The following is a 72089-nucleotide window of genomic DNA, read 5'->3' as shown; positions in this document are numbered from 1 at the left end:
CCCCAACTCCCATCGCAGCAGGTGAGGCCCTTCTTGCCGTCCAGGTTCCTTATCTCCCACCTCCCGCTGGCCCTTGCACTTTACCCTTCACTTTGAGGACATCTTGTAATTCCATTTGAGTCACGGCTCAGCATCTGATCAAGTGCTCTCTCTGACGGAACCACTTGCTGAAATACAGCTCTTCAAATGGCCCTGGGGCTGTGATGATTCTGGCCCTTGGCTCCCATGTACCTGCTGCATGTGCCATTCTGTGACTGCCTGTCTCACGTCAAGGGCCATGTCCTCATCTCTGAGCCTCTGCAAAGACCCAGATGAGAAGAGAAGGCACCAATGGCCATGCTTTGTTTGAGTGCATCAGAAAGACACTCCTAAGGAGGAGCGGATGGGGTCAACCCTTCAAGCCAGATAGCAGTTCAGTCAAGAGGGAGTGGGAAGGGAATGTCAGATAGAGGCTATGCCGATTCTTTGGGATGGAGAGGTGAAATGCTTGGTGAGAAGCTGACTGTGACCACAACCCAACTCCCTCCCTCCCTCCCTCCTTCCCTCCCTCCCTCCCTCCCTCCCTCTTTTCTCTCTCTCTTTCCTTCTCCCCTTCTTCCTCCTTCCCCCTTCCTCCCCCTCTTTCTCTCTCTCTCTCTCTCTCTCTCTCTCTCTCTCTCTCTCTCTCTCTCTCTCTGTGCATGCAGTGGCAGACAATGGGGCATGTGTATGCCTTCATCACTTATTAGTGAGTAGATTCTTTTTTTTTTGGATTTTTCGAGACAGGGTTTCTCTGTGGTTTTGGAGCCTGTCCTGGAACTAGCTCTTCTAGACCAGGCTGGCCTCGAACTCACAGAGATCCGCCTGCCTCTGCCTCCCGAGTGCTGGGATTAAAGGCATGTGCCACCACTGCCCGGCTAGTGAGTAGATTCTTGAAGTGACTTCCGCTGTAGCCCTGGGAGGCCTTGCCATTTTGGGGGACTCAGCATGTACATAGGTTTTAGAATGAAGGGACCAAGAAGCCCCCTCTGAGCCAGCCAACTTTAAGGAAGCAAACCTGGGTCCTTTAGAAGTGCCAAAAACAGGCTCTGCTCAGAGGAGAACTCCAAGGACTGGGGGGGGGGGGGATCTCTTTACTACAGGTGGGGGGATGGGGCAGGGGCAAGTCACTTCTCTGAGCAAACAAAGGAGTGGGCAGGAGAGGTGAGGTTCCTGAATGTTTCTGAGGTAAAAGAGGCAAATTCACACGCTGATAATAACCAGGGTCTCGCTAAGTGGAGGAAGGCAAGAAGGTGGGGAAGGGGCATGGAGGAGACCGCGAGGGTGGGGCGTTTGGGAAGGGGCTGGGGTGGGTGGCCTCAGAGAAGAACTCTGGGAAGAAGGAGTTGAGTTTCATGAGACAAAGCAGTGGGCAAGAGCCAAAGAAGGGGATCAGCTAGGCAAAGGTCGTGTGCCTAGGAATGAAGCCAGCGCTGTTGTAGACCGGGTAATGGGAGTGGCAGCCTGTGCTGGTAGGCAGCGGCCAGAACATAGGGCCCATCGGCCCCGCAGGAGTCAGAGGACTCTGAAGTGGAGGAGTGGCATGTTCTGATCGATTTTATAGTCTTTACCTTTCTCGGCCTGGGCTGGGGATAATGCGTTGTGATGCGGGTGGGTTGGGGGGTAGACCAGGGAAAACCGTGAGCAGCTGGGACCTGGACGATAAGTGGGCAGTGGAGACTGAGACGGGATGCAGGCACGTGGGAGACAGATGTGCTGTGGTGGACTGGAGGGTGGGGGGTCAGCCTGAGGAACTGGGTGTAGACTTGGAACCGTGCAGGAGTTTGGGAGACTGCTGAGCAAAGCAGTCAGGCTCATCTCAGTGGCGCTCACTTCCATCTACCAGTCCTTTGGCTCTCCAGGGGCAAGACTGAGAGGGGATGTGCACCACACAGCAACCCCAAAACACCAGGTCACAGCGGGTACCCATGGCCTGAGTTCAATCGCCATAGAACCCGAGTGGTGAAAGGAGGGAGTTGATTCCTGTACTTTGTTCTCTGGCCTCCACAGCTCCCATATACATGAGCACATGCGCGCGCACACACACACACATACATACACACACACACAAACACACATACATACACACAAACACACACACACACAAACACACATACATACACACACATATATACACACACAGTGTAAAAATGTATTTTTTTCTAAAAGAAAAATACCGTTTCAAACAAACAAATGAGAGCAAAACAAAACAAAACCCAGAAAATACCTAATAAAAACCCACTAGTTTTTGCTAAGGGTCATACTGCTGAGAACTGCATTCTGTTTCTTCCTGGCATGGCTGTAGATAGTGCCTCTGTCATGAGGGTTGTGGTGATGACATTTGCCTTAGTTAGTTTCAGGGACTTGGAAACAACTTCTGTCAAAAGCACTGACTGGAGCTGAAGATGGCACAGTGGTTAAGAGCACTGTGTGTTCTTCCAGAGGACCCGGGTTCGATACCCAGCACCCTCTGAGGGCACCATGCTTGCACCTGAGTAAAATAAATAAGTAAATCTTATAAAATGGATTTATAAATAAATAAAATCTTTTTAAAAAGCATTGACTGTCCACCTGGGCTGGCAGACAGTGACAGGAGAGTGAACTGTGGTAAAAGGCTTGACATCTCTATCTTTACCTCACAACTGAGTCATTTATTACCCAAACATTGGTATCTTAGGGTTTTTATTGCTGTGGTGAAACACCGTGACCAAAACATTGGGGAGGAAAAGTTTATTTGGTTTACTCTTCCTTATCTGTTCATCATCAAGGAAGTCAACACTGGAACCCAAACATGGCAGCAATCTGGAGGCAGGAGCTGATACGCAGGCCATGCAAGGGTGTTGCTTACTGGCTTGCTCATCATGGCTTGCTCAGCCTGCTTTCTTGTAGACCCCAGGAGCACCAGCCCAGGGATGGCACCACCCACAATGGGCTGGGCCCTCCCCCACTGATCACTAATTAAGAAAATAACCTACAGACTCGTCTACAGCCTGACCTGAAGGAGGCATTTTCTCATTGACGCTGTGATGCTCCCTCCTCTCTGGTGACTCTAGTTTGTGTCAAGCTGACATAAAACTAGGCAGTACAGTTGAGGTCAGATTGGTTCTGCTCAGCTTGTACTGGAGTCATGTTCAATTTGGGAAACCTTGGTCCAGAACTGTATAACTCGGGGTTCTTCTGAAATGATCCTAACCTATCTCCCCTGGGGCTGGACGCTGAGGACGCCAGCGTAAGATTTCCAGGGCTCAAAGCAGCTTCACTGTCCCCAGTTTCTCTCCGCTCCCTGGATTAGCACCCACAAATGTCTGGTCATTTGTCTCTTCCTAACACAAACCCCTTCTCTCCCCATTGCCTAAAATCAAAAGGAACTTGCTGAAGGCTAAGTGAAGATGGACCTTCTGGTGTAGAACTCCATCTTGCCAGTGTAGGAATACACCTTTCTCCTTGCTCTTGACAATCTGTCATTTTTTTCCCTCTGTGTAACAGCCTTGGCTGTCCTGGAACTCGCTCTGTAGTCCAGGCTGGCCTTGAACTCACAGAGATACACCTGCCTCTGCCTCCTGAGTGCTGGGATTAAAGATATCTGCCACCACTGCTCTGCAACAATCTGTGCTTTTTTGGGCAATGGGTAAGAAGAGTTAGGTTCAGAGCAGGCCTTCAGGTGCTCTTAGAAGCCACTGGCTAGGGACAGGAAATAGGGATAGGATCTCAGAGGTACCCCATTTCCTAGTCCACTCCAAGTTCCTAAGTCTCTAAACCCTTAAGCTAGAAACCTCTGCTGAGAACTAGCTCTTACCATGTGGATCATGGGTGGCATGTCTGGACCCTGCTTCCCTGTCACCACGCCTAACTCCCAAGGGTACCTCCCTTCTGCTTCCCGACTCTCATCTACATAGGAAATGTCTGTTCAGAATTCCTCTGTCACCCTGACAACCCTGGAGTTTATTTAGGTCCTCAGAGTCCTGGAACTTGGACTATGAGTCAGTGCAGACATCTCAGGAGGCCTCACAGGAGAGGAGGTTCTAGAAGTTGGGAAAGGGCCAATTCCGGGAAGGAAAAAGAAAACGTCAGTGATCCCTAGGGTGGGGTATACCTACCCCACCCAACCTGTGTGGGGCAGGTGGAGAGGGATGATACCGTAATCACATGGACAGTGGCCTGGCTTCCACTAGTGACGATGAAGTGGCTGGCTTGTGGCTTCTCCTTGGGCATGGCCAGCTGCCATGAATATGGAAGGAACAAGGTTCGGTCACTGTTGTGGTCGTACCCCTGTGTTTTAGCTCATCCCCCCAACGTCAAACTGGCCAAGTCGGTATAATGCAGCCATTTCTATCCCTGTGGTGAAAGAATGCTCGAGGGTGTGAGGAAAAGTTCACCATGTAACAGTAAGTGGGAAAGGCAGGCTATAAACATGAGAACCATGTTTGTAAAACAAACACGGAAACCAATAAAAGAACCCGAATCATATACATTTGAACATTAAAAAAAAAGTCAAAACAAAATCCATAATCAAAGAAACCTAAATTGTTGCCGGGCAGTGGTGGCACACGCCTTTAAACCCCAGCACCTGGGAGGCAGAGGCAGGTGGATCTCTGTATTTGAGAACAGCCTGGTCTACAGAGTGAGGTCCACATGAAAGTTTTTTTCAGAGTCCGCTCTAAGACGTGAACTCATCTAAATGCTTCATAGAAGGCCTTGAAAACAGATGTTGTGGTGAGTTTCCTCTTCAATTTACAAATGAAGAAACTGAGGCACAGAAATGTCAGTGACTGGTCCAGGGTCCAAGCCGATAAATACCTGGAGTACAATTTGATCCTCATCGGTGGGTTTGCCTATGGAAGAAGGAACAAAATTACCTCAAGATCTGAGAGGGAGGGATGTTTACTTGGCTCATGTTTTTTCGTATTTCCACACTTTTACTAAGGTAGTTTTTAAATAATCAGTGCTTCTTTACCCCTATCCCAGTCCAAACAAGACAAATAAAGTTTAAAGTAGCAAAATGTGTGTGTGTGTGTGTGTTACAGTCCCTACAGAGAAGCCTAGCAGGTTTTCCTGGTTCCTTGGTCCTAAACCACCACAATCTCATTTCCACAAAGAGCTGGCCCTAGCTGTTGCAGGAGCACCCCACATCCGGCCCTAGATGCTGCTGGAGCACTCTGCAGTCAGCCCTAGCTGTTGCAGGAACACTCCGCAGCCAGCCCTAGCTGCTGTGGAACACTCCGCAGCCGGCCCTGGATGCTGTGGAGCACTCCGCAGCCGGCCCTGGATGCTGTGGAGCACTCCGCAGCCGGCCCTGGATGCTGTGGAGCACTCCGCAGCCGGCCCTAGCTGCTGTGGAACACTCCGCAGCCGGCCCTGGATGCTGTGGAGCACTCCGCAGCCGGCCCTGGATGCTGTGGAGCACTCCGCAGCCGGCCCTGGATGCTGTGGAACACTCCGCAGCCGGCCCTGGATGCTGTGGAGCACTCCGCAGCCGGCCCTGGATGCTGTGGAGCACTCCGCAGCCGGCCCTGGATGCTGCTGGAGCACTGTCAGTGGAAGTTCACCCTCCTTCCCCAAAGGGGGAGGCCTGCTGGGGACACAGAGGCAGCACCCTGCTCTGGCTGCAGCTCTGTGGCCTTGGAACTTCAGTTCTTTGAGCTTGAGGTTTGTTGTTGAAAGGGCTGATGGAGGTCACACTCTGGAGCAGAAGAAGGGGACTCCACAGATACCTCCCCAAAGCTGACCTCTGAAGTTCTTCCCGCTGTGGCTGCTCTAGGCTCTCCCTGTGGAGCCACAGTGGGACAGGAACAGACCCACTCACCCTGTGCCTCTTCCCCAGGCAAACTCCTGGGCTCCTTCAGCTGTCCCGCTGGATCAGTTTCTCACTCCCTGGGAGGCCTGGGTAAAGGCAAACTGCAGTTCCTTCTCCTGAAAAATCTGCCTCAGGGATGAGAAAGGAATCCAGTTTTTTCCAGCTCCCTGAGGGTTCTGACTGGAGCTGAGCTCTATCACCTAGAGCCTCACCTCAAACTTTCCGTCAGAGTTAGCCAAAGCCAGGGTAGAGCCAGACTAGCTTAGCTCTGAGAGAGGTCCTGGCCAATCTCCTGGGGGATGCTGGTACCACAGACATGTGGTCACTCCAGGCTTGCTTGCTCTGTGGGATTGTATTCTGAAGTTAAATGGTGTTGAGTCCAGGAACTCTGACCTCCCCAACTCCATCCTAAGTGGCTTCTGCACCCATAAAACTCCGTCATATAGAGGCCTGCAGGCAACCTTGCGGGGCTCTTAGAATGAGTAGGACTGCGTACAAACCTCTAAAGAGTACACGGAACCTGGGTCATGGAAAACCCTTCTCCAGGAGCCTACGCAGGATTCCCAGGCCAGGCCCGAAGAAAGGTGGCGGCTGCTGAACCCAGGGGCGGAGTGCCTCCTGGTCTTCAGAGAATGCTCCGGGCTCTGTCACCCTGAGACTGAGCTCCTAAGATAGAGTGGGCAGCTGTGATACTGACAGGAGCCCAGCTGTGGAGACTCGGAGCGGACTGCTGGCCTTCTGGCTATTACCCGATGTGGCCATGGGCTGGAGAGGGCATTAGGGAGCCCATTGGTCTTCTATCTCTGACTCCTCACAACGCTCTCTCAGATAGGGTGCTCAGAGAGCAAAGGTGGGCACCCGGGTTCAGAGGAACACTCATAACCTGAGTCCTTCCTTACATGGACAGGCGTGGCTACTGCTCACTCACTGATTGTGTGACCTGACTAGGCTCTGTAACTAAGCTGGTCACACCTGCACAGCCCGGGCACTACTAGGAGGTATGGCCTTGTTGGAGGAAGTGTACAATGAGGGCGGGCTTTGGGTTTCAAATGCCCAAGCTCCCAGGCCCAGTCTCTCTCTCTCTCTCTCTCTCTCTCTCTCTCTCTCTCTCTCTCTCTCCCTCTCCCTCTCCCTCTCCCTCTCCCTCTCCCTCTCCCTCTCCCACTCTCCCTCCTCTCCACCTGCTTCCTGCAGATCCAGGTGTGGTACTCTCAGCTACTCCCCAGCACCAAGTCTGCCTACATTCTACCATGCTCCCCCACATGATGACAATGGACTAAACCTCTGAACTGTAAGTCAGCCCCAAGTCAATGCTTTCTTTAAAAGAGTTGTTTTGGTCATGGTATCTCTCTGCAGCAACAGAACTTTGACTAAGAACCTGCTTAAAAATATTTTTTTTAGATTTATCTATTTTTTTTAGATTTATGGATTTTATGTGTGAGAGTGTTTTGCCTAAATGTATACCACATTTGTGCTTGGTGATTGACAATATCAGAAGGCAACATCCTGAAACCAGAGTTACAGATGCTTGTGAGCACTAGGGAATCAAACTCGGTTCTCTGCGAGAACAGCAAGTTCTCTTAACGGCTGAGCCATTGCTCCAGGCCCTCAATCCTCTGCTTTTAAACCCTTCCATTATTCTCATTGCTTAAAATAAACATTTTCACGTTGCCCACATAACTGAGCTCTGTCTCGGCCCCCACACTGGTCCACACCTTCCCCAGCCCAGCTGCACTGTCGGAAGCTCCCTGCAGACCTGAGCAGCAGCCTCCACTCCTCGTTCCTTGTTCCCGCCTCCCACCCTCTTTTACCTGCTTCTCCTTCCCATCCGCCTCCTGTGGAACACGCTCACAGAGGCTCCTGGGACCACCCCACCCCTCAGCTGGACGAGGGGCTGTGATTTGAGACAGTGCACTTCTCCTGTCCTGGACACTGTTGTTGGTGAACTACTGTGAAGAGAGGCTTTGCTGTCTTTTCTGGGTGATAGCTGGAGCCGAGCCAGTCCTTGATGTCAACTCAGTGATTGCTGAGGGAAGGAAGGACGCATGGACAGGCAGACAGAGGAAGGAAGGAGGAAAAAGGGGGGAAAAAGGAGGAGGGAGGCTACCTCTCAGGGGATTTACCCCTGCCTCTGCCAGCCAGTAACTATTCTTGTAAGGTTGAGGTCTAGGCATGCTCAGAAACCTACGTCACAATGGTGCCACCTCTCTCAGAAGGACCCTATCAGGCTGCACAATAAGGCCACTCAGGGACCGGTGGCGGGTGGGGTTGGAATGTGGTTTCCCTTCCCAACTGGGGCAGGTTCTAAAGCATGCTCAGACCCGAGCCTCTCTAAACACGCTCCAACACCACACTAGCCTTCGATCTAGTTGATATCAAGGCTGGAGAAGAGTTGAAAGCCGAAGCAGTCTTGCACGTGGAGTAAAAACCAACATAGTGTTGGCAGAGAGCTGGTGGGTAGAGGCTGGGATCAGGCTTCAGAAACCAGCATGTGCAGGAGTAGTTCCAGAAAGGGGTCTTGGCTCTAGCTCCTGGAGAAATTTCCCAGGTCATGGAGTTCAAACTTGGTCCAATAAGATCAAAATGAGAGCCACAGACAATGTGCTGGGGTTGGGTGGGTTCACTTGGACAATCACAAGAGGCCAAGCAGGCATTAAGGAAATGCCTTCCATCATTAAGGAAAGGGCAGCTTCCAGAAGTGGCCAGCAGAGGGCAGCTCTAACTCACATTTCCTTAGTCCAAACCGGTCGCCCACACATCTAAGGTCCTGTGTGAGGCCTGGCCCTTTTGAGAGTAGAGAAAAGTACAAGTGGCGAAAGGAACAGGCCAGCTGTGCACAGCTGGAGAAGAGAGATGCTGGCCATTTATGGTCAGCGAAGTGAGGTCCGGTGATGCACCCCAAACAGCTTACTTCCTTCTCAGCTGCCTTTGTTACCCTCAGCAGCCCTTTGGTGTCTGAACTGAGCCCCTGGGGGCCTTTAGCCTCATTGGAATCACACCAAACAGAAGAATGCTTGTGGCTAAGGAGAAAGAAATATAGAGCCTTTGATCTCTCCTTCCCTAAGAAGGTTGGGGACATTGTCAGGAGGAGGGGAAGGCTTTCTGTCCCATGGGCATTTCACAGGTGTTTATCCAGCCAGCTCTATGCTAGGGACAGACAGACTATCAGGTAAGTATCCCCCAATACAGCTCCTGCCCAAACCCTCTGGTCCACAGAGCTCCTGACCCAGCTGGTAAGGGTGAAAGGTGCTGTGGAGGCAGGGCTGGGTAAGAGGAGAAAGGACTGCTCCTTCTCCGCAGGGAGGTAGAGGTTTTGAGGGAGGAGAACACAGCAGGAGACCTTGGGATGTGGGAAGGGTTTTACCAGCTGGGAAGGAAGAACAAGCCTATGAGATCCTCATGAGCAGGGGGTCCAGGCTGATGCTGACTTCAGAGAGCGCTGGTGACCATGAGTGGCTGTAGGTGCTTTTAAATAGTCTTTGGGGCTACGGCCGATATTCTCATTCTCAAACCACCATGAGGCATCTTCACCCCTACTTTACAGGCGACGAGACTCGGGGTCAGAGAAGTAGCAGTCCTGGTAAGGAGCCCAGGAGCTGACACCCCTGTTCTGGCCCAAGTGACCCCCCGTGGTGCATCTGAAGTTAGGGGCCTATGAGATGTGTATGGAACAGAGCTGAAAGTCTTTCTGTCCCGGGGGTTGCCGTCTTCGGCTTTATCCTGTATGGAACTGTAAGATCTGCCTAGAGACCTGTTCTCAAACATCCACCATGCATGTATTTCTCTCTCTCACAAACATCCACCATGCATGTATTTCCTCTCTCTCTGTCTCTCTGTCTCTGTCTCTCTCTCTCTTTTACCTTTTTAGAAAATTTCTTGTGTGAATGTGTTCTTGTGGGCCAGAGTTTTGGGTTTCTTGTCTGTTTTCAGGTAATGTCAATGGAGGAACTGCCTGGACCAGATTATCCCGTGGGCAAGTTTTCCTTAATAACCGATATGTGAAGACGGTCCCATCCCCCTGTGGGCAGTGGCATCCCCTAGGCAGGTGGTTCTGAGCCGTATGAAAAGCAAGCCGAGCAAGCCATGAGCCACAGAGAGCAAGGCAGTAAGCAGCTTTCCTCCATGTTTCCTGCCTCTGTTCCTATTTGAGTTCCTGCCCCGACTTCCCTTGATGACAGATTCTGCAAGCCAAATAAACAAACCCTTTCCTTTCCAAGTTCCTTTTGAACATAGTGTTTATCATAGCAAAGAAAAACTATTACAGCCCCCTTTTCCAGGAACCATGTCTGCCTGTCTGTGTGTCTGGGTGCTGAGAAGACAGATCTCCCTATGTAGCCCCTTCTCTAGGTTTATTCCTCTGGGGCTTCCCTCCTCTGCAGAGCACCTTCCGGGCCCTCTAAGTGCTGAGCCATTGCTGCTCCGTCTGTCCCTTCTGGGGTTTGGTGGGGGCAACGTCATACACTGCTGCTATCCCATATTAGTCTTTTCAGGCTCCCGCAGCCCGGGCAGCCTGTGAACAGGACACATATGTTTCTCTAGATGCTGGAAACTGAGAAGTCTGCAGTCGAATTTACTGTCCTATGAGGGCTGTTCTCTCGGCCACAGGTGAAGCCTTCATGCTGGGTCCACACACAGCGTGCTCTAGTTCCTTGGAGTCTTGTTTATAAAAGCACCTTGTCCCCTCACGAAAACCCTGCTTCCCGATGCCACCACCTATGAAACTAGAATTTTAGGATGTAAATGTGGGGATAGCGGAAATAATCAAGTCAGAGAGCTTTTGTCCCCCAAGAACCCCTAAATGTATGTCATTCTCATGTACAAAATACATTCATTTTATCTTAATAGCCTGGAACATGTTAACTAATCCTAGTAGTGTTATTGGTTTTTTTTTTGTTGTTGTTTGTTTGTTTTTTAACTCTTGATCCTTTTATTCTTTTGACCCTTTGTTCTTTTGGGGGTCCCGCTACCCAGCTCCCACATAAATCACACACGGAGCCTTATTTCTTATAATCACCTGGTCTTAGCTTAGCTTGTTTCTTGCCAGTTTTTCTTAAATTATCTCAACTACATTTTGCCTCTGGGCTTTTATCTTTCTCTATTTCTGTATACCTTTCTTTACTTCTTTTTCCGTGGCTTGCTGTGTAGCTGAGAGGCTAGCTCCTGGTGTCCTCCTCTCCGTGTTCTGTCTTGCTCCTCATTCTAATCACTCCTCCTATTTATCCTCTCTGCCTGCCAGCCCCACCTATCTTTTCTCCTGCCTCACTATTGGCTGTTCAGCTCTTTATTAGACCATCAGGTGGTTTGGACAGGCAAAGAATCACAGCTTCACAGAGTCGAACAAATGCAGCATAAACAAAAGCAACCCATCTTTACATCATTAAACAAATGTTCCATAGCATAAAGAGAAGTGACACACCTTAAAATAATATTCCACAGCACAGCAACAACCTTAAAGTCTAAGTCCCAAGCTTTAGTCAATCAGATTTAAGTGAAACTCGGGTATAATCATCCTGAAGCAAAATGCCTTCCAGCTGCCAGCTGTGAAGCCAAGCAAGTTCTGTGCTTCTAAGACAGCAGTGGGCCAGGCAGGGGACAGACATCTGCCTCACCAAAAGGAGTCATGGACACAAAGACAGTAGGGGGAAGTCTTAAGAAATTCCAGAACCGAACCTCATTCAATCTCAAGATTTGAGAATAGTTTTCCTCAAAAACTAAATTAAAAATGAAGGGAGGTTGGAGAGATGGCTCAGAGTTAAAAGTGCTCAGTGCTCTTCCAGAGGAGACAGATCGGTTCTAAGAACTCAGTCCAGTGTGCCGCAACGGCCTGTTCACTCCAGTGTGCCGCAACGGCCTGTTCACTCCAGTGTGCCGCAACGGCCTGTTCACTCCAGTGTGCCGCAACGGCCTGTTCACTCCAGTGTGCCGCAATGGCCTGTTCACTCCAGCTCCAGGGCATCAATACCCTCTTCTGGCATCTGAGGATACTCAATTTTATACGGCACACACACGCACACACGCATGCACACGCGCGCGTGCGCACACACACACAGTGTAAAAAGAAGTAATATTCTTGCCTTGACTGTGTCCCCAAAGGCATTGGTCTCTATTGCTTTGGGGACTCTTCCTTTTCAGATTTCTTGGCCATTACCCATATGTTGTGTTCCCACTGAGCTGTAACTGGGAGGCTGTGGCTCTCCTGGACTTGAATTACATCTTAATAGCTCCCTAGTCTGAGATCTTGAGTGTTGCCCCCAACCTCGTGACTCCACTAGACATTACCCTAGTGAAGATTGCCTGGGTAAACAAGAATGATTAAAATCATGGTAAATAATACAACAGAAAGAGACGTATGTAAAAATTCAGAACATCCTTTGCCTTTATCCTACTCTATCCCTCACAGGATCATGCCTCCAACCTCCATATAAACAGGGATATATATATATATATGTATATATATATATATATATATATATATATATATATATATATATATAGCTACTTGCCAATATATGTGCTCTTTAAGAATCACTGAAAACATCCTCAGTTACATCAAGTCATGGTCATGTTGATAGATATCAGCAAACCTGCCCATTCTTGTGTAGTGACTTTGAAGTCTGCTGTGGAGATATGAATGAACAGATTTTTCTTTTCTGCACTTGGTAGGTTGAGAATTCTCACCTTTCAGTTAGTTAAAGGGAACGCTTTTAGACTTCCCCCTCCCATCCCCAAACTGCCAGCATCATATGTGGGGCCCTTTGTAGCCATTAGTAGTAAACTAAGTTACTAAACACATCACTGCCATGACCGCAACTGTTGGTTTGGTGGCCAAGATGGTCACCAAGCGATTAGCAGGTGAGCAGCACACACCATGGGCGTGTTGTACGCAGAGATGACTCACATCCTGGACAGGATTGCTTGGTTGGAGCACGGTTCCACTGAACAACTTAGAACAGAGTACAATTTCAAACTTCCAGATACTGTTTATTTCTGGAAATGTCTATTTAATACTCTTGGATTGTGGCTGGCCACAGGCAACCAAAACCTTGGAAAGAGAAATACACCGATAAGAGAGACTACTGTATTTGTGGACTCTCTGAGCTCTTTCCCCCATTCTGTGAGTCCCATATTGTTGGCCATTTGGGGGACATGTTAGCCTTTTCCTTTTTTGTTCGTAGGGGTTTTAGATGAGACAAATGAGCCTCTAAAACTGACTTGACTATTTCCGTCCCTACAGACAGAGTCCGTGTTTGGTAAGATTCTGTCCAACTGCAGTTTCGGTTATTGTGCTTTCCTCGTTTGCTCCGTCTGACCCATGTACACTTCCATCCGATGTTTATCAGCCCAAGACGGCCAGGGTCTCTGCATCTGGTTGTATAATAATTCCAGCCAAAAGCAAAGGCTGGAATTTTTGTTAATCCCAGAAAACTTGCCCTGTCTGAATGCAGAACAACCACTGGCTTTCTCAGAATGCCAAGTGGCTTGAGAAACCCCAGTGATCTGGGGCCAGTGAGTGGGAGCTATGACCTTGGATTTGACCTTTTTGCTCGGACTGCCTTGGAGCAGCCCAGCTCATGCAAACCAGTAGTGTCGTCTGCACTTGTGTGAAACCCTTGTCCAGCTGTGGCTCCTTCTGCTCTGGAGAGTGGTCCAGAAAATATGTCTACATATTTCCCCCCTTTTGTTTATAGGCACATGTGGTTGTGGGTCCCTCTTGCTGAGGCTGGGCGGAACCTGCTTGTGGCCGCTCAGTGGGGCTTTATGGGGCTCTGAGCCCTGGGAACTGAGGGGGAGATACAGGCGGAGAGGGGGCAGGAAGACACTCACCCTGGGAGACACAAACTGGCCTCAAGCCCTTCTCCTCCCCCACCATGGCCTTCTTCCTTGGCAGGGGGTTGGGGGGGATCTCTAGAACTAGACCAGTCCACTAGACATTGAGTAAAGGCTTTGGGGCAAGTCAGGTTTGCAGAGTGCCTGACTGGGGAGAAAGGAACTGGGCAGGAAAAATGGACCTGAGGAGGCAAGGTGTCAAAGTTGCAGTAGAATGGGAGCAGGTTGGAGGAGGGATGATTTCCGGGTTCCATCAGTCTCTTCTCATTCTCGAGGCAATGCAATTAAGTCTCCCAGGATCAAATGGGAAGGGCCTGCAGCCCAGACTCGGCTATGGGTGTGTGACTTATGCCTGTCGTGGGAGGGGAGGAACCCACAGGTCCTGAGTGGGTGTGTCACTGGGTCACAGGTTACCACCGTGGTAGCATTCTAGGAACAGAGACAGAGAGACACGGAGGGCAGCTAGGAAGCTGGCAGACACACTTCACTCCTACCCGGTGGTTTGATAAATATTTATTAAGCACGCACTGCGTGCCAGGCACTATTCTAGGAAGACTCTATTTTCGGAAGCTCGGCCTCACTGGTCCTACCTCCAGGACAAGGTCTAGGCTCACTCTGCCATTTCTTCACAGCATCCTGCCTGTTAGCTGTGGTTTCGATGCCACAGTTCACAGCACTGGTTCAGACCATCCCCTGCCTGCAGGGCCCTTGAACCCCGGCTGCAGCCCCTTCTCTGGAATTTTGTTCTCTTCTGTTCACATCTCTTCCTCTTGTGGAGTTATGTTCTCTCTCTCTCTCTCTCTCTCTCTCTCTCTCTCTCTCTCTCTCTCTCTCTCTCTCTCTCCCTCCCTCCCTCCCTCCCTCCCTCCCTCCCTCCCTCCGTTCGTCCTTCCCTCTCTTTCTCTCCTGCCCCCCTCCCCCATGTCCTACACACTTACCTCCAGGTCATGGGACCCATCTTTCAGCTTCCCTGGTCTTTCTATCAATACGAAACCAACAGAGCATTTGTTCTGGCCTGAGCACTTTGCCTGGGCCTGGGCTAGCCTGGGAGCACTGAAGGGTGGATGCAAGGGTCCTTGTTCCTAAAGCAATCACAGGTCAAAAGGAGCAAACACTGCCCACTACCAAAAGCCTCCTGGTGTCTGAAAGATTGTCTCTGTGAATGACTGGAGGTCCTGGGAACACGGAGCCCTGATTCTTAGCATTAGCCACCCAGTCTTCCTGGAAGCCTCACCACCACCAGCCAAATCCATTTCTGTTCTTGTCTGTTTCCAGATGAGACCTGTGGCTCAGAGTGGTGTGTACCTGTCTGACTGCCTAGCCGTCACAAGCAGCACTTGGGACGACCCCAGGATGGCTGGTTGCAAGGCCTACTCCTATCAGAGGAGAACACACTTTTCCCCTGGGCTTGGGAGACCCAGTTTGAGGTGATGGTCCAGGGGGAATTCCTCCAGCCTCCCTTTCTCCATGTCCATATGTATTCATTTCAAGAATGGGGTATGAGACCTGGGGAAGTACCAGAATAGCAAGCATCTGTCTACCCCTTCTCTGGGGCCAGGATTATTATATAGAGTTGTGGAGACCCTGACTGCCACACAGGCTTCTGCAGTGCCTGCACCCTCATCTGGCCCCCCACCCCCGCACTCTACCCTTCTCTCTGGTTTCAGAGCCTATAGCACAGCCCTCTTCTCTGCCAGCCTGTTCTTCCCTCACAGGCTGTGAAGAATTATGGCGCCTGGGACACTGGCTCGCTTGTGACCTGATTCTGAGCCTGTATAATGGGTATACACACCCACTACACCCTAAAGAGCTGATGGAGACCAAATGACTGAAAAGGACACATAGGAACTGCCAGAAAATTGATGAAGCAGGGATCATTTGCTCATTCCACAAGGATCCATTGGGGATAGACTGTGGCACGCTCTGTGAGGGATTCTTGGGTACAGTCCTGAGGAAGACAGACATACATGCATGAGGCTTGCAGTCTAGGGAGAGATGCAGACAGTACGAAGTTGTAGCCGTTCTAAACTACAGGGCTAGGGATATGTCTCCGTGGTAGAGCACATGTTAGCAAAGCCCTGGGTTCAATTCCCAATACCAGAAAACAACAGCAGGAACCCCCAAAATACCTACAAGCCTGATTGCATCCAGCAAGACTGTTTAACAGAGAGTGAAGGTCGGGTCTGGAGAGGCTCCCGAAGAAGAAGGATTTAAACTGAAAGATGAGGGTTCATTGGGTAGAGCAGAGAAAAAGCCCCTAGGGCGGGGGTGCCAAGTTCTCAAAGGGGAGCAAGCCAGAGGATTGCAACAGGGTGGGAAGCGGGTAGGGGGCTTGGCTGGAGATATGTTAGCTTTTTCTCTCCTCAACAAAGCACTTGCTATAATCCTCTGAGAAAGAGAAAAGTTTGGTTTGGGCTCAGTTTTAGAGCCTCGATCCTTACTCCCCCCCCCCCCCCATTGTGGTCCACCTGTGTTGGAGTAAGGCAGGAGAGTGTGGTGGAGAGAAAACATTCACCTTATCACACGACAGGGTGCAAAAAAGAGGAGGAGGGATCAAGGGTCCTACACTCCATCATGATCCGAAGACCTCCACTGCCATCAGATCCACCCTTAAAGGCGCACCACTTCCTGTTAGCACCTCTCTGGGATCAAGGCTTTGGTACACCGAGTGCTGGAGCACGGGGCTGAACTGGCTATGGCCCTGCACTAAATTGTTATTGAAGAATTGGGTTTGCAACTCCACAAGCCTCTCTCAGGTGGTTCCTGGAGCATCTGCCTGCCTTCTTTATCCTCAGCATCCATTCTGTGCGAAGGGAAGCTGGGCCTGCTGAAGAGGTCGTCCCAACCCCCCCTTCCAGGGCTGAGGGGCAGCTGATTGGAAACAGATGGCAGGCCCTGGTGGGGGTCCATGGGAGTGGCAAGGCCATGGTGGGCCCGACTCCCCGCTGCTGACCTCAGACCTGCACCACTGGCATGTCCAGGCCGCAGACTCTCTGTCAGCAAAGCCGCATCCGTCCTGCAGAGAGATGGTCACTGTGGCTGCCCACACCCTGACCCGGCAATTTCCCTGCCACGGTGAGAAACCTCCTGCATTCCAACTGGGTCTTGAGCCGGGCTGGGGAAGGAGAGATGCCAACTAGGTTCTTGGAAAGTCACAAGGCTTGCAGAGGTCTCCGTCATCTTGCCTGGCTCTTCAGTGTACCTGGACCAGCACAGTGCTACGTAAAGACATCAGGGTCCCATTTGCCATGCAATGGGCCATACTGGCTGAGCGCTGAAGTCTTGCCACTTACTCCTAACTAATAACTCCATGATCTCCAGCCGCTAGGAAGATGTGAGGCTCAGAGAGGGAACCTTGTCACTGGCTGCTAAGTGCAGGACTAGGGAGCCTGGTCCTCTGTGGTGTCTGTTGCACCTGTCTCTCTGAAATACTCCCTGTACCCATTGCTCCCTACAGAATGCAGGCTTCTGCCCAGGGAACCCCTGGGAACCCCTGGAAACCTGTGACCAGTGCACCACAGTGGATGCAGAGTGCTGAGCAGTCTCTGGGGATTGAGCAGGACTGAGAGCTCTGTGCACTGTGCTTGTTGTTGGTTGGCTTTGGCCCTACCCAAGGCCCTCTACAGAGGGAGTTCTGATAGTGGTCTCTGAATATCCCGGGAAGCCAACTCCCACATGTTGCCTCATCTTGACCCATGCTTGCACAAGGCCTTGCCTTCACAGCTCTGAGCCCCACTGGCACCTGGAAGGTCCATCAGCTTCCAGGGGTCATCCCTCCTATGTCCTTCAGCAGCTCCTGAAGCCACTTTCCTGACCACCACTTCTTGGACCACCTAGGAAGGCATCTCCTGTCCTGAATTCCTCTTGATTATCCCATCCCTGACTGCTTGTCCAGGAGCCCAGAAATGCACTTCCTGCTTCTAGAAGCATCAGGTGCTTCTAGAGCATAAATAGAAAAGGCAGATCTCAAGTGCTGGGCCCTCCCTCTGCCTTGCCTTGCTATCCTTGCTATCTATCTTAGGATGCCCCATTGGAGATGGCCTCTTCTCTGTTCTGAACCAGGGCTGCTTTGATGGTCCATGGTCAGGTGGACGAACACTGGGGTTGGCCATCAAGGCCAGGATCTGGGGGCATCAGATGTGGACAGCTCTCTAAAGATGGTGGGGCCATTGTGTTGGATGTGGACAGCTCTCTAAGGACTGTGGGGCCATTGTGTTGTGGGATCTGGAAAGGAGATGCAGCCCCACCTCAGCATGAGGGATGAAAATGGACCAAAGCTCTAATGCAGTCTGCAGGAATCCTAGCAAGCTCAGCACTGGAGGGATGACCACAGGTGGCATGGGCAGTCTTGGATGTGAGTGATGGCACTGGGAGCAGCTGAGAAAATAGGAAACCTCTGTCATCCTTGGCCATCTTTGGAGCCATCTACAAGGTTCCCACAGCTGTGTCGTGCTGGTCGGCACAGGGCCCACTTCCTCCTCTGACGCTGTGTGACTCCCTCAGGAAGAACAGGTCTTCATTCCAGTTCTCTAAGCAGAGGCACCAAAGCTGGGTTCCACCTCTCTCTTTAGAGCACACAGAACTAGGTATTCTTGAGCAATCAAAGAGAAGCAGCTTTGAGAAGAAGGTGCATTCTTTTGACTATATAGTTGTCTCTTGACTTACGGTGGGTTCCAGTAGGTATACCTTACATTGAAATTGTCAATTATAGATGCAATTCATACAGCCAGTCTCCCCCAGATCATGGCTTAGCAATTCAATGTACTGTAGGGTCTCAGTGTTGCCCCTTCTGATCACAGGGTCCATCAGGAGCTGTGGCTGGCTGTTGATGCCCCGTAGGGTCTCAGTGTTGCCCCTTCCGATCACAGGGTCCATCGGAAGCTGTGGCTGGCTGTTGATGCCCCAGCCTCATGAGAGAGGATCAGACTACATATCCACAGCCACAGAAAAGATCCAAATTCTAAGCTTTGTTTCTGTTGAGTCCACATTGTTTACACGCCACTAAGCCATACAGTCATTGTAAGTTTGGAACCATATGTATTAGACTGGAGAGTTTCTTATTTTTCTTTTTCTTTTTTCTTTTCTTTTTTTGGTTTTTCGAGACAGGGTTTCTCTGTGTCACTTTGTTGCCTGCCCTGGAACTAGTTCTTGTAAACCAGGCTGGCCTCAAACTCACAGAGATCCTCCCGCTTCTGCCTCCCAAGTGCTGGGATTAAAGGCATGCACCACCACTGCCCGGTAGACTGGATAGTTTTTAATTAAATTACAAGTCAAAGGCATGCAAAAATATTCACTTCTCAGATGTTTGCCCCTTCTTCTGGTTACTGAGACAACTGGTCCTGCTGGGAGCAGACTGTGCCAGGTACTTACAAAATCTCCCATCTCTGTTCTCTTAATGCTCATGATGTGGTTGCTTTGGGGGGTGTCACCATTTTAAAGGGGATAAAACCAAAACACAGAGAGGCTAAACGTCTTTCCCAAAGTCAGCTGGGAAAAAGCCTCCCAGTCCCATCTCCCTCCTCCTAAAGGCCTTCAACAACACATTCCTCTCTCTAGCAGCAGCTGGGGTGTACACAGGCAGAGCCTAGGATCCAGGCTTGCACGGAGGAGCTCCAGAAGACACAGGCCTAAGCAGATGGTAGCTTCCATCAGATACACTTCTCCTATCCCAGCTAGGTACCATGGCAGAGGGAGCACTAGGGAAGCAAGTGATCAGGTGACCACAGCCCGTGACCCCCAGGGGCCCTCAAGTTTCCACTGCCCACCAACAGGTTTCACAAGCCTACTGACGTTGACAGGGTGTCCTAAATGGAGCGAGCAGGAAGCTTCGGGCCTGTGGTCTGCCAGCATTGCTCAGAGTTTCCTGGGCTGAGCCTTTCTGTGGGGCCTCCTCTGGGCTCTGCCAATGCCCCCATCCTGAGGCTTTGTGGGTCCCGTCTGGCTCTGAAAGACATGCTCTGCTCACTACAAACCAGAAGGTCCTGGGTCTGGGTGCTATTTCCCAGGGTCCTCCAGGGCTGCCAATGGTCTTAGGGTGTCTGACGGTTTATAGGGACCAGTTGTACAAGGGACAGTGCTACTGCCAATCAATAGATCCGAATCCTCCTCTCAGAATCAATGCTACCGGCATTATAGCCGTGGGCAGGAGTCTTATCTCCCACACTCCTGCCCTCATCCACTTTCCATGACAGCCGGGGAACCCTCAGCAACGGAGAGATGTCCCAAGAGCTGGTGGCTCTCACGGAACCCCAGTCTGCCCTCAAACCTGCCCCAAGTCATTCTTCCTTATGAAAACTTCTAAGATGGATTTCTGGGTCTCTGCAAAAGAGAGGAAGGGCATTCCAGGGAGGACAGTACCCAAGGGAGGGGGAGAGAGAGAGTTAGTTCACGTTCATGCTATGGGTACACTAAGATCTCTCTCATAATGTGCCTGTTTCAATCTCTATGAGGTAGGGATCCTTACACCCATTTTATAGAAGAGGCAACAGGGTCCAGGGCACCGAAACACCTTGCTCACTGTTACATAGCTAGGAAATCTGAGATGAGGGAATGAGAGGAGGCAGACAGGGTGGTAACACTGGGAAGGATGGGAGAGGTAGCAGAGGCTGAACACATCCATCCTGCCTACTGCTACAGGGCAGTGCAGGGCCTGGCACACTGTGGGTGTTTTCTCATGCGTCTCCATTACTGGCTGGAGACATATCTTCAGAAAAGGGATGCTGGCGTTGCTGGGTTGGAGGTCTGTCTGGGTCTAGGGATAAGGATAGCTGCACGGCTGTTGTGAGGGAGCTAGGCTCTTTCCCGGTGTGGTTCCCAACCCCACAGGCAGGACCCAGAGGAAAGCCAGGGCTGGTTTGGTTTGTTTGTGGTATGTGTAGGGTGTGGATGGTATGTGTGTCCATGTGCAAGGGAATGCATGCACACATGTATGAACCTGTGTGTGGAAGCCAGACGTCTATGACCGTGTCTCCCTCCAGCACTCTCCACCTTATTGTTGGAGGCAGTCTCTCCCTGGGCCAGAAGAGCGCTGATTTGACTCCAGGGATCCCCCTGTCTCTGCCTCCTCACTTCTAGAGACACAGGTAGACACTATCACACCTTTTAGTACATGGGCATTGGGAGTTCAGGTCCTCATATTTGGACAGCAAACATTTTATGAACCAAGGTATCTCCCAGCCCCAGCCAAGATTTTTATTCTAATTTTTGAATTACATTTATGTATGTATGTGTGTCCACGTGTGTATGCCGTGACACATGTGGGGAGATCAGTGGACAACTTTCACAGGTCAGTTCTCTCTTTCTCCCATGTGGGCTCCCAGGATGAAGCACAGGTTGTTAGGTTTGGTGTCTTACCGCTAAGCCACTGGCTGCCCATCTACCTTCACCCTGGTAAAATTGTAAACAGTATCCCCATCTCCCTGGGACCTGCTCCATATTATAGCCCAGCCTCTCCTCCCCACCCAGAACACTGCCTTTACTCCCTCTCTCCACAGGAGAGCTGGGTCCCAGAGTACCAGATGCTGCAGAACCGAGACAAAGTTGGAGGTGAATGCCCTGCTTACGGCCAGCAGAGGTTACTGAGAAACCAGCTTGTCCCAGGACTGAGTGCTGGGGGTGGGTAAGAGAGGATGCTTCCGTTCCCTGCGGCATTCAGACCCCACGAGGAATGTGGCTTTGAGCCAGGATCCCTCTGGAAAGAAAGGATGACTCTGCAAAAACAGTGTCCTGGCCCTGGGATGTGTGGAGCCACTATGTTGGAGGCGGGAGCCAATTGGCCTTGGAAGAATTAATGACCACCCAGCCTTCAGCACCACCCTCCCTTCCCAGTAGTCCCCCCCCCCCTTAGAAGTGTCCTCTGGGCTGAGGTTTTAAGACCCTCAGTGGCAAGAGTTGAGACATGTGGGAGGGGCCCGGAGGAGGAATTGATAACAGTGACTGGGGAGAAGCTGGCAGCCTAATTTAAGACTTGCAGGCCTGGGCCCGAGGAGTGAGCCTGGGCAGGCTGCTCGTGGGGAATTCCAGCCTTGGCCAGCCGCTTGGATGCACATGTGTTTGGCCAAGCACAGAAAGCCACAAAGCAGCTTCTTCATCCTTCCAGGCCTGCTTCTGAAAACTAGGGATCGGGAACCTTGGGAAATGTCTCTGTTACCAGAAGCGCCTCATGCATGGCACCATCCCGCCACCACCAGGGTTATATAATGCCCCTGCAGTAGCTCCAGCCTTCTGCACACATGAAGACCACTTAGCAGATCCAGATGAGGATGGAGGGGTAAGAAAGACCATCCCATGGCTGGGCTGGCGATGGCTGCTGGCCTTTGTTGAGTGTTCCCCACATACCCTCCTAACCACTATAACTAATGTCAAGTATTCCTCCCAACGGTCCCAAAAGGGAAGTAAGAAACCGCACAGCAGGTGAAATACTCTGTCCAGTCCCTGGGCCAGATAAATTCTAAGCCCGCTTGGTATGTGCCCTCCTGCTTCTACCCTGGGAGGAAGGTAGGAGGATAGATAGCGTTCCCACAGTTTTGCCCCCTCCTCCGCGTCCCACACAGTGACTGAAGGTCACCAGGGTCAGTCTATGGAAACTCTGACTCCTGCCTAGGAAGCATTGCAACATCCGAGTGTCCGGTGTCACACATCACAAGGTGCTTGGTGCTCTCAAACAGCCAAGACTGGGACCTAAGGCGAGGCGACAGGAGCCGGTCTCCTGACTTACTGTCGGGTGACTTAGATTCTGGTCTCTCTCCCCAGTTCTGAGCCCCACCCCTGAAAAAGAGAGCAGACTGTGAGTGTTCTCTGTCACCTACAAGATGGAAATGGCACATGAGGTCCCTGCAGCCAGGGACCAGGCCAGAAAGCTAGCAGAGCACGGTGGCAGACAGCGGGGTGGTGGGGAGGCTGCGAGAACTCAGCAAGTCCAAGGCTGGCATCGTGCTGCTGGGGTGCCAATTCAAGAGAGAGGCCAGCGTAGAAGAGGGGACAGCTCCTTTCCTCTAGTCAGTTCGCGAGACTGAGACCACTTAGGGGCGACCTAAAAGACTTCCTTTGGTGAGGCCGAAAGCAGCGGAATGGCTGTGTCTTCCCAGGAAAACCGCATGCGCAAAGTGTGGTAGGCTGGCATCACGTGACTGCCTGCCCCGGCAAGTGTCCTGTTTGCCGACTTCCTTCTGTTCTGCTCTAACCTGGATTCTGCTGGTTGACTGGTTCCTGTTGCCCCAGTAACGAAGCAATAATGGAGGTGGCTGGGAATGGCTGCGTGAAGTCACTTAATTATCACAAACAGGCCCAGGGCCAAGCAAGGGTGGTTACAGCTTGGTAGACTTAGTCACTCCTGAAACCAAATGCGGCCTCGACATGGTCATAAATATACACAAAACAATGGACCTCCAAAAGACGCACCTTGGTTAATTTAAGAACCTTTGAAATGTTGAAGGTATTATATCATCCTACCGCCAAGCTGACTTTATTATATTCTACTGGCAAGCCTGTGATGTGTACAGTTGGGCTACTTCCCAGTTACTCCATTCCCAAACTCTTTTATAGAGTTTATCAACAACACAAGTCCATTCTGTTGGGCCACTGCTGTGGCTCCGATCCGGGACATCCTGTAGTGGTTTTTCTTTTTGGAAAGATCATCTGCCTCCTAACCTCTTAGTAACAGGACTTTGAGGGCTAACGGCCGATGTTTTATCCCAACAAATTATTATGACTCGTGGGCAAGCAAGCCCGCAGCAGCCAACCGAGAGCACCCTCTGATTACTGGTTTATTTACTTTAGGTCATTGAACGTCACCGGCAGCCACCACCAGCCACACTCAGCTTTGTTAGATGCCTGCAAGGATTCCCAATAGCCACACAACCAAGACTTTTAGAGTCATCCAGTCCTCAAGGTTCTCAAAACATTGTTTCCTTTTTTTTTCTGGCAGCCCCTGGAGTGTGTGTTGACTTCCTCCTGCTCTGAAGCACCCTGCAAGCTACCTGATTGCACCTTCAGAGCCCCCTTAGGCAACACTGATCAGGTTATTGATCTGTCAGGCTGCAAGTGAAGTAACAGCAGCTCCAACAGCAGGATCCTTGGTTGTAGCCCTAGGCTGTCACCAACAGAGCAGGAATTGAATCCAGGCCTGCTGGAGCCTACAACCTCTGCTGTTCTTGCTGGTTGCATTCAAGCATCGGTGCAGAGAAGCAGTTGCATCTTGCAGGGATTTTCGGTCTCCACAAGGTTGTGCTTTGGAGAAGAGCACATGAGGGTCATGGACGCAGATACACAGGTCAAAAGCCAAAGACTGTGTATCTATCTGGCGCCGCTAAGGCCAGCAGTTACGGCCATGTGGGACTTGCCTGTCGTTCCCTTTGGATTCTAGTTCTTTCTGGTCCTGAAGTTGAGGCTTGTGGCTCTCCATCTGTGTGGGATAGGAATAAAACGTTTAAAAACAGATATCATTTATTCCTAAGAGTCAGTCAAACATGTTACTTCTACGTCTTTATTCACACCTTAAAAGCGTAAGGATGTGATATTGTTCTCGTTTACAAATCAGGAAACTGAGGGTTGGCATAGTGGCCTCTTGCTCTACATCACACAAATAGGTTCTTACTGACACATGCCTACCGTCTACTTCCCAGAGCACTATTGCTCACAGAGGGACCCTGGAGCCTGTGCTGGAAGACACCAGCTGACACTGGTCCCTTCTAATGGAGATTTCTTCAGACTGTAACATCTCTTTATAAAATTTGCAAGTATATGATTTTTTTTTAATATTCTTTTTCTAAGGGGGAGCTATTCTAGAATGTAGAAACCCCAGAGTCCTCTGGGAATCTCGATTCATCGTACTCAGATGAATGCCCTACCTAAAACTGACTGCTCTCCTCTATGACCTCCCAACTTCCGTTTCCTTCTCCTTAGCGTCTCCACTAATGTATCAAATGCCTCATGTACTAACCACCTTATCTGTTACACATCGCCAGCCTTGCTCAACACATTTTCTGTTGGTGAATAGATGTGGCCATTATCCGTACTCTTCTAGCAGCTGTGTAGTAAATGGAACTGCTATTATTTCCATATTCTGGACAAGTCATGTGCTCAGAAGAAGCCACCACTTCCCATTTGCTGTGCTGCCTTTGAACTTGGCCCTGGCCAGGCTTTCTCCAGCTACAGCATCATAATCTACTCAGGGAGCAGACATCATCTCCCTGATGCCTCAGCCTGATTCTTCTACCCCTCAGCAAGCTTCCCTGGTGACTCAGACTTTACCAGTTGCCTTCTTAATAGCTCCCCAAATTGATCACTTCAGTGACAGATTTATTTACAGAGCAGGGCACATTAATACGTGTTCATTGAAAAGAACACCTGGCCCCTCAGCATCTAGAATTGATTCTCGATGGATCAAAGATTCAAACGAAAAAAAAAAAAGCCAAAAGACAAAGAAAAAGGTAAGATTCTAGGGGGAAAGAGTAGGGGCATACAGTTCACAGAAGACAAACCAAAGACCAGCAATGAACAAGATCTTGAATGTGCGGGTAGAAAAAAACTCCCCTGTGCTCTAGACAGGTGTCCAAGTTGGTCATTTTTAGCAGGCAAAACTGGCAATTCTTTCAAGATGGCAAATGTTCAGTCTACTTTTCTCCAGAAGCTCCACTTCTGGGTATGTGTTCTACAGCAGAGTCCCCACGAGCGAACAGAAGGGCATGGTGAAAGTGCTTTGCGGGATCGTTTGGCAAAGCACACTGACTGGAAACCACCTAGGTGCCTGCCCATGGAGACATTAAATAAAATGGAACCCTGGCAGATGTTTAGGAGACTGTCGTACATTTACTAATATTCAAATGGAAAGTTGTCAAAAAACACCGACAAACAGCGAGAAAATGTCAAGTTGAAGAACAGTATTGTGGAGCAATCTTAGTTTTGTTAAGAAAGCAAGACGGCATCATTTATTAAGATTGAGGCGAGCCTGAAATGCATGAGATCGCACAGAGAGAGGTGAGAAGTGGGGGACGGGGAGGGAGAAGAGGAGGGGGAGAAGGAGGAATTAAAAGAGCTAGATAGCAGGTAATCATGTTTCCTGTCATTTTCTGAGTATTTGAGATACCCCACAACTCCCAAAAGGCGTTTAAAAAGAAGGATTCACTCAACACAGCAAGATTAAACAAATACAGAGGCAATCAACGGAAAATACAGACGGTAAAGCAAACACCCTCAAGTCCACCCCCACATCAGATGTGGTAGATAATCATCTTGCAAGTCACTCAAAACATTTCATCACGGCCTTGTTGGAGACAGGGAAACGGAAAGTTTCCCATTTTCAGCTCTAGAATGCAAAGCGCCAAGATGAGTGTCCATACAAGACCCCTGCTCAGAGGTCGCATAGCGGTGTGGCAAGGTTCAGAAATGAGACCAGGGCTCTGTAGCTGAGCAGTACAGGGACAGGGAGGCTGGACCGCATTGGCTTCAAGTCCTCTCAGTTTCTCTAGGCAGAGAGGACACCAGATAAGGGCTGGGTACTAGCTACTCTGCAGGGCAGGTCTTATCAAATACCTTTGGGTAACCCATGGCCCTCCACACTGGAGCCTTTCAAAACACGGAGAGCAGCTCCCCAGTGCACATATCCTTTGACCTGTCTGCCCCCTGGGCAAGTTCCTCTAGCGCTTGCACCGTTTGGGCAAGCCCTTCCCTCCATAGCTAGGGCCTTAATCTGCTGCACCTTATACCTCTTTCCGCCCTTCTGGTTTCCTTTCTCTTGAAAAAAAAAAAAAAAACCGCTACCACCGTGCACTTCTGACTCTGAGGTTTTGAAACCCTCTTCCTGTGAACTCTGATGTGGGCGATAAGAAGCAAAGAGAAGAGGCCTGTGGGTCTCACGTCTCACAGAGGGGCCTTTGTTCTGGGCACTGGAAGATTAGAGGTGGGTCAGGTCTGATGAGACTCTGAGGGTGTTAAACCTCTGCATTGGAGACCCCTATGTTATCCGGGGCAGACTGTGACTTTCTAATAATCAGCTGTCCAGCGGCCTCGGGTACCCATGGGGCCGTGAGCTCCTTATTTATACATGTTCGAGTCTAAGATGCAGGAGTGTGGGAAGTCAAGAGGGGCTATGTGCTGCCAAAGGTCTTTATAGCTGAACCCATGCTGGTCTCCATTCCTTCATCCAATTCACATCTCCCCTAAGGGCCAGCCCTGGGTTTCTGGGCATCATGCTGTTCTCTGAGGGACCAGGAGACGATGCACCCTTCTTCTGTAGCTTCAGGCCTGGGCACACATGTGGAGAGAGGGCCTCTGGTACCAGTCTTGCTAAAGATGCTGAGGCATCTGAGCCAGGCTGTCATTCGTACGTGGTTGGTTCTCTTGCTTAGCTTCTGCGGCTGGCATCTGACTTCTCAGTGGTCCAGATCTTGCTTTCCTGATGCTCTTAGCAAATGCTCACTCTCAGCCCAAGGCCCATCTGGGACACTTAAGTACATGAACTCATTTCAAATGTGGAAAGCAAAAACTCAAGGACACTCACCATTCCATTAACAGAGAAGGAAACTGAGGCCTGAGAAAGTTGGGTGGGTTGTCTGGCGTCCTTAACCGAGGACAAAGTTAAAAGTGGGTTCCTCTTCCTCTTCCTTCTCCTCCTCATCTCCATCCTCTTCCTCATTCTTCTTTTTCTGCAATAAACCACTAATACATTTAGTTTAAAATAATTTTGTATACATACAATTTTACCACTTATTGAAGATAAAAAGAAAATTTCCATATTATCTGTATATGTATCTGCTTGTTCTTTTACATAAAAAATGTAAATCTTGACTTAATATTTGACCTTTCAGGACATGAGGGATCTTGAATGTTTTTCAGAGTTGACCACTATTTTGTCAATACTGAGAATGCTTCTTCACATAACAATATAGCTCAAAGTGGCCAAGAGATGTTCAGGGTTATTTTAGAATTTGTTAGGAAATCTGTCTTAATCCCAAGTGGCCTTTCATGGGCTCCTACAACAGGGTCTTGTGCACTGGTGTTCATCATCTAGAGCCGTGGTTCTCAACCTTCCTATGTTGTGGTGACCCCCAACCATAAAATTATTTTTGTTGCTATTTCAGAACTGTAATTTCACTACTACTCTGAATAGTAATGTAAATATTTTTGGAGATAGAGGTTTACTAAAGGGGTTGAGACCCACAGGTTGAGAACCTCTGATCTGGAGCATGAAAAGAACATCCCCAAAAGAAAAGAATTTTTTTTCCTCAGGTAGTGCTGGACAAATACTTCACCATAATCTGCCTCCAACTTTGCTCTGCTCCTTTCCACAGAAGGCTGCCCTGAGCGGGCTGTGCCAGCAGGTGCCTTGCTCTGTTCTGATCCATGGGTACACTCAGCCTGTTGGAGGCAGAAAGCCGGGCAAGGGCAGGACACAGGACACCTCCTTCAGGTTGCCACAACCTGGCTGTCCACCCGAGTGGAGGCACAGTCCTGCCCTGTGCTCGGTCCGTTTATTTCAAGCTCCCTGCTACTCTGATAACCTCTGTTGCTTGGTGAGACAATGGGATGGGTTGCCGATCTTGGTCAAGGTTCTTCCGATCTTTTGTATATCCGCCAGACCTCTAACAATAGTCTCTTTATGGAATGTTCTTCCAATGGCCAATTTGCGTGTGCTGTCTGCTTCCTGGTAGAAACCTGCCTGGTCCATACTAGCCAGCCAGCTCATTGGCAAAGACCTCTGGAGCTGCTGAGTCACCTTAGGCCGAAACTTGGCACATGGAGGTCTCCTCTAATGCCTGCCCTTTGCTCTGGCTCTGTTCATCAGCCCCTGATTCATCCCCCCACTTTCCCTCATACTTCCCTCCACCTGTCGTCCTCCCCGCTCCAGATGTCTGGAGAATAAGAGCCCAGCTGCACAGGCTCATGACAACTGTAGCCACCTGTGATGCATGCAGAAGTGGTATTCGGTGAACCCTAATGTCTTTGAGCATCACTATTTAGTCACAGGGGTCTGGGATCCTTGGACCATGCATCTTAGAAGCAGGGTGATCTCAGTTTGAAGGGAGATTCCTTTTCTCTGGGGATCTTTGACCAGTAAAACTTATTCATTTACCTACTCACTTATAAGAAATGTAGAGGGGCTGGCTCCCTAGCAGGCCCACCTTCCAAAGAACTGTCTATCACTTACCTAGGGGGGTCTGTCCCTGGCCTGGACCAAGGATGCTTCCATTTCATTCCATCCACTTGTATTTTACAAGCTTCATCATAAGTACCCTGCCCATTGTCCACACTATCCACTGAGCTTTTTGCCATCTAGACACTGGCGTGTGTCTATGTATCTTGCCATTATTTCTCTTTGACTGGGCACACTGATGATATGCATCACTTGCTGGGAAGATGTTAATCAATGACCATGCAGGCTTATCTAAGTGACTGCTGAATAACAATGGTCTATTTGTCTGCCAAGCACATCAACATATGTAGCCCAGGGCAGACTCTGATCTCTGCTGAACCTCAAATTAAGGGCGGGATGCTTACCAAAGTCTCCGACCTTTAGGGTTCTCATCTGATAAGACAGATATTAGAATGATATCCATGTCTTATTGTTTTACAGTGAATGCTCATTAAATTGGGGACTAAGAACAGCATATATTTGTCCCATGGTTTCTATGGACCAGGAGTCCAGACATGGCTTAATAGGATGCTCTTAGCTGGGTGTAATCAAGTCAAGGGTCCATCTTAATCTGGAGATGGACCCGCCTGCAGGATCAGGAGCATTCCTTCTGGCTATCCAACTGTAGCTAGTCTTGCTAGCCAACAGTGGTTCCTAACTCCCAATGGTTCCTTTCCAGGAAGACTTCTCTATAAGCCTTTCTTAGATCCCTGATGTTGATGTCTTCAGAGTGGGTCTCTGGTGCCTGGCCGCTAGCAAGGCTAGGACTTTGATAATATAGTGACGGCAGTGGCTATCCCACCTTTTCCTTATGGCTATAACTGAGACACGGGTCCTACCGCACAGAGGGGGAGCGGTCATGGGAAGGCACCAATGTGAGAATACAAGATAACAGAAAGTACCTTAAACCTGTCTCTTAGCAATCCGACCTTTGTTCCATGGGACTCGTAGGGGCCTAGGTGTGAGATAAAGGATGCTCTTGCACCTAGCACAGGAATGACACAGAAGGCAAGGAGTAGCTGTCGTTTCTTTGGCCTATTTTGAAATGCTGGCCGATAGCGGGTCCTCAGGCCCTGCTCTATGCCTGATCACGTCCATCAACCTATCTCTGCCTTTTCTACTACTTTTCTGGATGTTGGGGTCAGTGGGATTTGTCACGCGGCACTGACCAGGATGGTCAACAGACGTTCTTGGTATTATAAACTGTTTCTGGAAGATGAGGCTAGTGATGTCTTGATCATTTTCCCAGCCTCTCTGTTGACCTTCCCATGGGGAGGACGCTGGTATAGTTCAGCTAGTCCACGAGTGTTGAACTAAAATGCTTGCCAGGTGGTTTAACGAAGCCCAGGACTGCAGCTCCCGGGAATCTGAGGAGGTTGGAAGGCAGTGGGGGGGTAGGCATGGGCTGGGAGGAGAGCATAACTTAGATGACAAGGCTGGCGGGAGGAGGCGTGGGGAAATCTGGAAGGTTCCAGTGCCTAAGACCCTGCTCCATAACCCTGGTGGTCATGTTTACCCTCACACCTCCCCCACACAGGCTTTCTTCAGTTCTTGCCCAGCTATTTCTCCATCCCTTCTAAGTAGAGTCTCCATGGACCCTGTTGAAGGGGGAAGAAAAGGCTAACGCTTTCAGAGATGTAGACTGAGCTGGGCTGGGAAGGAACTTGGACTTGGAGCCAAAGTTGTCTTCAGGTTGCAAGTGGAAGTCATTGAGCTCTTTATAGATTTCACTTCGACCATTCTTTTTCAGTCTTTGAGGTGATGAAACTTAAGCCTAGGGGAGGGAATAAGCCTTCCCCACTCACGCAGCTTTGGAATGGTGGGTGAGGATGCTGCTAGTCTGGGAGCTCCTTTCTCTAGGAGCCCTCACCTGTCTGCTGCTCACTGGTGTTGGCAGGACAGGCCTGCCCCAGCTCCAGTCCAGTCTTTCATACCGAGAACTCGGACTCCTGACCCCGGATTTTTTTCTTTCCCACCCTTCATCTCCTCAAGGTACTTGCAGCCGCCTGGTCACCCTATGCTCGCTCACAACATGTCCAGCATCAACAGTGACTGCAAAGATTCTCTCCTAGCAGGGACAGAAACAGTTTGAGGCGTGCATGCCTGGGCAGCTGAGGGCTTCAGAAAATAAAACAGAGAGTAAATCCTGTCATTTCTGGGCAAGGTCACAGTCCCAGCAGTCTTCTCAGAGGAACAGTGGATGCCTTAGCTGTAGGAAGGGGTGGGGGTGGGGTTACATGGAGCTGTGGCTCACCTGTACAGAGGAGGGAGTTGACCAGACTTGGAGCTCTGAGGTAGAAAAGTGGTGAAAAAAGGTTCCAGTGCCGCAGCCCCGAAGTCAGGAATCTTACCGTGCAAACATGGAAGGCAGCCCCGAAGTCAGGAATCTAAACGTGCAAACCCAGAAGGCATCGCAAATCCACTGCAGGGAAGGATTTTGTCACCCCTGAAAGAGCTAGGGGTCAGCTCTTAGAAAGTCTGTCTTCAGGGTTGGGAAGTGGGGAAACGAGGTGCCTATGTTTCTTCTGCAGCCAGAATAGCTATGGAAAGAATGGAGAAAGGTGGCCAGGCTGAGAGATAAGGGCTGTGTGTCTCTGCTGGGCTGGAAAGCAGCCTGGGCCCGGCCGGATGAGGGCTATAATGAGAGACATTGTGAGCCCAGGAGCCAGTTGCTGTGAGAGCTCAGATGGGCTGGCATTCCTCCGAAGCACAGCCTGACTTCCAAGAAAACACTCTAAAAATGGTCAGTGACCCAGGGGAAGAGCGCACGCGCGCGCACACACACACACACACACACACACACACGTTCTTTACCTCCTCTTCCCTACCACAGCATACAGACTGCAGACAGTGATCTCTTCGGGTCTGGGTCTCGGGAAGGCATGAAGCCCCACCCACCTACGCACGGCTACTTATAGACACATCCATCACATACTGTACTCGGCCACACAGCCACTTGGAACACATGTAACCACAGACAAGTATTCACGGGCTGTAGCATACAATCTCACAAATCACAAGGCGAGATGGAACCATGTACAATCAACCACTTCTCCTGTGCGTAATCAGACCCAGCTGCACACAATTACATGGTGATTCTGAGTCACACATGGCCTGGCACTGCAGTACCCAACCACAATCACACTCAGCCACACTCTTCAGCACATGGTAACACGCAGTGCAGGCACAGGCAATCTAGCTAGGTGATCCCAGCGGGGATCACAGGGAATGATAAGGCCAGCTGTGAAGTGGGCCTTGACTGAGCATTGGGAGCAGGGGCTGGAGGGACCCGGTTCTCAGAGTGGAAGGTGGTGAGGACCCTGTTGAGTCAGGGATGGATGGAGAAGAAGTCCACTCTGACCTTCCGAGAGTCCACTTCCTGATCGCCCCTGCAAAGTAGCAGAAAACAGGAAGGTTCTTCTCTCTCTCCTGACAGAGCCCAGGGTGCTGCCTCCTGTGCTACACACCCCTTCCCCTCTGCCCCCACCCCACCCCGCCGCTGGCCCGCTGCAGGAAGCTGGGATCAGCCAGGCTGCAGTGAGTCATCAGGAATGGGGTCAGGAAGGCCAGGCAATGGGTGACCACAGGGCTTGTCATTGCTGGAGCTTCTGAGGGTGGGACTGCTGTTCACCAGAAGTTACCCATCAAGGGCCAGAGAGAGACACGGTAGTGGCCCATTTCTCAGCCAACCTGTTCTCAAGGCCTCTTGACTCTCTGCAGACTCCCAGGAAGCAGATGGGAGGGGCCGTCTATGTGGTCCCCAGCTAGACATGAAAAGGACAGCCCTGCTTCCCAGACCCATGACCCATGCATTCATGTAGCTCTTGTCGAGTGCCTACCACTCCAAGGTGCATGCCTCTACCTTCTGGTGGCTCTAGGACACGGACGTGTGAGAGAGAGCAGGTCCACGCACTCTGCTGCTGTGTTGAAGCAGCTAGGGCCAGCTGCTTTGTGAGCCCTGCACAGCCCGCCCCTGCTGTGGGTTTGGTTAGTGGCCTTGAGATGCACTCACTTCTCTAGAGTCCAGAATCACTTCTTCAGAGCTGAAGAAGATGTTAAATCTGACATCTGAGGGTAACCTTTGTAAGCCGATGGCCTGCTGCCTTCTGCAGCAGACTGATTCTTCTGCTGTCTGGGTGTCATGGCTGACGTCCACTATCACTGGGCCAGGATAAGATGGTCCTTTCTTGGCTTCAGAGTAGTTGCTCGAAATCCTATGAACGGAACACATGTATGCTAATGAAGCCACCCTGTTAGGTGGGGGAAACAATGTTCCCCGGTGTCTGGTCCTTGGCTGGACTCCCCCACATCCCTCTCAGGATTCTTCCTCAAACAAGATGGCTTTCCCCACCATCCTTTCTTCTTTGTCGCAGGGCTCAGCCTGTCTCTTTCTCTGGGGCACCAACATCAGAAGGCTGCATCCTGTTCCCACTGGGTTCCTTTTCTGGCTATCTCTGAACGTGAAGAGACACTGGCTTTCCTCACAGTCCCTCTAGTTAGATGGGGGAAAGCTGCAGAGGTTCGGCAATTCAGAAAGTTCTCCTGTCCTGCCCACCAGCCGTCATCTCAGCCTCCAACTACAGTGCAGTACCTCTCAGATAGAGATGGTGTTTAGATGTAAAAACCCATAAAAACACGAACAAAACCAGGCGACATTGTGTACACTATTATTATCATTCTTTTTTATTGTTGTTGGTTTTTCAAGACAGGTTTTCTGTGTAGCCTTGGCTACCCTGAAACTCACTCTGTAGACCAGGGTGACCTCAAACTTGGAGATCCTCCTGCCTCCCCATGCGCTGGGATTAAAGGCATACACCACCACCACCTGGCTCATATTATTTTTTATTTTAGAGCAGGAAAGATAAGAGCTTTCTAAGCAGAAACCCACGAAACTCTGACATATTTAAATGCATGAAGTTAGCCCAGTTTAGGCAGCAAAAGCTCTAAGTCTCTACAAAATTAAAACACAAAGGACAAGCTGGGAGAAATGTCTATGACAGATGAAACAAATGGTTTGTATCCATGAGCTACAAAGAGTTTTCACAAGTCAACAAGAAAAAGATGAACAAGCCACCACGAGGAGAACAAAGGGCGGGGCAAGCGACTTCTAGAAGATTTACAATTGGCTGGCCGATGAGTACATGAAGAAATGCTAGCCCTTGTGGATTTCAAAAAGCCAGGTCAGACCTGTGAGGGTACCAAATATGAAAACGAGGAAGAACATTTACAAAACAAGAGAGAAAAGACCCGTCCAGACATTACCATTAGCAATATCTTCTACAAACTGGCAATGTGTAAGCCCTTTGACCCAATGACTCCATGTGCAGGAATTTATTCTAAAGACACATTATCATATTTTGATATTCATAGAGCTTTGGGGAGACAGTGTTCACGGGGCTGGGCTCAGGCTCTCTCTGCCCCTGTAGCACCTGGGGCATTCAAGTTTCATGGTCCAGAGCTTCTCCTTGGTTCTCCTTGAGCCCACATACCCATCCACCCCACATAGGTCCCTACCTGCCCTTTCCCAACAAGCCAGGTTTCTTTGGAAAATTCCACTAACTTTGGGAAAGCTGTCTACTCCTCAGCTCCAGATTTGGGTTGGCTTGAACCCAGTCCCTCAGGACTTTCCAGCCTCCCCAGCGCCATTGATCTAGATGTGGGCACCTGCTCTTAACCTGTGTTCTCATGACGTATCACAGGAATTCGGTGGAAGTCCCAGGTCAGATGATTTTTCCCTATAGTGTGGCCAGTTGTATGACTCTGACTACTTTAGCTATTTTTAATACAAGAATGAAGTTTGAGCCAAGAGAATCTTTGGATCCAACTACACTCAAATTCCATGCAGTCCCCGGGCTTTTCTGATGCGGGAGGCAATACATGTTCTCGGATGTCTGGACTGGCTTGGGAGAAACGTTTGTGAGCTTGCCATGGAAGCTTCTCTGCAAATACATAATCTCTCCCTCTGGCGGACAATAGGGTTCCACAGCTCTAGGAGGCTCAGCCCCAGAGAGCAAAGGTCTGTCAGTTCTGAGGAGCTAGGGAAGCCCCAACTTCCTCCACCCAAGGCTCGGCTGCATTGGAATAGGTCTGGGATGGTGTGAGGAGGAGATGGAATTTCTTCAATTCCATCTGAATTGGTAACGCTGGTGGTAGCGTTATCTGAGGCCCCGGGCACCCATATACCCAGAGTCTAGAATGTTCTGGTGGAATCTCCACCCTGAGCCCCGTCCCCCACCTCTCTCCAAACCCTGCTACATCTCAGAAAGCCCACCAAATGATGGCTGCTCCCTCAGAGATGCTCAAGACCACTCCCATAGGGCATTCAAACTGCCCCCCAGAAACCAGACGTGGTTTTCCAGTCTCTCTTTCCTGTCTCCTCTCTTGGGGGCTGGAAAACCGTCCAGGAGTGTTTTACTCATTAAACCTGGGCTTCTTCTAATTCAGTTTGATTTGGTCTGATTTGGATTGCTGCGCCGGTGGAGAGTTTATTGGGGTGCAGAACCTTTTTAGCCTCCTGGAACAATGTGAACAAGCCAGTAGGGCTACATTACCCCGCCACGGTAGTTTCAACTGAAATCATCGACAGAGTACTCACTGGCGGCCTATCCTTGTGGAAGATGCTCTGGAACCTTAAAAAGATGGAGACTGGGCATGGTGGTGCACATCTGGAATTTCAGCACTCCCAGCACGCCAAAGGCAGAGGCAGGAGGATTGCTGTAAGTTTGAGGCTAGACTACTTGACATAGAGCAAGTTTCAGGACAACCTGGGATTCATAGCAGGACCTGTAAATTTAAAATATAAAAGAAGTCAAAAAAAGATGGAGAAAACTAGCCCCAAACTACCTCAAAGTTATCTCTAAGGCTGGATCCTTGACTTTACTGCAAAAAGGAATTTTCGGAAGGGCAAGTATGAAACACAGTTGGGGTTATTAAAGGCATCTTAATAGAAAGAGAGGTACCCAGGGGAAGAATAATTCACCTAAGTACACTAAGCACAGGTTGACTTCCTTGTCTTTACCATAGCCATATCTATGGTTTTGATGAGTTTTGAAGTAATTATCTCCAAGGGTTGCTAAGCAGCTGAACGGAGACCACAGGGCGGTTCCTAGCATACACTGGTCAGGATTACTGTTGATAAGGTTAAAGCCTAGATCACAGGAGTGTGGGGAGTTAGGATGTTTTTACTGTAAACACCAGTCTTGTGTGAGTTTCCTAGAAAGTATCCACGTGGAGCAAGGCCACACTGAAGGCCATTAATCTTAAGCATGGTTCATTGTTAATTTAACATTATTATTTGAACAATCACAACAATACAGCCCTCTATAAAAGAAATGCCGTCTCTAGGGCAGCAGTCTTCACAGCAAGTGCTAGCTGGGCTGGAACATTGGATGTTCAGCTAGCCAGAGGCTTCAGCAGACTCTGAGTGAGGGGCTCTGTTCCTGCCCAGATCCCTGTCATTTTCCTTGTTTTCCTGGCCGGCCTCTTCTATTTTGTTAGAACTCTGCTTCTGGTGCTGCAGAGATGGCTCAGTGAGTAAAGTCCTGAGGCCCTGGGTCTACACCCTCAGCATCCATGTTATAAATAAATCAGTGACTATAAACAAACAAACAGCCCAGCTAGTTCAGTCACAATGTTAAGCTTCCAGGTCCAGTGAGAGAAATCATCTCTCAAAATAAGACAGAGAAACAATTGAGAAGAAATCTTGATGTGAATTCCTCAAGCACACATGCACACATTCCACACACAGGTGCACATATTCACACACGCAGGCTCACACACACAGGCACACACATACAGGTACACACACAGGCACACACAGTCACAAACTCAGGCACACACATTCACACACACGCACACACTTTCACACATACATAGGCACACACATTCACACACGTGTGAACACACATTCACAAACTCAGGCACGCACATTTATGCACATGTGCACATACATTCACACACACATGCATACATATTCACAAACTCAGGCATACACATTCACACGCAGGGACACAAAAAAGTATGATGCTATCTCAACAGGATAAGAACCAACTTTTTTCTGGCCCTGGAGAACTCTGAATGATTTATATTTTTACCTTCTTCATATTTACTGGTTTAAAAATTAATATTTTTCTTTATTACTCGTATTTATTTTCTGTGTTTGTGTATGCATGGAGGCTAGAGAACAACCTGTGAGGGTGAGTGCTTATCTTCTATCATGTGGGAAGCAAACTCAGGTCATCAGGCTTACCAAGAAGTGTTATCACTTGGTGAGCCATCTCCCTGGCCTTTAGATACAATTCTAAGAGAAGTTATTACAGTCCTGGACCCTACTCTGTAGCATCCTACTTTTTGTGGAGGTAACAGAGGTCTTGAGGGAGCTCCTAGCGGTTGAATAAGCAAGCACACACCTCAGCCTCTCTGGAATGCCCAGGTCTATGCAACATGACTTCAGGATGGGTGGACTTCACGGTAGGGCTGTGTGTTCAGTCGTGTTGGGCTGGCCTGTGGTGCCCAGTCATGGCTAACTGATTTAACATGCCAGGTAGCTCAGTGATGATCCATTGGGCAATTTTGTTAGAAGAGAATAGTTGTGGGGGCAGGGTGGGATTGGGTAGATGGCTCAACATTTAAGAGAATTTACTGTTCTGGCAGAGAACCTGGGTCTGGTTCCTAGCACCCACATGGTGGCTCACAACCACCTGTAACTCCAGTTACAAGAGATCTTCTGATGTCTGCATACAGCAGACACGCTTATGGTGTACATGCATACATTCTGGGAAATACATCGCTGTGTAGCACTTTCCTCCTAGAACGAAGCATTCCGTTTTACAGGGAATGCCCCGAATACAGAGGTCATCAACTCAAATAGCTTCAGCGAGTCCCTGAAACTAACTGGATTCACTAGCACCCCCCCCAAAGAGTAACCAATAAAGATTTGTCAGCATCACTTTCAGACAAACTAGGTTGCAAAAAGACAGAAAAGCTTAGCTGCCTAAAAGAAACAGAGACCAGGCAAGCAGCCTAAAAAGGAGACACCAGCTGAGCTCCCTGGAAGAGATTTAGTGCAGCTGAGCCATCTGGAAATGACCCTTCTCAACCTGCTGAGCTTCCTGCAGGCTGATGCCATGTGCTCAGAGTTTTCAGCTTTTGTGTGCTGTCACCCATGCTGGTGTTGAGTTTGGTGATGCAACTGTCTTGGAGTCATGTCTGCTCCTGTAAGCAACTTTCCCCAAATTCCTGTAAATAACCCCAATAAAACTCATTGCTCACCATGTTCGACGTTAGTGGTGTGTGTGCATTGGTCGGTCGTGGTAGACTCCCTGTCTGGGGAATAGTTGTGTGTGTTGCATCTCTGCAGGAAAAGTCTGCCACACAACACACATACATAAAATAAAAATGAATAAGTCTTATGAAGAAAGAGAGGAGGAGGAAGAGAAGGGCAATGAAGACAGTAGCTAGGGCAGTATGAGGAATAGTGATCCCCAAAGACCTGGCCTCCCCATCTCTTGGCATCCATGTAGCAGATGTAACTAAGTTAAGGATCTGTAATGGGCAGAATGTTTGAGTTATCACCACAGTAGGACTCTAAGAGGAAGGTGGAGAACAGACACAGAGATGCAGTGACTTGAGAGGCTCAGCTGTAAGCCAAAAGTGCCTGCAGCTAGTAGAAACCTAAGTAGGCATCAGTGCGTTGTCCCCTACTTACCTGCAGACGGCTTAATTTCAGTGTGTACTTATGCCTGCAAAAGCCAGATGTAGTAACGCACACACCTTTAACCCCGACACCTGGAAAGTAGAGGCAAGAGGATCTCTGTGAGTTGGAAGCCAGCCTGGTCTACCGAGCTCTAGGACAGGCAAGGATACATTGAGAGATACCTTCTTGTCAAGGAAAAGAAAGCACACTGTGCAGAAGAAGGCTTTGATGGCTTTTGGGTCCCACACTGTCAAGGCTGAGAAGAAATCTCAGTTCCTTTCCCTCCTTTCCCTGGATACTTTTGAGAGGGGCTCTGAGCGGGCTAATGAGTTCTGGCACCTGGGGTGGGTCGAGGCATGGCGCCTACCCTGGCTCTCCTCTAGCCCCGGCTGGGGAAGGGGAGCATGTTGCCTAGCAACCTGGAGGTCCGCTGAAGCTTCCCACTGTGCCCTGATTTCCCTGCGATGGGGCATGCATGCGAAGATTGTTAGAAGGCTGGAGGGTATTTAAAAACAAAACAAAACAAAGGCCAGAAAACACCCTGCCTCCGCTCAGAGTGACTCTTTCTGTTTCTAAACCTGGAATCTGCCCAGGAGTTGAGTTTCCCTCTCCAGCAGTAGTACAACGTGTCATTCCCTCGGGCTCTGTATGTAGGTTTGTGCCTGGCTGCAGGGGCAATTGCTATTAATGGTTATTTCTACCTCATGTGAAGTCCTTGGTGGGCCACCGGTGTGAAGAACGACAGTCCCTTGCACAGCTATCGTGACATATCCCACAGACCTTCCTTGAGGAAGTGAGATTTTTGCCTGCCCTGATGTTCATAGTCTCTTGGGTAATACAAAATAATTCTTAAACAGAAATAAGTCAGTTACATAAATATCTTTTATGTCAGGGACTGTCATACGTAGTTTTGTGTATGAACATATACACTTATTACAACCATAGGGTAGATACTATATTACTACCTTTACTTTTTGGTATTTTGAGTGAAGGCACTCTATAGCCCAGGCTGGCTTCAAGCTTGGCATGTAGCCCAGGCTGCTGTCAAAATTGTGATCCTCCTGCTTCAGTCTCCTGAGTGCTGAGTTTACAGGAGTGAACCACTGTGCCTGGCTAGTGCCTTCATTTCATAAATACCTGAGGCACAAAGGTCAAGGGCTTGCTTTAAGGCACAGCTCCCAAGTAGCTGAGCTGGGATTTGAACCCAGCCTGTAGAGCTCCAGGGTCTGTGTTCTTGTAGCCAGTACTGGGGAAGCTTTTTCTCTATCCAAAGTCAGGTACTAGGTACCTAGCTTAGTTAGTGCCCCTGGGTCCTGCAGCAATCTTATAATCAAGGTTGTGGGAGCCTAGAAAGTTCTCTGAGAAGCATATGCCCAACCTCAGTCCCTCCTGTTCTTGCCAGGCCTTTCCAAGTCTGTCTGAATGAGCTGCAGAAGGATTCTTCATGTCTGCACTTCAGGCTGTGCCGGGGGGAACAGATAATGAAGTCCCCAAGCCTGAAAGCCTAGGGCCACCCATCCCAGGTAGGCAAGATCAGTAGCCATGTAACCTTAGCCTGGGTGCTAAGACACGAGATAGTCAGAGAGCCTTTTTCCTTTTCCTAGAGACAAGGTACAACACAGGGAGGAGAACACCTCAGCACCCTGGGTGACAGGCACCTGCTCTCTCTGCATGTGCAGGTTGGCATGGTGAGGCGAGTCCTGAGGTGGAAGGTGCTTGGCGCCTGTCCCAAGAACACAGGAAAGGCGGTTTGCTGGATTTCCTCTGCACAGAGAGATGAACTCCAGCTCCTCGGCCTTGTCAGTGAAGGAGGGTTAAAACCATACGCTTCTCCCAGAGAGGGGTTCACCGTGGAAAGTTCCTCTTTGGCCGTGAGGGCTCACCACTGAGAGCCCTAGCCCCTGGATTCAGACAGGCGGATGCTGGGAGCCTTCAGAGAGGAAGGAAAACCTGTCAAGGGCTGGCTGCCAGTGGACAACTCTGGTCTGACAGGCTCACGCCGTTACCTCCTCCCCGCATCTACCCCCAACCCACAGCAAAAATAGCAAACTAAAAAGAACGTCCCGCGTGCTGTGATGGGCCGCTCTCCCATCACCCTCCACAAGAGCCCACTCTCTCCACTATCTTGTACATTGGGGTATTCCAGACTTCTTAGTGTGGTCTGATTCTGCCTTCAAATAGTCAGGATGAGTAGGTCTGGGTAGGTGTCGTGAGGGCCAGGATGGCATCAGCTTCCAACCCCAGCGCCAACCAGATCTCCATGAGCCCAAGTGGAGACCCTGGGGGAGGTCAGAGATCTTCACCCACCTTACCTGTCCCCAGAGAAGAGAACTCCAGGTTCAGCCCTGCCTGGGGTTCCTACCGCCATCCTTCCGTGCTGGTGTCCCCAAAGTTGTCTTTCACCAGAGAGGGTCAAGGCAGAGGAGGGCAGTGAGTGAATTTTCTGGGCCTGTGGAGGAGGCCGAGAGCTGGGTGTATCCTGGCCAGACGCCCGCAAAAAGCCTGAGTGTGTGATGAAAAGATATTATCGTTCTGCCTTTTGGGCAAAAGCTCTTGGTGATGTCCTCACCCTGTGACCTCTGCCCGGGCACCGTGACCCCTGTTGTTCTGATTACAGGGCTTGAGGTCTGGCCACAGTATGCTACAGGGATTGATGGAAGGGATTAATGGATGTGCCTTCGATCCGTGGACCTCATTGCTGTGGCACAGCACAATTGAATTCATCTTCGGGACAGTTTTATGTCATGAGCAAGCCTCAGGTGTAGAACTGCTGTGGCTTAAACCTCATCCTCCCCCTGCCGCCCTCCCTCTGCAGCAAGGCCCATGGGAGCTTGCCCTTGGAAGGGGACAGTGAGCCACAGCTCAGTTCGAAGAGAAATCCCTCCCCAGTGTTCCTGCTTAGACAGTTTGGGGAACCCAAACTGTTAGAGGACACTTTGTCCTTTGCAAGCAAGTCCAGAACACAGGGGCACTGAACCACTGCACCCTTGGTGACCCCAGACCACCTCAAGAGCTGCAGCCTCACTAGGCGGAAGGAAACGAAGCAGACAAGTGTACTTAGAAGAGAAGGACACCAGATTCTGGACACCAAGGATCACGAAGGGCAGGAGGGCAGAAGTCAAAGATCAGGAGCCTGGGTGTCTGGGCATTGGGGAATACTTTCAAGTTGACCATGGTGAGCTGTCTTTCCTCTTCTCTGGCTGATGGTGGGCACAGAGGCTGAGTAGGGTCAGGGGAGCCCAAGCCTAGCAACCCACTGACTTCTGCTATAGCCCTCCCAAGGGAGTTACGTGGGGTCATCTTACCACACAGCCTTGATGGCTGCAGCCTGATGAGACCAACTGGCCCTGGTCTTCCATGCTGAGGAGGAGGGGGAGGAGGAGGAGGAGGAGAAGTGGCTTTCACTGAACACCTCTCTCCCTAGCTGTGTGCTGAGCATTAGGGGACATCATTATCAGCATGGTTTACAGATGTGAAGATCAGGGAGAAGGCCTCCTCAAGGCCAGTGTCAGGAGCCAAATGGAGCCAAAGAACCCGCTTTACCAATTGTGCTTCCCAGCATTTGGGCCATTTCCTTCCTTTTTGGCCCTAGGAACCATTAGGCTCCTTTGAACTTCTCAAGTACAGAGCTCCTAGGGCCAGCCATAAGTCCCAGCCATAAGTCCCAGCCATAAGAATCCAGGGAATTCGTCCCCTGCCTTTGCCTGAGTCTCCTTACTGTTCTTGAAAGAGCAGCAGGGGGAAGATAGGGGTGGTTGGAGTGTCCTAAGGGAGGGCCTAGAATCGGTCTCTTTAGCAGGGTAATCTCCAGGAGCCTTCTCCTTTGTGACCCCAGGGAAGGTGGGGATGATTGAGGAGGGGGAGGTTGGTAAAAACTGCAGCTAAGTCAGAATACTTAATGCCCTGTTCATGGGGTGGAGCTGGGAGTTCAAATCCCAGGGATATGCATGTCCTGTCATCACTCAGTTTTCATGCTTCAACAGCCTTGTCTCTGCCACTTCATACCCAGGCCAATGGCTGGCCCTGGGGCTTGCTTTGATCTTACCCTTGAAATCATGGTGGGGTGTAGGTGTCCCACCTTCCCAAGAGTGGCTTTGCCCTTTGAGGAGTCCTGGGAAGTGACATGACTTGCCGGAAGGTCAGGGGGAGCCTAGGGAAAACATCCTAGAGAACAGGAGTGCGTGTAGTGCATTATGGGAGTGCAGACAGGATTGGGCAAGGACAGAGTGCATTCAGGGAAAGCACGAGCAACCCGGGCATGGTGGCACACACTCGAGAGGATGAGGAAGGAAGGTTGCTGAAGCTCCAGTTCAGCTAGGACCAAAACACTAGACTATTTCGGGAATGGGGTGCGGGGGGGGGGGGGGGAGGCCATGTGGCTGTGCTTCAGGATTGAGGCACCAAGAACAGTGGGAGGTACCAGTTGGTGCACACAGTGTCCACCACATTGCAGAAGAATTCTGTGATGAGCGCCCTGGGCAGTTGGGTCCTGTGGGGCAATAGTTCTGGCCTGGCTCTGGTAGTCATCCTCCCGCAGCTGGAGGGAAGCCCGCTGGCTGGAGAAGTGAATAGGACGCGAGGGACACACACATGTGGCTGGTGTGAGTTGCCTTCACGGAGACTGCCGCCGCCACTGATGAGTCAGTGGTCTGTGTCCGGTGCCAGCGCTGCTTCCTGGGATTGGGATTCAGGGAAAGGCAGGGTGTGAGGGAGCAGGCGGGGTGCTGCTTCAGCCTCTGGGAGGCAGCAAGGGAGAAACCTCAGCTTTGCTTCCTGCACCAGCTTACACCCAGAGAAAACAGCTTTCTCTGCAATGAGTCTGAGACCCAGGCTTGCATCCCGAGGGTACATAACCTTATGCCCAGTCCCCCATGCCCCTTCCCCTCTTACTGCAAGTCTTAACACCCAGGGGTGACTCAGAGGGACTAGGAGACGGATGTCTGTGTTTCCTTTCTCCTGGAGGTAAATGGGTCTCAGTCTGTCAGCTATCTTTGCTTGAAGATTCTAAAGTCCTCTTGGTACCATTGCCCTGCCCTGAAGCCAAGGTTCTTCTGTAGCCTGCACACTCTAGAAGACTGGCTCCTCAGAGAAATATCAGTGATTGACCAAAGTCAGTGGCCCTTCTGCTACACACCCGAGATTCCTCAAAGGAAGGGCCACTGGGTAGGCTGTCAAATGTACAGGTAAGGATTAGATGAGGTTCCTCAGAAGACGGCTCTGGAACCCAGCAAGTCCAGACCCCAGGTCAAGAGAGCCTTCTTCGGGGAATCCTTTGGCTCTTTTCCAAGAGTCCATATGGAGTGGGTGGGCTGCTTCTGTGGAAGGGAATCTGGGCATTGATCTCAGCTCTAGAGAGGGAGGGCTGCTGTCACCATGGCCCTTACCCCACACAGGGCCTCAACACGGCATGCATTGCTGGCTCAGGCACATTGCACCCCATCCACAGCTGAGGTTTATGGGAGGTCCTCAGGAGATGCAAAGGCAGGCTCCTTGGGGACACTGATGTGGGGACAAGGGCGAAAGAGCAGGTGCCTCTAGGGGAATTCCAGACAGAGGAAAAATAAGGACGGAGGCAGGCAGGAATGGTTACTCCATGAGCTGTCCCTTCCCAACGAGAGTGGGTGGAGCTGAAGACTTGCTGAGTAATGTCCTCAGGGGACAGCCAAAATGAGGAGGATGTGTGGCCCTTGATGGGTTCAAATGCCAATGAAATTACACTCCTGGCCTCAGATTCTCCATTGGTCAGAATGACAGGGTGCTCTTCTGAGGCAAACTCATTCCAAAAGACCTGAGCTCTGAGTCTTTAGACTCCATCCCCTCATTCCCTCATTCGGTCACAAGCAGCCGAATGCGGTGCTTCGGAGCCTGAAGGGGAAGGCAGTGCTAAAATTGCTAACATGACCACCACCCGGCAGGGTCTTAGCGTGCAGGTGAGGGCCGCAGAGAAGACTTGGCTCTGCTGGTTTGGGAAAGGTCCGCTGTTGAGAGGTCAGTCTTTCTTGAAGAAAGAGCGGGGGACAGTGGGAAAGGACATTCCAGGCAAAGGCCAGGAGACACGGCAGGGCCAGAGCAACTGAAGGGAGCAGGAGGCAGGACCTACAGCCTGTAATGTAGAGGCTTTGCCAGCCCTCTTGATGCTGGGTGGGCCTTGGTCTCATGTGGAGGGTGAAAGCCGGACCCATGAAGGCCCAGGCTAACACCTGGTTTCCACTGGAGAGGCTGCTGCGTGAGGGGCGGTATTTACCGCCCCATACCTCAGTTTCCTCCTCTGTGTCACGGGGTGACCGTGGTCCTGGAGGTTCTGTGAGAACACAGTGTGGTAGTGCTTTGTAAACTCTAAGCCGCTTTACAACCCGGAGGCATCACTGGGTAACACTTAGGCAGCAGCCTTAGCACCCAAGCACCCTCAGCTTTGACCTTTAGGAGCGCTACTTCCTGAGCAAAGGCCACTCTCACCCAGTCACGTTAGTTCTCAGGAGCTGGGTGAGGTTGGTCTTTTGACCTTTCCATTCACTCTGGAGTCCTTTCGTTTGAGACTAGGTACAGCTGACCAGAGGACCTGGACCCTGCCCGGGGAAAGTCGGAGGCAAAAGCAGAGACTGAACTAATCTGCAGACTAAGGGTGGGGGTGTGTGTGTGCAAGAGCTGGGTTAGCCCCCTCGAAGTGGGGCAGGGACCTGTGGCAAGGCAGGACAGTGAGCAGCTGGTGAGTGGGGCCAGGAGCAGTTAGCAACACTATCAGGCTCTGGGATGTGGAGAAAAGGTGGAGAAATTAAGTCAGAAAGACAGTCAGCCTCCGTCCAGTTCCCTCGGCGAGCTCAGGGCTGGCACTGCTAAGAAAGCAGAGCCGGGGGAGGAGGAAAGCGTCTGTGGCTCCACCTGACTGCTAAGGCTTCCTTTCCGACCACCTAGCCCCATGCTGCCGGTATTAGAACAGATTTTGTTCCCGTTAGCCCCCGGAGCCACTGGGCTCTGCCTGGGCATGTCCCCAGGGGTCAGTGACTCAGCTGTCTTTGTTTTAGTTTATTTCATTTTATTTGCTAGAGGCTTGGATCCACTAGCTGCTGAACCCTGGTTCTCAGGGGGTCACGCCTCCACATGAGACCAAGTCCTTACTAGCCAGCCTGGCTCCTGCCCGTCTTCCTCGCCTTTGCCATTGGCCCTTTTAGTCAGCAGCACCTTAGCACCGCCACAGAACTGGACCTGGTAACTCTTCACACTGGGTAGGCGCCATAAATATTTGTTGAATGGAATTCTTGCCTCTGGCTGGGATTTTCCACTGTAGCCAAAGGGCTGCTCCCACCCTTGCCATGGCCAGGCCTGTTTTGGAGTCCACTCTATATGTATGTTCACCATGACTTCTCCTTCTTGCCACACCCATCCCTCCTCACAGCCATCCCTTCAGAATGCTCCTCGGAGCCACAGCCTCCCTGTGGGCCCATGGCTGCCTGAGAACTCTGTCGCTCCACCCACTGTGAGCTTCTTGACCTCTGTCTTCTGTTTATTCCTTGTTTTTCCTCCTCTGCACATGTCTTGGTGGCGTGGCTGAAGAAAACAGGCCCACAGCAGACTCCATCAGCGCCCTACAGAACCCAGGCCCAGAGAGGCGATAGATCGCGTCGATCGCCACAGAACCAGTACTGCGGGAAGCTCTTCAGGCTGGTGATCAGGCTCCCTGAGCTTTGAACCTTTATGTTAGCGTTTCCTATAGCCAAAGTTTGAGGACCATCTTCATGGAGATTTGGTGAGAACTAAGTAACGTCAACTACAGGAAGCTGCCTTTGTAAACTATAAAAAAAAATTGCAAGTATTAATCAGTTGTAAAATACGTTGGAAATAGCCACATTGTACTAGTTGATAAAGTACTTGCAATTCATTCTATTGTTTCCAAACTAACCATGAACTGAAAATCTGCCTTTCTTTCTCCTCTTTTTACATGAATAAATCAACTGAAATTTTCAGTGAATTTGGCTTGGTAGTCTTGTTCCTGGTTTATCTCTATGACTGACCACCATTGCCACATGCATTCTCCTTGACTGCATGGTGTCTCTTCCCTGGAGCCCCTCCTTTCTGTTTTCTAGGCTCTTACCCAGAGCAAGTGTGATTGCCACATCACACAATGGCTTCCCGGCCACACCATGCTGCTTCCTGCACCCTTTTATCTCACATCCATCCTTCCCAAAGCTGCTAGAAAATTCAGTTTCGCTATTGCCGTTCCACTGAGCACCCCAAGGGCCTATCTTATAGCTAACAGGATACAGCAGGAAGTAAAAATAGGAAGTGGGATTATGGGGAAAAGAACTGCCAAATCCATTGTTATTGCTGATGATACAATCGCATACCGAGCAAACCCGGGAGAATACATTGCAAGGCAAATATAGCTCATGACTTTTTTAGTTGGCTGCAAAATAACAATTGACACTTATGTAGAATGGAACTCTCGCCAGCCCTGTCCTAAGTGCTCTGTGTGGGCTCCCTTACTCCCCTCTATTCTCGCTGTCTTATTTTGCAGGCAAGGAAAGCAAGACCTGGGCCGTTGGGAGGCTGGACCCAGACCAAGGCTGTTGTGCCCATGTGTTTAGTTGCTCTGCCATCACCAGTTGTGCTGTGTGCCAGCAATTCTTCCTCATGAAATGTGTTAGGAGGAAAGACATGGTTGCTACAGCCATCAGAGATGCTGGCATTTCGGCGGATGCCTCATCATCCAGGTCCCCAGACAGCCGTGCTCTTCTTACCCCTAGCGTCTCATGAAACCTTTCACCAAGTTGTTACCAATTTCTGGCCGTCATGTCACTAACAACAAAGGTCCTGGGTTCTAGCTAGGAGTCACCTGGAAGAGAATGCTACAGTAAGCCCCCATCTCTCTCCCCTAGGAGTTACCTGGAAGAGAATGCTACAGTAAGCCCCCATCTCTCTCCCCTAGGAGTCACTCGGAAGAGAATGCTACAGTAAGCCCCCATCTTTCTCCCCTAGGAGTCACCTGGAAGAGAATGCTACAGTAAGCCCCCATCTCTCTCCCTTAGGAGTCACCTGGAAGAGAATGCTACAATAAACCCCCATCTCTCTCCCCTTCTAGGAACACATCTTGGGCACAGCAGTCTGCTTTTCAGAGGTCAGCTCTGTCTTCCACAGACATCCTCTGACTTACATTCTTGTGTTGAAAGTCCCACCCCTAACTGAGGAATTACTGGCAACTGACAGCTGATGAGAGAGGGGAAGTCCTTTTATTTTTAAGTATTTGGCCCCTGGGAGGTTGGCCACACCCCAGTGGATGGCCCCATAGGAGCAGCCTAAATTAGACTTGATAGTTTTAAAAAAAGGGGACTCAAAGTTGGATGTGTAGGGAAGAGGGGTATTGGTCTGGGAGGAGTTGGGTGAAGGGGTGTGAATATGATCAAATTACACTGTATAAGATTCTCAAAGAACAAAACTCTTCAGAGCTCTTGAAGAAAGGAGAGAGCGCTCTAATGAACACTGCTGCTTCTGCCGCTCGCCTAAAAGCAACTCCTGAGTTTCCATGCTTGGAACCACATCATCTGCAGACAAGGATGCTTCGGCTTCTTCCTGTCTGTCCTGTGCATAACCCCTTGGTCTCCTTCACTTGTCTAACTGCTCTAGCTAAGACTTCAAGTAGAATATTGAGCCCTAAACGAGATATCTAAATCTATATCCTTCTCCCAAGGCACAGAGATCATCACAGAAGAGGAGGCAAAAGATTGAAAGGGTCTAAAGGTGGTAGAAGATTATAAAGAAATAGTGTTCTCCAGACACAACAGGCAAGATATAAACTCACAGAGAGTTTGACAGCATATACAAGACCGGTTCAAGCTTAGCGAAACAGATTCTCAGCATAGAAGCTGAAGGTGGGAACAAAGTCCCACCCCTAATTGAGGAATTATTTGTAAACAGAGACTGTGCTTTTGCTTCCCTGTCACCCAGACCCAAATAATCACACAAAACTATATTAATTACAACACCATTTGGCCAATGGCTCAGGCATATTCCTAGCTAGCTCTTATATCTTAAATTAACCCATTTCTATTAATCTGTGTATTGCCATGAGGCTGTGGCTTACCAGTAAGGTTCTGGCATTTCTTCAGCAGCTACATGGCATCTTCCTGACTCCACCATCTTTCTCCCTGTATTCAGTTTAGTTTTCCCATCTAGCTCTATTCTGCCCTGCCATATGCCAAAGCAGTTTCTTTATTAACCAATAGTAATAAAACATATTCACAGCACACAGAGGGGAATCCCACATCAATTATTGGCAGAAGATAGCTGATGAGAGGGGAAGTCCTTTTATTTTTAAGTATTTGACCCTGGGAGGTTGGCAATGCTCCAGTGGATGGACTCATAGGAGCAGTCCGAATTAAACTCGATGGTTTAAAAAAGGGGGGAACTCAAATTTGAGTGTGTAGGGAAGAGGGGTGTGGATCTGGAAGGAGTTGGGTGAAGAGGTGTGACTATGATCAAAGCATGTGATGTCCCCAGAGAACAAAGATCACTTTTTTAAAAAATCATAAAATATTAAAAGAAAAGAGACTACTTGCAGCCAGATGTCCCAGGCAAAGAACAGCTACAGTAGTAATCTCCCGTGCCTGTTGAGTCCCGGGGTGGTGTTCACGGCACCATCTTGGGTTGCCAACAGAGCATGTGTTTTGCATTTTCCTCACCATTTGAGAAGTTCTCTGGGCTTGAGACAGTACCTCTTCCCCCTCTAGTCAATGTTAGGGTGTGAATAGCACACAGAAAGAGAAGGCCACTTGTTGCCTGATTGATTTTAAATTCTGGCCTCCGACTTTTCTGCCCAGAAGTGGAGGAAACATTTATTAAGTGCGCTGAATGTGTGCCCAGCATGTTAGGAAGTTCCATAAGTCATCTTAATCCATGCCATAACCTTGTAGAGAAAGTGTTATCAAACTCCCTCTGAACGGAGGAAATTGACGTTTCCAGGCTTGAGGAGTTCTTGGCAGATTGAATGCTGGGCTGGAACACAGTTGGCTCCAAAGCTGTGGCCTTGTTTTGCATCACACTTCTCCCAGGTAGAACACCATCTATGCAGTGGTCTAAATCTGAATGGGGTCCTCAAAAATAGCAGAAAAGTGACTGGGGGTGGGGTGCTAATGAGTCTGGGAGATTCTGAGGCATGGGGCTAGGGAAAGAATCAGGACTTCTGAGGATTACTGACGCCCTCTGGGAGGGCACTAGCCTATTGTAGGAGTATACCAAATCCCATCAGACTGAACAGTTGTAGAACACCTCTGGTCTTTGTCTGACCACAGCATGGTCCATTGGTTGGGACCCAAACCAGTAACTTTCCTGGCTAAGAGCTGCATCAGAAGACTGATGCTGAACCTCAGCACCTGTCACTTGGGCCAACTTAGATGGCAGAGATACTGAGGGAATAAACAACAAAGAGGGAGTCTGGTCCCCGATGCTGGACCTGTGGGCTCAACCTGTTCCTGTTTCCACAAGGAACAGAGGTGGTAGGGGCTCAGATGCAGCCTGGATCCTCTCTTGTCTCAGCTGTCTCTAATTCACATGCAATCCAGTGGCCCTTTCAAGGATGGAAGAAGAAGCTAGAGAGAGAGAGACGTACAGTAGGATGGAGCCATGAGTTATGTGGGCAATGGAAGGAAGGGCTAAACAAGCCGGTACAACATTTATTGGGATTGGACATGAGTGCTATAGAGCATTTTAAAATTTTTTTTCTGTGATAGGTGTGTGTGTGTGCGTGCGTGCGCGCGCGTCCATGCGAGCGTCCATGCGTGCGGCCATGCGCACGGCCATGCGAGCACTTGCACATGTGTGTGCACCACTTCAGGGTGAGCACTCTATTCTCATTGCACTGATGAGCAACCAGAGGCTTATGGAAACTCAAGCCTCTATCTTGTGGACCCTAAGTCAGTATGTCTGTTATTGTCACAGCCTCAGAGAGTCCAGTGACCTCAGGATCGAGATCACCTAGCCCTGGTCTCCCCCATCCCTGCACTGACTCATTCAGCCTGCTATCACAGTGACACCCACCCGTTTGTTGGGCCTGTCCGTTGTAGGCAGTCTCCAGCAATACTCTTCTTTTTGCTTGCTGGAAGAGGACTGGTGGTTTACACTGAGGTGAAAATGACTTGGGGAGGACCTGGGAGGCTCAGGAAAGAACCCATCACATGCATGTTAGCTCCCTGTCAGTTCCTGGTCCTGCCTGGGTCACGGCAGATGAAAGAAGGTAACTTGGGAGGAAGTACAGAAGATTAGCGGCCCAATGGATGAGATCCTGACCTCCTGAAATGTCCTCCCAAGGCTCACATGTTAAAGGTTTGGTTCTCAGGCGATGTGATGGTGCCAGTGGGGCCTGGTGGGAGGAAGTTAATTCCCTGTGGGCATTCTCTTGACGTGGCTATTGGATCTCAGTCCTTTCTTCCCTCTCTTTGCTTCCTGGCTAGCTCAAAGCAAGCAGCTTCCCCTTGCCATGTGCTTTCTTTCCTCAGGTCCGAAGGCAGTAGCGTAAAATAGACCGAGACAAACCAAGCGTTTTCCTTCTTGTAAGTCCGTCTCAGGCATCTTCTCATAGAGACAGAGCTCTGACTGAAAATGCTCCTCCGTAAAACAGTGCTCACAACCTTAATGCCCCAGTTCGGCTAAAGTTGGATGGCTAGTCGGGATGTGGGAGTTCTTAGGAAATGGTAAAGTTATTTAATTATAAGAGCATTTGTATGATTTCAGGAATGTGTGTTTTTATGAGAGAACAAAGCCTTGAGCCAAGGGATGAGGACTTAACTAGCAGAGGCGTCTCCCTGGGCACAAAAAGTCCCTACTGTTTTTCCAGAAACATACCTAACATCCCACAGCTGGCCTCTGGCCGCCTCCCATAAGCCAGGAATCAGGACGAGCTGGTAAAAGACCCTTGTGAGTAACCTCAAGACTGGGTCCCAAAGCAACAGAGGATTTTTTTTTTAAGAGCAGGAACTCCTGTCTTCAGAGATTGTGGTTGAGCCTGCGGTGGCCAGGAGCCTGTTCCCTAAGAGAGGGGCTTCCTGAGATTAACTCAGGCCATGTCACCACAGCTATGCAAGCTAGTCTCATAGACCAATGGACAGACAGATGTAGTACAATGGGAAAGGCACAGCTGTCTGCTTTGCTAAACACCCAGGTGACCCTTTGCAGCACAGAGACCACACGGCTCTAAAGGAGGCACAGTGGGGATTTATAGCAAGCTTTGTCAGAGTCAGTACACATCTGCATGTGTGTGCACACATATACAGGAAGCAGACACATTGAAATGTGTGCGCACACATGCCCATCAAGAGTGGACAGGAAGAGCCTGCCTTTGAACATGCCTCACTATTTTGTTTTTACTTTTTTTTGTATTTTTTCTTTGAGGAAAGATCTGGCTATGTAGTCTTTGCTCAGTCTGTAGACCATGCCGGCCTCAAACTCATAGAAATCTGCCTGTCTCTGCCTCCAGAGATTCTGGGATTAAAAGTTCATGCCACCAGATCCAGCACTATTTTGTCTTTAAGATAGGGCATTACTCTATAACCCCAAACTTGCAATACTCCTGCCTCAGCCTCCCAAGTGCTGGGATTACAGGTGTGTCCTGTCATGCCTGGAAAAGCAAATGAACTTCTTTTAAAAAAAAAAAAGTATTTTATTTTTAATTAGTCTTTTACTTGCATGCATGTATGTGTACCATGGCTTCCCTATTTCCTGTGGATCTCAGAAGAGAGCACTGGATTGTCTGGAAGTGAGAACGATTGTGAGCCACCATGTAGAGTCAAAACTGGGTCCTCAGGGCTGGAGAAATGGCTCAGCCATTAAAAGGACTGGCTGCTCTTCCAGGGGTTCTGTGTTCAATTCCCAGCAACCACATGGTAGTGCACAACCATCTGTAATACGATCTAAACCCCTCTTCTGGTGTGCATGAAGACAGGTCGCTCATATACATTAAATAAATAAATAAATAAATAAATAAATAAATAAATGTAAACTGGGTCCTCTATAAGAGCAACAGGTGCTCTTAAACCCTGAACCATCTTCCCAGCCCCAAACTGATTTATTTTAAATATAACCCTGTTTTCATGAAATAACATCAGATATTTAAAAATTTTTTTTATCAGATTAACAAAGTGTTAAAAATATTTTGAAAATATTTTTAAAGATTGTTATTTTCTTACTTAGTTCTAAGCAGTCTATGGAATTAATTATATTGGCTTGGGACTTAGGCATTTTTTAAAATTAGGTTCAGTTTTGGAGACCCCAGGCAATTTTTCTCAGGGCTTAGCCAGTGGCTCTCGGCTATGAGACTGGCTTTTACCATAGGCTTGTCTGTTTGATAGGACAATGTCCCTCTTGACAAGGGTGGCTTAGCCTATTCTGATTCAAGACGGGTGTTAGGAGAGCTCTAGGCCCGAGGCTTACAGTATTGAGAATACAAATGTATTTTATGTTACAGTCCAGAACACATAAGCACATGTATCTAGCCGCTGCAGTTTGGATCCAGACTGTCTCTGAAAGGCCCTGTGTGAGGGCCAGAGTGGAACCTTGAAGAGGTGGGTCCCGTGAGAAGTCTTCATGTCATTAGAATGTTAGGAAGATTGTTGTTACATTCAAAGGGACTGCAGCTTTTGCTGGACCTCACGGTCAGAGAAATATACATGGAAGTCACTCAAAGCGTAAGACCCCTGTGTTCCTGTTTGTTTAACCTGAAGAGGACAATTACCAACCAACCTTACTTACTTGGGATTTCCCGTGTGATGAGCTTTTACATCTAAGCCGGTCTTAGCAGAGCAGCAGTCTTAGACTATACGCTCTTCCATATATGCCTCTGATCCAGAGAGCAATGTGCGTGTGTGTGTGTGTGTGTGTGTATGCTAGGACAGTTATTGCTGAAACAACGTATAGCTTGAAAAGCGACCTTAAAAACAAATATCTCCCATAAATGATGGGCACAGCATTTGGACATTTTGTGATAGTGTTTGTTTATTTGTTATCTGGGTTGGTTGGGATCAGCTGGAGTCAGTGATTTAATCCTGTGTAAAACTGCTAAGATTTCTGTAAAGTGTTCCTCATTCCTTCCCCATGTGATGTTCTCTATGTCGTTGAGCAAATACAGAGCAGAGCCCTTTGTTGGAGGCATACACGGACAGACACAGGGACAGGCAGATGCACGAGACACTTTCTGGCAGACACAGAGTCAGACCCATACAACAGACAGATCGGAGACAGCAGAAGACACGGGGAGAGAATCTAAGTCTGGGTTCACACTTGGTTAAGTGAATCCGAGAGGAAGTGCTTTTAATTTCTTTCCCTTAATGTGACAGCAACATACTATTGGTGACTTTGACTTTATGAACACTATGTTCAAGCTGAGGTACCTTTCTCTCTCTTCCTGGCCATGAGGGAAGTGGTCTCACTCCACCACATAGTTCCATTGTGGTAGACTGCTTCACCATAAGCCCAAAGGCAATGGGGCCGATCAGCAACAGACGAGACATCTTCAAACTGTTAAGCAGTATGTTCACGGGATTGTGTAGCCATTACCGCAGCGGATTCCAGAACACTTTTATCCTTCCTGAAATAAACTTTCCACCTATTAGCAAGGAATATTCATTTTCCCCCAGGCCACCCTGCCATCTCTAGATAATCAGTATTCCGCTCTCCATTTTTGTCACTGTCAAAGGCCAGATAAGCCCTTTCTCTTTGTGTTACTTATCTCTAGTATTCCTTACAGTAGGAAGCTGACTAACACTAGCTGAAGCAAAAGCTCGAGAACTGACACTCAGCCTTCCTCGATGTGACACATTCACACTTTCCAGCTGCTCAGATGATGGTGGCTAAGCTGCCTACGACCAGTCAGGGAAGAGGTAAGTGCAGGATGAAGAGTGGGGATGGAGCACATGAATCATTAATCACCAGGGAAATGGAAACCCAAACCACAGTACAGAAAAACAAAACAAAGTTAAAAAAAAAAAACCTGCTGATAATAGCAAGTGTTGACAAGAATACAGAGAAATTAGAAAGTCCATCCTGCTGATGGAATGTAAGTGGTGCGAATTCTGTGGAAAGCAGTCTAGAAGTTCCTCAAAAAGATAAAGATAGAGCTCTCATATGACCCATCCGTTCCACTCCTGGGTGTACAACCAAGAGAAAGGAGTCTGTCTTTTCACCCCAAACCCAGCATGTCAGTATTCATAGGGGCATTGCTAATAATAGCCAACAAGAGAACACAGATCACAGGCCCATCAGCCAGATAAGCCAAGTGTGGTGCCTCTACACAGTGGACTACTAGTCAGCAATAAAAATAGGGGCGTGGACCCATGCTACCAGACCGGTGAGCTTTGGAGACTGTACCACCAAGGCTGCAGAGATGGACCACGTGGTTAGCACAGTAAGTGACCTATGGGCCAGTGAGCCATGGAGGCAGAGAAGACACTGGACCCTGTGCGAGGAGGGCGCCAGTAATCGGAGGAGATTATTACTCATTAGAAAGGTAACAGACACCTGCAAACTTCTGCGTCCCTGCTTAGACAAAGGAAACCAGAGAATCAGTGGGTGCATCTGCTTAGCCACTGGAATTGAACAAGGCATGACCCTTGCTATGGGCAGATGTGCATTTTGAGGTGTCGTCTTTGCACGCATCGAGGAGAATGTTCCCCGCCTTGGTGCACATGGCTAGCCAGCCATGTACCTTCTCAAACTTGTGCCGAACCTGTTGCTTCTCTAACAATCAGTGAGCGCTGGTACCCAGGACATGTTTGGGGCGAGCTCTAGGGAGCTCCCAGGAGCCCGTGCTGCAGTGCTTCTCCAGCTCGTGAGAAACGACTTCGAACTAGAAGCCCATAAGGCGTGTTTGCTGACTCCTTCCTGGTACCCTGGTGAGCCTTGCTCACGATGTGTGGGCATCTTCTTTTCTACAGCCCAGGAGTGCCCCCTCCCATCCCAGGCGCCAGCCTCAACTTCCCTTCTTCTAGGACTTGCCTCTGCCATTCCTATGGGTGCCAACGCCAGCTCCTTCTCCACCCCCTGCCCCCATCTTGGCCTCCTCTGCCTTCTTCCCTGCATGCTGCTTCCATACAGCAGCAGAGCAATGCTTGCAGCGTCCACTTTCTGACAGCTGCCTGCCGGGCCTGGGTGGGCCCAGTCTCTGAGCATGCACTGAAAGTCCACAGACTGGTTTGGCACACAGAGTGTGCTTTGCCTTGCGCGATCTGTACTTCATTCATATTAATTTTGTTCTGTTTTAGTTTTCGAGACTGACCTGGGGCTGTTGAGTTACCTCTTCAGTGGCAGATGTGACATGTGTTCATACCCCAGGAATCATCTAGATTCTGTGTGCCTTCTACATTCCTGGAAGCTTTTCTGGAATTTATTGCAAGGGTCTCAGGCAGCCTTACAGAGCTGAGGCCTCTCGCAGTCCCCAGCACAGAGGCATTGGGAAACATCCGCCACTTCTGTGTGACTCCTCCCTGACTTCCTGCTGCTGAAGAGAAGCTTCCTGGGCCCACCTGTCCTGACCAAAGACAGAAAGTAGACCCCGGGTAGCAAATCCTGCTGTGCAGTTTCTAAGAACCTTGGGAACGGTCCTCAAACAAGCCAGCCAGTCTGCATTTGTCAGACTGCGTGTTGGTGAGTGGGTGGGAGGGAGCAGGGGAAGGAGGATAGGCGGGGAGGCGGTTTCTCAGGATTACTCGGGAGCAAGGTGGGCGAGTTGGCCTATGGAGCTTTTCCTGTGTCTTGGCTGCAACAGGAGCACAGGTTGCTTGTCACTGAGGACGTCACTGAGGCTGAGACTCCAAAAGAGATGTGTGTGAAGGGAATCCTGAGAGGATTCAAGCTGTCTGTTGCAGGCCTACCAGAAATCACCACATGACTAGGAATAGAGAGAAAGGTGGTGTTTGGATCTTTTTCTCCTGCCTTCCTGGGGGAAGGTGGTTGCCTGTTCCAAATGGACCGAGGATGTCACTAAAGAAGATCTGTACCATGCTCGACACTGCAGAGGCACCAGGGAGATAAAGCACCTCTGCTTGAGCGTCTTCAGGAAGTTGGAGACTGGGGAAGTCCTGTACATTCAATGCTATCGACATTTCCCAATTTCAGTTGTCATTTCCAGGCAATGGAGAGGAGACCTCCAATCCGCCCTGATGACTTGGGGCTGGGGTGTGTCAGGAATCTAGCGGGGTGGGTGCCAAGTCCTATGCTGAAACTGTCCTGCCCTAACCACTCACCCACCCTGATGGTGGCAACAATTGACTATGCTTTCAGATACTCGATTAGCTTTATAACTCAGAGCAGTTCCATTGAGATCTTTGGAAAGGACCCTTATTTGAGATTCATTTGAATTTCTTTCAAGCACCAATATGAATTTACTTGAAATAAAAATTATGATAAAAAAAGGTTCAGGGAGACCTGTTCTTTTCTGAAAGGAAATGAAGGAGGAGTGGATTTGGGGGAGAGGAGAAATGGCGGGGGGAGGACTGGAGGAGTGAAGGAATGAGAAACTGTGGTCAGGATGTATGGAAAATCAATAATAATAAAGATGTGTAAAGGGGAAAAGTCAGTCATAAAAGACCACATATTGAGCTATCCCGTTTATGTGAAGTGCCAGGAACTGACAACTCTATAGAAACAGAAAGTAGCTTAGCGACTGCCTAGGACTTGGAGGATGGGAGCCTGGAGGGAAAGGGAGATTAACTCATAATGGGTAGAAAGTTTGCTTTAGGAGGAATGGAAATGTTCTAGAATCGATTGTAGTATAATGTATGCATGAATGAATGTACTAAGAATCATTGACTCATAAACACTAGGTGGGTAAATTGTACAGTCTGTTGATTACATCCCAAAGAAACTGTTAGAAAACAAAGAATACTTTAGAAGCTTACAGAAACTTAACACTATTGCAATATCTAAGTGTGTGACCTTTTTCTCTAGTTCCCTGTTGCTGTTTTATTTTATTTTACAAAAGAATCAGTCCATGACAGATTGGAAAAGACAAAAAGAAAGTCCCCAACCCCACCAAGGCAATGTTCAAGGAAATTGATTTGATTACCTACTAATGGCTTGTGATCTGGATTTTAACAAATAGGGCAGCACCCATTTCTATAGGTTCTATACCTATGTATTTAATCAATTGTGAATAAGAGAAAGAAAAAATGCATCTGTACCGAACATATACAGACTTGCATTCTTGTCATTGCTTCCTAAATAGTACAGTGTAACAATTAGCTGCATAGCATTTAGCTGCATTGGGGAATTATAGGTGACTGAAAGGGGACTAAAAGTGTCTGGGAGGACGTGCACACATGAAATGCAAATCTATGTCGTTCTGTGTGAGGAACCTGATCAACCTGTAGTATTCACCGGGAGTCTTTGAACCTCCCAATGAGGGTCTATGACCCTCGGGGGCTGGGAGGACTGTACTGAAAGACACAGTCCTGGAGCACAGGCCCCTAGCAGGAGACCTTGGCAAGCACCACAGGCAAGTAGAGCTTTCTGGACAAACTAGATCCTTAACTGGACTCACGCTCTGCTCGCCTTCCTCCATCACCTGTTCCCGCTCAAGCTCTCGAGTACCACGCCAACATCACACCTACCTAGCCCTGATTCAGCTTCCTGCAAATGGAGCTTGCTCTGTCCAGAGAGATAGCACTCCACGACCATCCACTTAGAAAACATGCTCTTCTCCAAGCTGTAGCTTAGACTGCACCTTCTCAGTATCGGGCCAGCTTCCTCTTTGCTCCTTCAAGCCACATTCCAGCCAAGCCTATAAAAACAATCATAGTGCAGCATTGCAATCACATGCCCGCCAATCTGTCCCAGGAGGCACATGAACTTCCTGAGACAGCTGTGACCTCATCTCTGCGTCCTGGCCCTCGCCAAGGAAGAAATATGTGGCAGTTGATTGAAGCAGAAATTCAGTGTAGTTCACCCCGGTTTGGGTGACAACTTGGACACATCCTGTCAGCCAGGCAGGGCTCTCCAAGTAGAATCTGACCCCTCTCCATCCTTGGCCTGGACTCTGCCGTCCCTTGTGTTTCTGAACCGCATTGCCCAGCATGGTAGGCTTCCATGGCAACCCCCATTTCCATGCAGCTCAGTACTTCCATCTTCCACTGTGGTACCAGCTGCCTCCCCTATCTCACCCTGATCATTCGGGGTCCCCGTATATTATTCCTAAGCTCCTTTGTCTCGAGAAATCTTCACTTTTCGCTGTGACTCCGGAAACTAGTTTCCAAGCGTTGCTCTCTGAAAGGACCTTTCCTCCTTTGACATATTTGGCCTAAAATGTTACATCCAGCTGAACTCAAGCTAATATCCATCCATGACACATAGTATTATGTTAATCTGGTCACACACAACCCTTTCTTGCACGTGGCTGTTTAGTGATATTAAATTAAAAGATCAAATTACTTCTGACTCGGAAAGCAGATGGAACTAAGCCCCATCTGGCCATGGTTTTGCACTAACTAGAGGTAACCTATATTTCATTACTATTACCCACTTTCAGGCTGAGTGGGGATTGGGTTTGTTTCCACAGAGGTAACGACTCTACTGCAGAGCACTTGGGAGCAGAGCCTCTGGGAGTGGACCGTGGGAGTTGAACACTGTCTCTAGTGTTCCCCGGCTCTGTGGGCTTGTGCGCTTCTACTCTCCGTGCTTGCTCCTTTTCATAAATAGTGACAGTATTTATACATATGCCAGAGGACTCCATGGGGACCGAGGGAATCGACCAACCACCACCAGCGAAAAGGACCACAACACGGTGCCTGGCTGAAACTAAGTTCTCAGTAAACTTACGCCATAGTCTTAGCTGTGTTGACTATCTCCCTGCATGCAACCACTGAAGATCTAAGGAAAGGAAGAAGAAAGTAAGTTTCTGTGCCAGGCCTTGTTTTGTGGTGATAATGATGTTTTATTTTACCCAGTTTAAAGGGTTCTGTTCCTTTGTTTCTATTTTGGTTTTGGAGATAAGGTGACACACTGTTTGCTAACCCAGGCTAGCTTTAACACACAGTAATCCTCCTGCCTCAGCCTCTTGAGTGCTGGGATTACAGGTGTGAGCCACCACACCAGATGCTATTTTGCAATTTAAGATCAGAAACATTAAGTTTAAAAAATACATATCAAGCCTAGCGGTGGTGACACACGCCTTTAATCCAAGCACTGGGGGGAGCGGGCAGAGGCAGGTGGATCTCTGTGAGTTTGAGGCCAGCCGGGTGTATAGAGCAAGTTCCAGGACAGCCAGGGCTACACAGAGAAACCCTCTCTCACAGGACAAAAAAAATCAAAGAATGCTACCGTCTAATGCAGGACAATAACTGATGACTGATAGTTCTGTCAACAGTTTCTCCCACCTGAGATCAAAGAGGCAGTGGCTAGGAGGTGATGCTTGGCCAGCCACCTGAGGCTGTGACAGCGCTGGCTGGCGTGACCTCCTGAACAGGCACTTCTCCTCACTGACAGAGAATCTTATCCCGTGTCCACTCATTTTAGCCTTTAAACCTCTGGAGGGCCCTGCTGAGAAAGAAATTTTAGTGCCTCCAAATTATACCCAGGGACATCAACCATGCCAGGTGACCGATGAGGGGCAGAGCGATTCCTGGAACTTGGATGCTCTGTTGCCATTGCTGTTGACCTCAGCTGGTCTCTCCCAGCATTCTGGAGCCATGGTCCTGGACTGTGGACTTCTGTGTGGGTCTTGGTGGTTTTCCAGGGGAGGTCTGCCAGGGTGCAGCGTTGAGCTCAGCCCAGAAATCTCCTGCCATGAGTCCACACACTTTGTTAGGGCAGCTGGCCTGGGTGCTGACAAAAGCCACCCCCAGCACACCCCCTTATATGGGTGTGGTGGCCTCCACAGTCAATCCCAAGAATCCAATAGGCTGAGGCAGAAAGAGTATAAATCCAAGGCCTGCCTGGGATGTATAATGAGTTCAGGGTTCAAAAGGAGTTTTAAAAAATGTATTAATTTTGTTAACGAAATAAAAATGATAGAGCTATGGGGTAGGAAGGGAAGAAAAAGGATGAGAAGCAGGTGGAGATATAGCTGAATGGTAGCTGACTCGCCTAGCATGTACACTGCTCTGTTTTATCCCCAGTGCCAGGGAAAAAGAACAGAATAATAATAATAATAATAAAAAAACCCTCCTTCTCTCCCTCCTTCTCTCCCTCCCTCCCTCCTTCTCTCCCTCCCTCCCTTCTTCTCTTCACTTCCCTCCCTTATGATTTTTTTTCTTTTTTGGCTCTGATGAATTTATTCCAGGGGTTCTCACACAGAACCGTAGTAGCTCATCTGAAAGGATCTTGTAATTGAAGTCCAAAAAAGGGAGAAGGATGGGAATATTGATCCTTTCCCGCTAATCGACAGTCACTATCTATCGGTTTAATTCTACAGAATCTGATTCTAATTCTAATATTTTCTTTCAAATCATGTGAAATCTAAAGTGCATCTAAAAATAAAAACTTAAACAAAAACTTACTTACTCCTTGATTTATTCGTCAGCCCTCTGCTACTAGAACAAAATAATAGAGATGATATTTTTGTTTATTTTTGAGTTTGTATTTTAATCAAAACTTCTCTCTCTTCCTTTTCCTCCCTCCAAACCTTCCCATATACTCTCCCACTCTCCTTCAATTTTTTTTTTTTTTTTTTTTTTTTAGTGTTTCTTGTTTTTATTTGGGGTGGGAGGCAGGAGGGAAACAAGGCGAGAGAAAGGACTGGAAACAGGCAGCCTCCTAAGATCCCTTCTCAAACAGGAAGCGCTGCCATTCTGACAGCAGGCTCCCCAAAAAGGCACATTCTGAGTTTGTAACAGCCTCCTGGACTGTGAAATTCTGAAGGAGAAAGCCTCTGGTTCTTTTGACACATCATGCCCACCAGCATTAGGGGAGGTGGGGTCTAGATGCGTTTCTAAGGATAGGTAAAGGTGGCTGTGTGTGGCTTTTACTGAGATTTGCTCTCCTTCAAATTTATGGCCTCTTTTTAGTCAATTGTTATTGCATGCATATATGTATTTGTATACACATAAATACTTCCAAATATAACCTATTGAGCCTACATAATGTTACTTATATGTATGCTTTCAGCACTGATTGGCACTGGACAGCCATTTGGTTTGTTCTTCCTTGGGAGCACCACCTCTCCCCCTCCCAGCTTTACCCGGCGCCTACAACTTTTTGTGTAGGGCTGTGGTTTCATGGGCTTTTCCTGTCACTTCGGTATGTTCATTGGAGTCCTCCTTGTTCAGCAAGCTCATGGGCAGACATGTTGGTGAGACTTCATGGGAACAGCTTCTGATGTTAGTAGGAGACACAATCTCACATCAAAATGGTCCTCTAGTTCTCACAGTCTTCCCTGTCTTCTGCAGCGTTCCCTGGGCCTTAGGTATGGGAGTGTTTTGTAAACGTATCCATTGGGGATGAATGGGCTTTACACCTTTGTATACTGATTGGTTGTGGTTTTCCGCAATGGTCTCTGTCAGAGAACTTTCCTTGATGAGGGATGAAGACTGCGCTTATCTGTGGGTATAAGGACAAACGTTTATAGATTGCTGTTAAGGATTATGCTGGCTTAGCAAATTAGTGGCTATAGATTCTCCACCAATAACCATGGGCCATAAGCACTTAAAAGTTACCGAGGTTTCCAGTACCAGGCATGTATCCCTCTTGTTGAGCAGGTCTGATGTCCACTTAGCCGCTGGTTACTGCCAAGATGTGTGTGCTGCTATGGCACCAGTGTGGGGTTTTTCACCATGCTGGTTGTTGATGTGATTCATAGGCATCCAAGCTGGGTGAGCCTCTTAGTTGCCTCCTCTGGAAACTTGCATGTACCTTCTGGTACCATGAAAGCTAGTCTGGAGGGAGGGGGAGCTCAGGCCAGGTCCAGCACAGGGGCATCTGGACTGTTTCTGAAGTGTCTTCAACAACAGGGACTGATCTACCTCTGGAGGGGGGTAACCAAAGGCAACAGCAATAGGTTGTGTGTTTGGGAGGCAGATAGAATAAACTTAACAGAGTAGCTCACTATTTCAGATGTTTCTCTCTGTCCATGGTCATTTGACATGCTGTTCTTGGGCCCGGGGCAAGGTGGCACACCATGGCACAAGCACACAGCAGGAGAAGTCACTTTAGCAGTCGACCTGTTTGCAGAGGTATCCCCTGCTCTAGCTGCTGGCTCTTCAACCTCCTTCAATTGAGAGTCTGAATCTTCTGCTCTCTGCTCTGGGCTGGAAACGTCCCAAGTCATGTGACAGTGGACAGCTGCCCTATCCCTGATCTGCCTCTACCTGGCTTCTTGCTCTGCAGGTCTGTCTGTCGGTCGGTCCTGATCCAGCTCAAAATGACACAAGGCCAAGGCCACAGAGAGTCACTTCCAGTCAATCCAATGTCCTGTCTAGTACCAAGCTGAGCTCTTCCTAGGCTACATTTACTTATTTCTTGTGCTTTCAGTGACTTGGGAAACAAACAAATGAAAAAAGAGTCTTCTCCATCTTCTGCATAAAGTCATCCAATGCTGACTTGAAAACAGTGAACGCATCCTTCCGAGGCTTTCCTCCAGGCTGGCCATGCTAACAGTGGCTCTTCTGGGTCTTTGCTTTCCAGAGTCTCACTACTCTACACATTTTCTGGCTTGATGTATTTATTCTTGAAGAGCTTTTTGTTTTGTTTGTGTTTGGTTTTCTCCAGAAGATAAATGAGCTGTCCTAGGTTGCAGAAGCCTAAAAAGATCTGAAAGCTAAATGCTATATAAGAATCTGAGTTAAGATTCTGAGCCAGAAAAAGGTGATTACTGGGACAACCGACTTAATTTGAATGCAACCTATAATGAGCTCATAGCATTCAAAGTTGGGTCCCTGGCTTTGATCATTGCACTACAGTTTTGTAAGACATTAACATTTGGGAAAACTCAGTGAAAGAGAAATTTTGTGCAAAAAAAAAAGTTTTAATCTGATATTTAAAATGAAAACGAATTGTGTGTGTGTGTGTGTGTGTGTGTGTGTGTGTTGATGAAGAGCAAATTCAAGCAAAACATTCACTTGGTCACTAAGCCATACCCTGCCCCCCAGCCCAATGAAGTTTTTAAAAACTCGCCTTTCAGATGCTGTGTTAGATGTAGGCCTGGAGGAGAGGATGGGGCTACTGTTGTTGTCTTGTTAAATGCTCACACTGTCAAACTGCTCTCTAAATATTTGTGTTTATACCTATTATACCTATAGAACTGCTCTGCTCTCAACTTTGGGCAAAGCAACTTTTTGCAGTAGGTAGTGGTTAATCCAGAAGCTGATAACTGGTCAAATCACCAAGTTTAAATAATTCCAAGTGCTCAGCTATGGCTGGGTCATCTGTACCAACACCCCACCATCAGGGAGCTTTGAGGAAGAGAGGCCAGAAAGAATGTAAGAACCAGCAGATGCGAGGAGAGCTGTGCAGTGCTGACTTCTGGACATGACATGGCTGTTGCAGTCACCAACCCACAGGCCTGGGTTCCTGCCTAAGACCTGTACAGGATCAAGACACTCAAAATTCCAGCATGGAAGAGGGTGGAGCCTCTGAGGCCTCACCCTTATCAGATGAGCTACTGGCAGTAGATAATCACTAAGGAGAAAAGGGAGAGTCTCCTTTGGGGACGTGGCCACTAATAAGGTTGCTCACGCCCCAGAGGATGGCCATAGACCCATGCACATACCTGCAGCACTGACTGGACTCAAGAGGCTACTAATAATAGTGAAAACAGAAGACATGAAGTTCGGAGGGGGATGGGATTGTGGTGCTAGGAGCTGGAGGGAGGTAGTGGTGAATGGCTATGATCAATACGTAATATATAAATGCATGCAACTTTCAAAGAATAAAAGGTATTACTGGAGCTAGAGAGATATAGCTCAGTGGTTGAGAACATGTGCTACTCTTGAAGAGGACCGACCTAAGTTTAATTCCCAGCACCCACATCAGGGCCTCACACCACCTATAACTCCAGCTCCAGAGGCATCTGATGCCCTCTTCTTGCCTCCCCAGACACCTGCACTCACGTGTACACACACACACATACACACACACACATGCACACACAGAGAACTAAAACTAAAATAAATCTTTATTTATGAAAAATATTGCTTTTAGATGAATGTCATGCACACCTTTAGTACTAACACTCGGGAGGCAGAGGCAGGCAAATGTCTGTGAGTTCGAGGCTAGCCTAGTCTATATAGTAAACTGCAGAACAGCCAGGATACATGGAGAGACCCTGGCTCAAAGAAAACATATATTGTTTTTAAAAGCACTTCCAGACTTCTCTTCTTTATAGAGTCTGGAGCCGACATTTCCCACCAGAGACCTTTCTGGAAGATTTGGGAGGTGAGAGAGCGGCGTTGTGTGATGGGGTGGGCACCAGGCACTGCCGCAAACACTTGTCTGCTAGATCCCTGTGATGGCAAGGCCCACGGCCGCTCGCCTGCTGATCCATTTCTGCCCCTCCAACTCCCCTGCTGCTGCCTATGTAGCTGTCTCCGTGAGGAAAGGCACTCCTGGGAAGGAACGGCTGGGAAACTCGAGACTCCGCATTCCATATTTAATATGAACTCGGCGTTTTCCCAGAACCTTCTCACAGGACACCCTGCCTCTCTGCTGCATATCAGCTAGTACTCATCATGTGATTTTCCCACTAAATACTTTAGCGACCTGAATCACGATCATCCTTCCTAGGGTAAGAAACTTGTTTAGTGAGCTGGAGTGACTAGCGCATCTCTGTCAACAGTTGCCTTGGTTACCTTTTTGAGTCACCACAGCCTATTTGAGTTAGCATCAGCTGCAAAACTCCCCACCTTTGCCCACACAGCTTACTCTCAAGCCAGGCCCTCCATTCATTCTCACAATGTTTTGTTTTGCAGCTGAAGTTTAACTTTACATTACTCTCCCTAATATCTTACATGTGGGCTCCAGGTTCACGGTGCCAACTGTCCTAATGACCTTGACTGTGGAGTCCTAGCGGACCGGTCGTCTCTGCCCATTCTGTGCCATGTGTGCACTTGGTGAAAAAGCATCCTCAATGCCTAATTCAGGTTGGTGTGAAGGATGGAGCCACGCAGCTTTCCAGGCCGGCGCTGGCCTGTCGGTCTGACTAGATGTGAAGCTATTTTAACTGCAGACAAAGTCACACGTTTTAAGCTGAGCCACAGAAATATGGCAAGATGCCATTAGTTTAGCATTTTCCTGACTCATCACAAGAGCGAGACACCTGTGTAGTGTGCCTAACCAGTGTAACTTGCCTTACAACTTGAGGGTTCGGGTAAGAGTCATATACTTTATTTCCCCAGACTAGTCTCTTCAACTGCACATGCTCAAATCAAATAGCTGTTTGAGCTGCTTTACAAAATATCACAGACTTGTTTAAAAAACAAAAACCATGACCATATTCTCCTGAAGTTCTGGGAACTGGGATGGAGGCAGGTCACTTCCTTCTGGAGGCTTCAAGCCATGATCTGTCCACAGTCTCTGCCTTGCTCCTGGGTTGCTGGCATCCCTTGGCCTGCAGGCCCCTCACAATGGTCTCTGCCTCTGTTTAGCAGGTCTTCCTCTTCGTGTCTTCGTGTTTCCTCTTCTTACAGAGGGTACCAGCTGCATTAGACTTAGAGATCACATTAACCCTTCCCTCTACTCGGGTGTGCATGTATAGCTGACTCTCTCTGCCAGGCTGCTGCCAGCGGTGTTGCTTATGAAATCTGAAGGCTTCATCTAATCTTCTACACTGATAATCAATATTTCAGAACTCCCAAAGGCTGAAGCTAGTGTCGCCAGTGTCGGCCTGAGATAAGAACATTGCGTGCTCCTCAGGCTTCTGGAGCAGGTGGGCTGGGAGGGTGTTTCAGCCTTAGTCACGAGAGCAAGGGAATGCTCGAGCCACCATTTCCATTTCCCCCTCCCAGCTGCCAGGCTTCTCCCTTAGGAGTACAACAGGCATTTAGAAACTGTTTAAAAAGCACTGAGAACAGGGTCAATCCTGGCCTCATATACATATATATATATGTATATATATATATCCTTTAGCCGTATTACTGTCAGCTTTCACAAGGCCCGCTTCAGTACTCCAGAACGTGCTCCAATCATTGTCCTAAGCTGCAGTTACTTTGGGTTCCAGGAACCACAGCACACATTGATAAACATCTCTACAACAAAGGACTGTTCCTCCACACTGAGCATGGGTGAACATGAGCCTCGAGATCGCTCCTCAAGTGACAGTAATTATAAATGATGATAGGGTAGCACTCTGCAGAGAACCACCTTAAGAGAAGCCTAAAAGATAAACTATTTTCTGATCTGCTTGTACAACCAGAACCCAGGCAACCAGACCAAACCTTGACCAAGATTGCTTCATTATGCAAGCCTCTTGCCTTCTTCCCCAATTTTTTCTCAATCCAGTTCTAAACCTCATGTCCGTCCTCTGAAAATGGACTCTGGGGTGGGTCTCGACACCTTTATCTATTCTTCTTTCCAGTGTAAACATTGATGAGATCTCCTTTCCTTTGTCGCCATTACTGATCTTGAAGTGGTGTATCCAGACTAGTGGCTCCATTGGGATTCCTGAACTGAGGCCTTCTGCCCCCAGTCTCTCATAACAAAAGAGAGCCCGTGGTGGTTTCTGGTGGAAGTCATGCATGATACAGGTATTTCTACTTCAATCCATGAGAGATGTGGTGATGCTTATCCTACATGAAAACTAGTTCTGGTTTCTTCTCCCCCAGAAGGCTCCTTACCCCTCTGTAGTTTTGCTTGGTTGCTTCCAGCAATCAGCACTTCACACCAAGAAACAGAGCAGCTTCCACCAAGCTAAGCGTTAGGAGGAAATGTCAGGTTTCACCCTTGGGGTAGTGGCGCAGTTGCCAGTGTTCCCAGGGCCAAAGATGACTGCTCACTCAACTGTTCTCCAAGGAGACCAGCTCTCTTCATCTTGCTTGCTGGCAAGTTTCAAATGGAAGCGTAGTGAGGCAGAAAATTTTCTGAATTCCACTTTCTAGGCACTCCGTTACAAATCTAGTCCAGATTCATAGCATTAATTAATTTCAAGTTTGGAAGTCAGAGGTCGTTAGATTTAGACCATTTGCACATTCTTGCTTTTTAAAGGCTGACAAACATCACACATTCGGGGTAATCGGGCTTCTTGCCCAAGTTTCTCAGAAATCATGGATGATGGCTCTGCAGTCATGTTCCCAAGTCCTAATGAGATTCATCTGAAGCCGGCGCGTAATCAGAGTGTCCTCCAGTCTGACGTCCTCCCTCTGGAATTGCCTTTACTGCTCTCTGGCTGGAGAATTACTCCTCTTGAAGAAGAACAACCCTGCGCAGTAAAAATGCTGCCTCCTCCAATATGTACGGGGCCTGGCTTGCCCTGGCTGTGTCTTTCTGTCATTTGTTTGTCTCGGCTCGGCTTGCACGTTACAATTCCTGACTCTGGTCTGGCGGGTTTGGTTGTAATGCTTTGGGAATCACTGTTGGCCATCTGCCCCCTGCCACTGTCAAAAGGGGTCTTTGGGATCCTGTGCTCTCCCTGGACTGGAGGCGATCTCTGCAGGAGGACCTCTCTGCCCCAGCCCCAGCTTCACCCTGGTGAGGTTATTAGGCACCCCTTGTTCTATTAATGGAGCTCCTGCTGTTTGTTAGGGCCAGCACTAGCGTTCTCAACAGTTAGTCCAAAGAACAAGGCCAGATGTGCCGCCTGCTCTTGCAAATTCAAGAAAAACAGACATTATTCAAATAGTTGTATGAATATGTATGAGATCACAGTTCCAGACCTGGGCAGACACACTTATCACTCTCAGAGGTCATAGAAAAGCTTTATTTCCTTCAATCACATTAAAGATGAGGCAAGATAACTGGGATCTAAGAGACGAATGAGCCATTTACTGAAGTCAGAAAGGGAGAGAGAACAACCCAGTCAACAAACGGGCAAAGAAACCAGGCAGTGCTGGCACGTACTTTTAATTCCAGGAGGCAGAAGCAGGTGGAACTTATCCGGTCTACAGAGTGAGTTCCAGAACTGCCAGGGCTACACAGAAACCCTGTCCCCAAACCAACCAACACACAAACCAACAAGCAAAGTGTGTGTGGGGAGGAACAAATGATCTGAACAGAACATGAATCAAAGAAGATGCACTGATGGCCAGTGAGTGTGAAAGGCTTATGTGTAATCCTTCAAAAACTGCCAATCAAAACAGTAACGGTGGGGTTGGAGGCGTAGCTCAGTAACAGAGAACTTGACTAGCATGCAAAGCTCTACTTTTAGATGCACAAAACCCACAATGTTATATGCAAAGTAGAATGGCTAAAACCTAAAACATCGACAACACCAAACACCTAAGAAGATGTGCAGCAACGAGACTCTGACTTTCTGTTGGTGAGAATGAAAATGACACAGTCACTTGGAGAGACAGTTTGGTGATCTCTTACAAAACCAGACACATTCTTGCCAAATGACCCAGCAGGCTTGCTCGTTGGTATTTGCTCAAAGGAAGTGAAAACTTACATCTGTACAAAAATCTACATGCAGATGTTTACAGCAGCTGTGTTTATAACAGTCAAGACCTGAAAGCATCCGAGATGTCTTTTAGTGGGAGGAAGGATAAACGAACACATTCCTGCAACAAACTATTATTCAGATGACAAAGAAACAAGTTACCAAGCTATGGAGATACGAAGGAATATTAGAAGCGTATTGCTAAGTGAAAGAGGCTAATCTGGTAAGCTATATAGTGTGTTATTCCAATGACAAAATGTTCTAGAAGGCGTTGGAGAGATGGCTCAGCAGTTAGGAGCACTGACTGTTTTTCCAGAGGACCGGGGTTCAATTCCCAGCACACACATGGCAGCTGACAACTGTCTGTAACTCCAAGATATCACACCCTCGTAAAGACATGCATGCAGGCAAAACACTAATGCACATGAAATAAAAATAAAACAAATACATTTTTTTAAAAAAGGAAGGGAAAATAGAATGCTCTAGAAAAGGCAAAATTATGGAGGTAGTGAAAAGATCAGTATTCATCAAGAGTCTGAGGAGAAGGAAGGGTACGTGTGTAGAGAACAAGGAACTTTGACAACAGTGCAGTGGAAGATTCTGTATGATGCTACGGGACAGTGGTTCTCAACCTGTTGGTCACAACCCTTGGGCTCAAGTGACTCTTTCTTTCATAGGGGTCACCTAAGACCATTGGAAAACACAGATATTTACATTACAATTTATAACAGTGGCAAAATTTCAGTTATGAAGTAGCAACAAAAATAATGTTATGGTTGGGGTCACCACAACATGAGGAACTGTATGAAAGGGTTGCAGCAGTAGGAAGGCCAAGAACCACTGCTCTAGGGTGCCTGCCATAGCCCAGCTGTTTAAACCGCAGAAGGTAAGTCCAGTCAGCACTGATGCAAATTAAACTGTGTGTTTAGGTAGTAACAGTGTGTGAATGTGGGCTCACCCACTCTAACAAACTGCCATGTCTCACGGTGTTGGTGGAGGTAGAGGCTGGGGATGGGGTGGGAATGGGTGAGAAGCTGTACACAAACCCTTTGCCCACCCCCTCCCCTTTCGTGAACCCGAAACCGCTCTAAATAAAGGCCACTAATTTTTTTAAGTGGGTGAAGGAAGGAGACAACAAGCTGCAGAAGAGATAATACTTGGGGAAGTTTCATCATTATGCAGGAAGACATGATGAACAAAACAAAGACGGGGCTTGGTGGGCTGGAGAGCCAAGGGTAGCCCAGACTCTGCCGGCGCTGGTGAGCTGCTAAGGCTTTTCCTTTATTCCGGAAGCGATGAGAACCCCCTGAGCAGTCTTAAGGTTATGGTGAGAGGATATCAATGGCGAGACTACAATTAGATTTGTGTTTCAAAATTTATTTATCTATTATGGGTGGGGCATGAAGGAACCACCAACACACGTGTGGAGATTAGAAAATATTGTGGGTCTGGGTGGTGGTGGCGCACGCTTTTAATCCCAGCACTCTGGAGGCCGAGGCAAGCAGATCTCTGAGTTCAAGGCCAGCCTGGTCTATAGAGCAAGTTCCAAGACAGCCAGGGCTACACAGAGTAACTCTGTCTCAAAAAAGGAGGAGGAGGAAGAGAAGGAAGAGAAGGAGGAGGAGGAGGAGGAAGAGAAGGAGGAGGAGGAGAGAGAAAAGATTGTGGGAGTTGTCTGTCTTTCTGACATGTGGGAAACAGACAGAACTCAGGTCATCACACTGGTGACAAGTACATTTGCCAGTTAGCCATCTCGCTGCCCCCATGTACATTCCGGCTACCAAGTGGAGGGTGGAAAATACACTGGAGTACTGAAGGGGGCCAAAGACGATAGGAGAGGGCAGCTGATGCCATGACTCAGCGGGAAAACAAAGGCAGCCTGAATGGGAGCAGGTGTTGCAGGGGTGGAAGAAAGGAATAAGACAAGTCCAGTGCTTACTGGGACAGAATTTGAAGGAAAGAGCCAGGCCTGTTTCTTTGGTGAATCTGTGACTGTCCAAGGACAGTTTCATGTTTTGGAGATTTCGCTTTTTAGCCATAGACTTTTTCAGGTTTTTGACTCATGGGGATTTCTCGCCTTCTCCAGTGAGACCAGCAGGTCCCCTCTGCACCACAAAGGACTCTAGGCAGTGGAGTTGCTTTCATAAAGCAAATTAGGCATTCTTGTGGCATCTGCACAGCCATCGATCTGTGTGCTGAAGTTGGCTCCGGAATCCTACACTCCTACCCCTGCGCTAATATCCATGGATGTGTAAATCCCTTATACTAAAGAGGATAGGTAAGGTTACCCAGGTAATATAGCCCGTGAAAAGGCTCCTATCAGCTTAAATTATCTCTAGATAATTTAGAATGCATGTGATTGCTAATATTGTCAACTTGACAGGACCTAAAAATTGTCTTGGAGACAAATCTCTGGGCATGTCTGTGAGGGGTTATCATGATTAGGTTAGCTGAGGTGGGAAGACTCAACCTTAAATATGGGCAGCACCACTCCCTAGGCTTGGGTCCTGGTCTGAATACAAAGGCGAAAGCTGGTTGAGCACCATCATTCTCCGCTTCCTTACTGTGGATGCAATGTGGCCAGCGAGCTTGAGCTGCTGCAACAGGACTACCCCACCATGATGGACTACACCCTGGAACTGTCAGCCCAAATAAAGCTCTGTGGAATATTCCTTTACACTCTGTGAATATATGTCGCTATGATTGGTTTACTAAAGAAGCTGACTGGCCAATAGCTGGACAGGATAAGGTTAAGCACAAGGGCCAAACTAAGAGTTCTGGGAAGAAGAAGAGCAGAGTTAGGAGAAGTGAGAAGACGCAGAGAGAAGCAAGATGGATGTCTCATACTGAGAAAAGGTACCAAGCCACATGGCAAAAGTGGAGATAAAAATATGGGTTAATTGAAAATGTAAGAGTTAGCTAGTAATAAGCCTAAGCTATTGGTTGAGCATTTATAATTAATATTAAGCCTCTGTGTGGTTACCTGGGAGCAGCTTGTGTGACAAAATCTTCCACTACAATCCTTCTCTCCATTACATTACTTTTGTTGGGGTATTTTATCAGAGTAACAAAAAAAAAAGAACTAATTAGATAGTTAATTCAACCTAAATGCTGTGTGGAGTTGTCATCCTGC

This window comes from Chionomys nivalis, chromosome 18, assembly GCF_950005125.1.
Source record: "Chionomys nivalis chromosome 18, mChiNiv1.1, whole genome shotgun sequence".
Classification (NCBI taxonomy): domain Eukaryota; kingdom Metazoa; phylum Chordata; class Mammalia; order Rodentia; family Cricetidae; genus Chionomys; species Chionomys nivalis.
Note: the sequence above shows the minus strand (reverse complement) of the source record.